Source organism: Euprymna scolopes, chromosome 18 (genome assembly GCF_053919585.1).
Source record: "Euprymna scolopes isolate OS-2025 chromosome 18, ASM5391958v1, whole genome shotgun sequence".
Classification (NCBI taxonomy): Eukaryota; Metazoa; Mollusca; class Cephalopoda; order Sepiida; family Sepiolidae; genus Euprymna; species Euprymna scolopes.
The window spans coordinates 127,263,081-127,335,169 of NC_136499.1; the positions used below are offsets into that span (position 1 = coordinate 127,263,081).

The window sequence follows — 72,089 nt, forward strand, 5'->3', positions numbered from 1 at the left end:
CGTGTGTTGTGGGTTAACCAGTGTTGATTGAAGATTGAGTCTGTTGACTTCAGGAGTCCTTATTCCATACTACGAACCAAAATAATAAGAATAAGGGACAACGAAATGGAGTCTCAACTTTATTTGTCATCCTCGTTAGTAGCGCTAGTAGAAGAGAGAAACGGGTTCGTAGAAGAGGACAATGTTCATGTTGTATTTATAGTCGTGAAAAGAGTTCATGATGTGGGGACGAAGATTAGACATCAGTCAGGTCTGTTGAAGAAGAAAGAAAGAGACAGATATTCAGTTTGTCTGTGCATTGTCATAAGTGTGTTTGTGCGTTGTCGTAAGTGTGTTTGTGTGTTGTCATAAGTGTTTGTGTGTTGTCATAAGTGTGTTTATGTGTTGTCGTGTTTATGTGTTGTCGTAAGTTTGTTCGTGTGTTGTCGTAAGTGTGTTTGTGTGTTGTCATAAGTGTGTTTGTGTGTTGTCATAAGTGTGTTTGTGCGTTGTTGTAAGTGTGTTTGTGTGTTGTCATAAGTGTGTTTGTTTGTTGTTGTGTTTGTGTGTTGTTGTGTTTGTGTGTTGTCATGTGTTTATGTGTTGTCATAAGTGTGTTAGTGTCTTATCGTAAGTATGTTTATGTGTTGTCATAAGTGTGTTTGAGTGTTGTTGTAAGTGTGTTTGTGTGTTGTCGTAAGTGTGTTTGTGTGTTGTTGTAAGTGTGTTTGTGTGTTGTTGTAAGTGTGTATGTGTTATCGTAAGTGTGTTTATGCGTTGTCATAAGTGTGTTTATGTGTTGTTGTAAGTGTGTTTGTGTGTTGTTGTAAGTGTGTTTGTGTGTTGTCGTAAGTGTGTATGTGTTATCGTAAGTGTGTTTATGTGTTGTCATAAGTGTGTTTATGCGTTGTCGTAAGTCTGTTTATGTGTTATCGTAAGTGTCTTTATATGTTGTTGTAAGTGTGTTTATGTGTTGTCGTAAGTGTGTTTGTGTGTTGTCGTAATCTAATGTTATTACCCTTTAGGCTGTGATCATAGCATAGTATCTGTTAACTGTGGCAAGCGGAAGCAATGGTCAAAACATTATTATTATTGTTATTGTATTCTTGTTAATTGATTTGAGCGACAGATGGTCGCTGGATCAATTATTATGATTAGAAGAATAAACAATTAAATTGTGAAAGAAATGCGAAAATAGAAAATAGATGTAAACATTCTTTTGGATTTGGATAAACAAATAACTAGTTGTGGATTAGATTGGTATGAGGCACGTAATTAGGTGACGTAAGAGAACACGTGATGTAGTTAGTTTTGGAGAGATTCAGAGAATTGAGGATTGACCACCAGAGCAGACGTAGAAATAAGCTCGTTATGAACAGAAGAAAAATATCACTTAATGTAAAAATTAGAAGGAAAAAAAAAGAATTACGTTATTCTGTTTAAAACAATGGACCGATGAGAGAGAGAGAGAGAGAGAGAGAGAGAGAGAGATAGTAAGAAAATGTAACGGGAACACGCACTGATGAAATTGTTTTGAATTGTGTTAATCATGATTTGAAATATTTACAACGTTGCAGAAGTTTATAGAGAAAATGGCCATCGGTTGTTTTGAACTGGTAAAAAAGAAAAGAAAAGCTTGTTTTATGCAATTACTTAGAAGTTAATGTTCTTTGTTAGAATAAAATGTGTATTGATGATTTGATATTCTATTATATAATGTATAATTGTTGTTTTCCAGGAGTCTGCTAAATATTAATAAAAAAAAAAAGAAAAAATCAGAAGATTAGATGAAGATAAAATGGTCGGTCTAGTCAAATTAGAATTTTAAAAAGGGGACAGGATTAAATTTACGTAGGCAGTTAACTATTTTTTTTTTTGGAAGAGATTCACAGGACTCTGCAAGGGGGATTTTTTTAATAGGTTTTTCGATTATGAAAAATGCTATTTTCGCCGTCTGTATGTAGCTTGATTAAGCTGACCGGTGTTACGGTTGAAAGACCATATTCTTCGCATACAATAAAGATGGGAGTACTGCAGGCCTATGGGCTTAAAAGGCTTGTTGTAGCTGCAACGAGGGTGCGCGATAGAATGCATTCACATAGATTAAGCTTGCAGATAGGGCCGTTTGTGAGCTTCGGCTGATTGAAAATGCCCAATCTTGGGAGAAACAGAACTTCCAACACAAAAGCGGACGTGTAGTGGTGACGTGGCCACTATGTAGTGAATCTGAAGTAGGAGAAAGAAAGAAAAAAAAAAAGATAGAATATATGCCGCTGATACTTTAGAAGTAAAATGTTCCCGTATTATGAATTAAAGGTTTAGAGAATAATGCCTGTATAAAAGAAGTCAGAAATCTGTCTGATGAGATGTCGTCAACACTTTTTTTGAGATAAGGCAGGAGGCTCCTTGATATTGGAATTGGCATGGGATGGTTGACGTGGCAACTGTTAACGAACATGAGGTTATTTTACCCACATCCCTGAATGATGCCATATGGGCTGTGAAAAAGGGTCTGGCCGAATAAATTATTTAAGACGGGAGACATAGAAAACATATCTCTGCACCGTATATTTATTGAAAAAAGGATGAAAATATATTGAAAATGCATAGCGGAGATATTATCTGACATTTTCCTGGTTCGCAGGTGTGAAGAATAAGGTGAGAATAAGGCGTATAGGAAAAATGTATGCTGTACATTTTTGAAAATAGGAGGGAAAGGAGTGTAATGTTATGACCCTTTAGGCTGTGATCATAGCATAGTATCTCTTAACTGTGGCAAGCAGGAGCAATGGTTAAAACATTATTATTATTGCTATTGTATTCTTGTTAATTGATTTGAGCGATGGATGGTCGCTGGATCAGTTATTATGATTAGAAGAATAAACAATTAAATTGTGAAAAAAATGATTGACGTGTGAATCGCAAAAGGAACGCGAAAATAGAAAATAGATGTAAACATTCTTTTGGATTTGGATAAACAAATAACTAGTTGTAGATTAGATTGGTATGAGACACGTAATTAGGTGACGTAAGAGAACACGTGATGTAGTTAGTTTTGGAGAGATTCAGAGAGTTGAGGATTGACCACGAGAGCAGAGAGACTTCTGGACAAGGGTGGACCGACAGCTAGAAGCGGGCTGTATGAACAGAAAATGTAGAAACTGCAGATCTTGTGAAAACCAATTGAGACAACTTTAATAAATTTATATTACAAAAATATAAAGAGTTGTTTTATGGTTTTCACAAATAAGAACAGTTGTCTCAATTATATGGTGCGGATCGTTTCATGGTCGTCACAGAACAGCGGGAAGATACAGAAGAACTCTTCAAGAAAACAGAAGGTATGAAGCATATATTATTCTTCTTACATATGAACTGTAAAAATATCCCGTGCGATAAGTCTGATACAACATGATTCAGTTTACACGTCAATATCATGTCCCCTGGCTAACAACATACATACGATTTATACGTTTATTATCTGTCCGTTAAAAGAACAATATCTTACATCCACTAGATAACACATGACACGTTTTAATATATTATCTCCATTCCAATTTCAACCAATAAGTAAGTGTGTTTGTGTGTTGTCGTGTGTTTATATGTTGTGATAAGTGTGTTTGTGTGTTGTCATAAGTGTGTTTATGTGTTGTATTAAATCTGTTCATGCGTTATCGTAAGTGTGTTTATGCGTTGTCGTAAGTGTGTTTATGCATTGTCGTAAGTGTGTTTATGTGTTTTCATAAGTGTGTTTTTCTGTTGTTGTACGTGTCTTTGTGTGTTATCGTGTGTTTATGTGTTGTCATAAGATTGTTTATGTGTTGCTGTAAGTGTGTTTGGGTGTTGTTATAAGTGTGTTTATGTGTTATCGTAAGTGTGTTTGTGTTTTGTCGTAAGTGTGTTTATGTGTTATCGTAAGTGTGTTTGTGTTTTGTCGTAAGGGTGTTTGTGTGTTATCGTAAGTGTGTTTGTGTGTTGTCGTAAGATTGTTTATGTGTTTCGTAAGTGTGTTTGTGTGTTGTTGTAAGGGTGTTTGTGTGTCGGTGTATCAACAAGAGAAATTCTGTAACATGATAAAGAATGTTTGTTCGGGTCGATCGATGCTTCCGTTCAGTCTCGAAAGACAAAGGATACCCCTGTAGGGGCAGTTGCGCGTGTAATTGTGAGGCAAGGGTCGAGCAATCCCTAACCATTCATCTCCTGAATCAACACTGTTTGGGCCCAGTGGCAAGGAGAAGACCAGGACGACTGGAAACAATGTCGAGATAAGCGGAGAGCACATACAGCACCTGGAAGTCTCAAATGGTCACCCATTTAGTACTGACCAGGCTCAACGTTGCTTAACTTCAGTGATCCAGCGAGAACTGGTGTGTCAACATGATTATGCCGTACGTGGAAACGAATCAGAAGATCGCCATGTTATGATTGTTGTACTCACGTTCGGGCTGAGGCCAAAGCCCCAAGCTAAGTCTGCTGCCAGCTGAAGCCAGGGAGTAAGAGAGTGAGAGTTTCAGATTTCGCCTTTTATATACTCGGTCACGTGACTGAGAGCTGTCTTGTGATTGGATAAGCCAGGGAGAAAATGGATTTCAAATCTTGAGCCACGAGAATTAGCTCCTGCCTATGATTGTAGCAAGTTTCGGCTGCTACAAGATTGTTTCTCTTTTATCAAACTGTACAGAATTTCACACGTGACAAGGGATCAACACATCAAAAACTTGAAACGCTAAATCAAGTCGCTCGTCATGTAAACAAAAGAATCTATACGGCCTGAATTCATCATTTCAGGAACAATCTGATTTTGTGCCCAGTTGCCCACGCATTCTGTCAGCATGTAAAAGATGCAGCTGAACAAAAGCTTGCTCAAAAAAAAATGATCTCCAAACCACAGTGGAATTGAGCCATAAATGGATGGTGACATTAAATGCTAGTAAGATTAAGCTGCTCTCCTTTAACAATTACAAGAAACGTTCCTTTGGACCTTTTTACACACAAATCCATGGGACTATATTTTTGTTCCCTCACGTATGTAGACAGTAAACAGGTTGGAACATTCTAGAAACTCAATATAAAAGGCCCAGCACACCAAAAATCAAACTAGTCTAGACAGTGTTTCCGCAAGTCACCATCGTTGCTGCCTGTGATTGTCGCTAGTATCAGACTTCACCCCAAGGACGTAAAAACAGATGATCTCCATACAGCTTTTTGCAGGGTGAAAATTATAACTATATGGACTCCTTCTACCGTCTGCCATGAAAAACTCCTTCACTAAAGAAGCTCACGCTAACAACAATGCATGAATATTTTACGCTCACAAACTTTTTCCTTCTTGGTATTTTGCATTCGCAGGGTTTTTTCATAAAAATTATTATTTATTATTATTTATATTATTTATTTATTAATTAAAGTTTAATAATTTCCTCAGTCTTAGAGGATTTCTTCAATAACTAAAAACTTCCAACAATACCTTTACAATGTATTATTATTCATTGTGGCGCAGTGGTTATAGTACTGGGAAAATCAATGGTAAAAGTGATATTCTCCTGAAGGTTGAAGGTTGAATTCTCAGTGTAAGCGACCGAAATATACATTTGCGAATTACTTAGGACCTCTATCCACTCATGGCTGACGGAACAAGAGCATGCTACTCCTGTAAAGAAAATAAAGAGTTCCGCTCAAAATTCTGTCCAAATTCCCGAGTTCGACAGAAACATTTCCGAGTTCGACAACATACACTTGAAGAAGGTCGGAGGTTATATCGTCTGAAACGTTGTGAAAATCACACTCAAGATGAGAATAATGATACATATAACCAATCCTCATCTCAAAAATTCAGAAACGTAATACCTTTACATTCTTTTTCCACTTGAATGAGATGTTCCGTCATATCGAAATACACAGATAAATGTAGATTCCATGAACAAAGTTTCTTTTTTAGACCTGCATGTCTGTGAAACTCTGTTCCATTTGCCTGCTTTCCAGCTCGTCTTCAAGTCCGACGTAAACAAATTCTTGATGAGCCATCCCCTTAAATAATCCAATTTACCAAATTTCCACAATTAACGGTTACTAAGATATTTTCACATCGATTACTGTACACTCATTAACCATAACCTTGAGTGGCCTCCAGGCCTTAATAAGTGATGATTCCTTTGTAGAAGAAAAAAAAAAAACAGTCGATTTGCAGGAAATTTATCTGAAAGATACGTCCATTTAACTGTTTTATATTTCCTGTGTCTTTTTGGTAGGGTTGAAAGAAAATAGTCTTGAGTTCCGTGCTGCAATTACTGTTCTAGTGTTTGGATGATGAAGAGAATAGATGTTGATGCTGGGAATTCACACGAGCAAAAGAGGAATGGTGTTTGCTAAACCCACTTTTGTTGTGTTTGGTGAAACTCCAAAAAGGCAGTCTTTGATTGGTTGTTTTTTCATCCAATCACAGGGCACCTTTTTTACAGGACTACAGGTTTATAGAACTCTCTCCCTACTGCTTATTTATTTGTTTCCCCACGAAACAAAATGTGACACAAGGTCGTTTTTAATGTGGGAGATAACCAGCTCCCCCTCAAAAGGGGCATTCTGCAAAAAATAAAATTGCCTTAGCACAGAAGGGTCCCCCCTCCCTCCATTGACTACGGACAATTAATTTGAGTGCAGCATCTGAGCAGACACCACACTTCAGCCAACAGTCCAGTACGAGTATCGGATACCTACTGACTGTTTTCCTCCTACCTATATCCTTGTCTTGTTAACTTCTTATATCAAGTGGCTTCACGCTTTGTCTGTAGAGATTTACATTAAAAAGAACAATGATGTTTAACTGTGATATAGAAACACACATGCATACACAACTTTGTATAGCTTTTAGATCTTGAATTCAATGGAAATCAAATGGACGCATTTGAGAGAAACCTGACTTGACTAGCTAGAATGACGATTGTCAACTGATTTAAGATAATCAATACCAATTTTCCCTTTACGATTAACCGTCCGTGTTATTGCTTGGAAACACGATACTGGATATCTCATAGCGCATTATCGTGCAGAATTACAGTGGCTGGGTATAACCGGTCCATCGCAGACTTTCCAAACGATCATATGATGTAGTTTTGTAGAAATTGATGCAGGTGCGTTGTGATTTATGGCCAAAGAATTTCGTGCAGGTTGTCCAGAAGAGATGCTGTTTAATGATGATTTAGTATTTTCCTGGGAAACAATGGATGACCTACTATTAAGTTAAAAACTTAATTTGGTCCAACGCAATCTCTTTTCCCTCTTTGCGAAAATCTGTGAGACATAAATCAATCAAGCACTAATCCACCATCTCGCAAAAGCATATCTTTTCGCTGACAAACAGATTTAATCCTGTTCTACTGCAAATATTTTAACAATCATCTCTGAATGCATTTGCCATGTACTGAGAAGCCAGAGCTGTAGGCCTTGATATATCCAAGATGCCCTCCCTGATAATATTGCATCCGAGATGGGTATATTTGCTGATGATGCAACAGTATAACATACAGCAGGTAAAAACGGATGTACACAAATGCAAGATAATGGCAGAATCCTTAGTCTAGCATGAAGGGATCCTAATGAAAATTAAATCATATGGTATAATTGGACGAATACTAAATATAATTAGATCCTTCTTAGACAATAGTGCCATCCAAGTTGTCATTGATGGACCTACATTCAAACAGCATAACATTAATGCAGGTATGCCTCAGAGATCGACTCTTGGATCACTATTATTCCTGATATTCATTAATGACTTCCCCCGATAATATTGCGTCCGAGATGGGTATATTTTCTAATAATACAATGCACTATAACATGCATAAAGATGTATGTAAATCTAAGACAATGGCAGAATTCTATTTTTTTTTTACAAGGTAGTCACCACTAATCCAGGCCCGAAGGCTACTCGAGGATAAGGGTAAATGAATGTAAGGTGGTAGTGTAGCAATCACAGAATTTGTCTCACCCAAGGGGATAGCTCGACAAAAGCCTGTTCACATCCTTAAAAAATTACCTCCAAACCATAGTGGAATTGAGCCGTAAATGGACGATGACATTTAATGCTAGTAAGATTAAGCTGCTCTCCTTTAACAATTACAAGAAACCTTCGTTTGGACCTTTATTATTCCTGATATTCATAAATGATCTCCCTGATAAGATTGTCTCTGAGATGGGTATAGTTGCTGATGACACCACGCTCTATAACAGGCACGAGGGGAAGACAAATGAACACATATCTAAGGAAATGGCAGAAACACTAGATGAAGACTTCCAATCTGTAGTGGAATGGGGACAAAAATATCAAGAAAATACGACGTTGTAATAAATCGATTCTTATAAATGTAAATGTAAGTACACCAACAGAATGATCTTGGGGGAATAATAGCAAGAAAAATATAAAATCGTTGTATATTGAATTAATAATAATGTATACGACATACGGGAGGTGTTAAGATGTATAGACAGGAAGAATTTGTTTTAAAATAGTAGAGAAAAAGAAAAAAGCGTAGGATGAGTGGAGAAAGAAGAAGAAGAAGAAGAAGAAGAAGAAGAAGAAGAAGAAGAAGAAGAAGAAGAAGAAAAAGAAGAAGAAAAAGAAAAAAGCGTAGGATGAGTGGAGAAAGAAGAAGACGAAGAAGAAGAAGAAGAAGAAGAAGAAGAAGAAGAAGAAAAAGAAAAAAGCGTAGGATGAGTGGAGAAAGAAGAAGACGAAGAAGAAGAAGAAGAAGAAGAAGAAGAAGAAAAAGAAAAAAGCGTAGGATGAGTGGAGAAAGAAGAAGAAGAAGAAGAAGAAGAAGAAGAAGAAGAAGAAGAAGAAGAAGAAAAAGAAAAAAGCGTAGGATGAGTGGAGAAAGAAGAAGACGAAGAAGAAGAAGAAGAAGAAGAAGAAGAAGAAAAAGAAAAAAAGAAATACAGAAAACAAGACTAAGCTTATATAATTACAAGACGCTTTCTCTACCACCAATAGCAATGGCCAAAGACACATTACCTGAAAGTACTTCTTTTAAACTATTTAGCCTAATGTTCACAGGAAACACGAGTCGGAACAGATACATTGAGAGCATTACAAAGAAGGTGGGCTCTCTCTACCGTGCTAGAAAACTACTCACACCTGAAAGTAACTTGTACTTCTATAAGGCCACCATTCGACCATGTATAGAGCATGTTGTGACATTTGGGCTGGTGTATCTGCTACTTGTCTCTCACTCCTGGATAGGGTTCAAAAGAGAGTCACCAACCTGATAGGTCCTGAACTGTCATTTAAGCTTCAGCCTCTGTCCTATCGACGAAATGTTGCATCCCTTTGTCTGTTCTACAAGTATTTTAATGGTGAATGTTCTAACAGACTAAAAGCACTTGTACTCCCTCGACGTAAATAGCTCCGACAAACCTGACAAGCAGCTAAATCCCACCCCTTCACAGTAGAGATCCCTAGGTGTAAGAAAGAAAGCCTTCTACTCTAATAGTTTCTTCCCCAGAACTGCTAGACTTTGGAACTCCCTTCTGAGACTCTGCTTTCCCAACTGTACTGACATGCAGAAGTTCAAGTGTAATATGAACAGACATCTTGCTTCTCATCTCCCTACATAATATTATGTCCCATATAGTATCCCACTATGTGCCTTGTTTAGGGTGAAAATTGAATAAAAAAACCCCCAAAAAAACAAAACAAAACACTGTTATCCATGACAAATAATACTTTACCTGAGAATTCTTCCTTTAAACTTCTTGGTATAACATTCACAGGCAATATGAACCGGAACAAATGCATTGAGGACATTGCAAAGGCTGCTGCAAAGAAGGTGGGTTCCCTTTATCATGCTAGAAGACTATTCACATCTGAGAGTATCCTGTATCTCTAGAAAGCTAACATTCACCCATGCATGGAGTATTGTTGCCAAATCTGGGCTGGTGCATCTACCACTAGCCTCTCCCTCTTGGAAAGAGTCCAAAATTCAATCTAATTAGTCCCACTTTGTCATCTAGGCTCCAACCCCTGTCCCATCTCCACAATGTTGCATCCCTGTGCCTGTTTTACAAATATTTTAATGGAATGTGTTCTGATGAACTTGTTAAACTTGTGCCCCCTCGACGTACATATCCCCGATAAAACTGCTTAGCAACAAAATCACACCCCTTCACTGTTGAGGTCCCTAAATGCCAGAAAGCTTTTTATTCTAATAGTTTCTGCCCTTGAACAGTTAGACTTTGGAATTCCCTTCCTGCTACCTGTTTCCTTGACTATACTGGTATGCGGAAGTTTAAATGTAATGTAAACCAACATCTAGTTCATTTTCTCTAAGATTGGTCCAAGTGGTGATGTGCTTTGTTTTGGAGAACATGAACGAAAAAACACGTATTACACATCTGGAGAAAGCTTTTGACAGAGTGCCAAGAGATGTCTGGTGGGTTTTGGATAAAAGAGTCTCAAATCTAATAAGTGCCACACTGTCAACTAAGCTCCAACCCCTGTCCAATCTCCACAATGATGCATCCCTGTGCCTGTTTTACAAGTATTTTAATTGAATGTGCTCTGATGAACCTATCACACTTGTGCCCCCTCAACGTACATGCTTCCGACAAATTTGTTTAGCAACAAAATCCCACCCCTTCACTGTAGAAATTCCTAGATGTCGGAAAGCCTTCTACTCTAAGATTCTTCCCTCAAACTGGTAGACTTTGGAGTTCCCTCCTGCTTCTCTGACTGTACTGACATGCAGAAGTTTAAATGTAATGTAAACCAACATCTTGTTAATCTCTTTACATAACTGTGCTGTTAATTCTGACATGATTTGAGCATTTCTGTACATTGCTTGAATAAACTTCACTAACCACTCGCTTGCCCTCCTAGTTTATGCAAAGCTCACCAGACAACCTTTCTGAACACTCTGTTAAAAGTTTTCTCCATAAAAACAATGATACCATATAGGTGTGTGTTAGATCAAATTATGATGCAGTCGTAGTAACTTCTTTTATGTTGTATTGCAGTTTGGTTGTTTGACGTTTCTGAAATTAGATGGCTCTGGCAGTCAATAGTTCTTAATTGAATTATCTCCCCTTTTCAGATTGGCTGTTTGTAGTTTCTAATGCTAGATGGCTCTGCCAGTCAATTTGCATAGGAAAAAGTACCATTATCTATAAATATAAAAGACAAAATGTCTGCACGCATTTTTGTATGTCCAAAAAAGGGTTTCTTTGTCGGGGTTCTTGCGGGGGGGGGGGGATTTTTCTTTAAAACTTTTTATATACTCCCTAGATTATAATATCTACGATTTGTGGAGGGACATCGTATCTACATTTATTTACATCGACTTTTATAAAATTTGCGCTATTTCCTCCTCTCGCGTGTTTGTTCATGTTTTTCGTATAAAAGCGAAACTGAATCGAAAGCGAAGGCAGTTGCTTGGCCTTTCGTGCCGCGAACGTCTTGAAGGCAATCAGTTTTGATCAATGTGGGAAGAAAACCCTTCATATCAGACAATTGCTATTCATTTGAAAGGGGAAACAAATAAATGAAACGGTAGAAAGCTGAACTGGCCTTCAGCCAACGTTCATTTCTGCACCTTCGTGAACTCATTCCCTTAGCAAGTCAACTTTTTGATTGACAGCGCTAAATTTCACTTCTTATGGCTTCGTAGCGGTAAAATGTCACGTTTTCTTTCACTTTCTTTTTCGCCTTCGTGTCGTGGATTCGAGCCTCCTTCCCTATTAACACTTTTTTTTATGCTCAACACACACCTCCAAACACCTGGGCAACGCCAAGTACTTCTGCTAGTCTATATATATATAAAAGCGAAAATGTATCCATGTATGTATGTATGTATGTGTGTATGTTTGTGTGTCTGCTAAAAACTTTCGACATACAGAACAAAAATTCACAAATTTGGTCTCATATGAAAGCCCCATCCTTCACCCGAAAAATATCGAAAAATTGGCCAAAACCGTTAATTCTTTTTCACCCTGAAATCAACGATTTTCTACAGGAGGGGTCAGCAAAAACCGTCCTCTCATGATGAGATCAGTTCTACGCATGCGTCAGACGACGTCATGACCTGATTTAGTTTAAATATTTGAAGAACTGACACAATTTCATGTGTGTCGTGTTAGCTCAGTTGGTTAGAGCGTTGGGCCATTATCTAAACGTTTTGGGTTCGAATTGTGGTGTGAGATTTTTCTTTTTTTTTTTCGATTTTTTAAATTTTGATATTGAAGCAGGGTTATTTAAGCCATTTTTCACGTAAGGTTCGTTTTTCTGTTTTTTTTTTACTTCGCTTATTCTTAGGTTTTCATTAACCCCCGACGACCACACACACCCAAAAACACATGGGTACCCGCCGATTGTTTAAATTTTAATATCAAAACAGACTTATTTAAGCCATTTTTCACGTGTTTTTTTTGTTTTTATTTTTCAGATTTTTTAAAGTAGTTTTAACGTTCGTTTTTCTGTTTTCTTTTTTGTTTTTGTTTTTTCGATTTTTACAGTTAACATCGTTCATTTGCCTTACGTTAGTTTTTTTTTGTGTTTTCTTTTTCGATGTTTTGATTACCACCTCCTCCTTCGCAGTACAGGTCTGAACCTGCTTGCCTACTACAACTTTTTTTTTTTGCTCAACACACCCCTCCAAACACCCGGACAACGCCGGGAACCCAGGCTAGTCTATTATATAAACTTTACTTTTTGATTGAAGAGTGATATAGATTATATGAGCTGCAACAGGAAGAACTAATAAATTTCTTTTCTATTGAAAAATTTTGAATGTATTTAAAAATAGATTTAAACAAACGGTTATCATTTAATCAAATGCACTGGCAATTACATCATCAATTCCAATTTAACCATTAATAATTAAAGCTTGGGGACATTGTATTATAAATATTTATTTTTAGTCTATTTTCTATAATTCACCATGGAATTTCTACTGGTTCATTTAGTTTGTATTATTCGTAAGTTTTACATGTAACTTACATGTGCCAGACTGTCAATAGCCATTATGCATTACATGGTAGCAAACATGTATTGTTGTTTTTCATAAAAAGGAAAGTATTGCATGCATGCAATAAATATTTCAAAGTAGATTTAAACAAAGGATTATCATTTCATTCGAATGGATTAGGAATTCAGACATCACTTTCAGTCAATGTGGATTTTCAGCTTTTTCTTTTTTTTACCTGTGAAGATTGTAACGTTGGGTATGGGGCAACCAGCATTGCCCTGTTTTTTTTTTAAATCAGCCGAGAGCTCTTTTCAGTATCCTCGTTGTTCATTGAGTTATGTAATAAGTTCCATACCATCAGCCAATGTCAGTGTTCCCATAGTTTTCCTCATCTTTCACTGACAATCAGTTCATTAACATTTATCCTTGAGTGGCACTTGACCTTAATAAACGGTGACCCAAATAATAATAATAAAAAAAAACAACATCAAAAGCATCTACTGTACTTTTAATAAAAAAAATCCAAGAAACACAATATGTATATATTTGTTTTATTCAGTGAGGAAAATGATTTTGTCTGATTGGACAAACATTTCAAAAAATAAATATTAAACGATGGTATCATTAAAGATGGCTGAAATTCAAGAAAGTTTATAAACAACAACAAAAAAACAAAAAAAAACAAACAAATATTACAAGATGAAACATCGTTAGGGGTTAAGGTTAGGGTTGGGTTAGGGTTTGCCTGTTTTTGTTGTTTTTAATAAACGACCTCAAAAATTAATCACAAACATATTAACTATACGCATGCATTATTATAAAACTTTTCAACTCACATGTTTAACATTACACGGGCTTCAGAACAGTTAGTTATTGTAGAAATATTTATTTGAGTCTATTTTCTGGAATTCACGATATAATTTGTACTGATCTATTTATTTGTATTTTTGACATGTAATTGATATGTACCGACGATGGCGTGTCCTATGGTAGCAAACATGAATTGTTGCTCGTCTTCATAAATAACTTATTTCCATACAAGCAATAAATACTTAAAATAACATCAAGATAATGTACTTACATTTATCAAGGGTAGATTAGTCAAAAGATGGATGTGTCTGTTTTAGGATTATAAATTTCTGTACTGAAACTGCACCATCATCATCGTCATCATTATGATTGTCATGGTCATCATCATCATTATTAGAATCATCATCATCGTCATTATCATCATCGTTAAAATTGTCATCATCATCATCATCATCATTAAAATCGTAATTATCATCATCGTCGTCATCATAAAAATCATCGTCATCATCATCATTAGACTCGTCATGATCATCATTATCATCGTCGTCATCATCATCATTGTCATCAATAAAATCGTCATTATCTTCATCAATCATTATCATCATTGTTATCATCATTACCGTCGTAATCATCATCGTCATCATCATCATCATTAAAATCATCATTATCATCATCGTCATAAAAATCATCATCATCATAATCGTCATCATAATCATTGTCAGCATAATCATTATTGTTATCATCATTATTGCCATCCTCATCATCATCATCAACATCATCATCATCAGCAGCAGCAGCATTATTAGAATCATCATCAGCAGCAGCATTATTAGAATCATCATCATCATCATCGTTGTAATCAGCATAATCTTCATCATAATTATAATCATCATCATCATCATTGTCAACTTTTCTACATCTCTTTGTATCTGTTAAATCTTAAGAGACAATGGACACCTTATATTAGCGTAGCTGGACATTTAATTGTGAAGCAAGGGTTGTGCACTCTTCAACCACATCTCTCCTGAATCATCCCAGTGGCAAGACGAAATCCCGTACAACAGGAACAATTTAGTGATCTAAAGAGAACCAGTGTGTCATACGTGATTATGCCATATATCTAGATCTACTAACCCAAGAACTCTCATGTATTCTTTCAATGTGACCAAACCAATTAAGTCTCCTGTTCTTCACCCATCTCGGTATATTGTTCAGATTTAAACAGAACTTCCATGAACAAAGTTTCTTTCCAAGTACATCTCATCTGTGGAGCAAATACTTGTTGAACAATTTGCTTTAGTAATCCAATTCTGTCTAACCCTAACTCATAATTTCCAATCCTCTCGTTGTATTGTTCATCATTCATCTGACAAGTCATCTTATTAATCAAAGGCAACTGATTTCTTATTATTGAATGCATAAGGGGAGGGGGTGTATATGGAGGCAATTCCAGAAATTTTGATGCCACCGTTCAGTTTCAAGAGACAATGGATACCCCCTGCCACCGCTGTAAAGGTAGCTCCGTATGTAATAGTGAAGCAAGGGTGGCATAATCTCAACCACATTTCTCTTCCCCTAAATCAGCACTGCTTGAGTCCAGTAGCCAGAAGAAGTGCTAAACAATTGGAAACAATGCCGAGAGATGCGGAGAGCACACACAGCACCTGAAATTCCCAGATGGTCACCCATTTTTATACTAACCAGACTCAACATTGCTTAACTTCTGTGATCTAACGGAGAACCAGTGCACCAATGTAAATTATGCTGCAGAAATTTACAACATTAAAAATCACTTTATTTTATTTAAATTAAGAGAGAAAAAGATTTTTTTTCTTCTTCCTTACCTTCATTTGAAGCGTTGTGTTGGTTGAAAATTGAAAATAATTACGTCTATTATTCTCATCTTTACTAGCTGTGAAACAACAACTCAGAAAGATGAAGATAATAGTCCTCAATAAATAAATTAATAAATATTACTCATCTCAATAATGAATTCCAATTAAAATAATATATATACCATTCGGTACGGACCTGACTATGGAAGATCAGATAATAAATAAACGTGGATTTATAAGATAAAAAAATCCAACCTTGATCGCCCTTCGGGGGCCCGTGGCGCAGTTGATAAACGTTGAATCTCTACGGTTCCAGATGAGCATTGTCTGAAGATAGCAGTTTCAATCCTACCAAAAGCTGGCCAAAGGTTTACTTGGCCAAAACGTGGTGAGATGACAACAACTATGGATGGCAGTAATTGCTGAGAATGCAGTTAGGAGATTCGAAGTTCCTATTTGTCGTGGTTACCACCTGACGAAGGCCAGAGGAATAGTTGGCCGAAACGTCGTTAAACAACAACTAATAAAGATGAGAATAATAGTCCGCAATAAATAAATTAATATAAATAAAATTCATCTCAATAATGAGTTCCAATTAAAATAATATACATAAAAAAAAACGTTTTGAAAGCTGAAAACACATTTTTTAAAAATATAAACAAATTTATTCGCTTACATCAGATATATTTCGCGGCTACTACTACCACTCTCGCACGCAGAATTCCACCATGCGGTCAAGTAAAAGAAAAAAGATTAAAAAAACAGACACTTCATTGACAAGGATGTTTAGCATCGAAATATATCTGATATAAGCAAATAAATTTGTTTATATTTAAAAAAAATGCGTTTTTTTCAGCTTTCAAAACGTATTAATTTATGTTATTTTAATTGGAACTCATTATTGAGATGAGTATTATTTATATTAAGTTATTTATTGCGGATTATTATTCTCATCTTTATTAGTTGTTGTTTCACGACGTTTCGGCCAACTATTCCTCTGGCCTTCGTCAGGTGGTAACCGCGACAAATAGGAACTTCGAATCTCCTAACTGCATTATCAGCAATCACTGCCATCCATAGTTGTTGTCGTCTCATCACGTTTTAACCAACTAAGTCATTGGTCAGCTTTGAGTAGGATTGAAACCGCTATCTTCAGATAATGCTCATCTGGAACCGTAGAGATTCAACGTCTCTATCAACTGCGCCATGAGCCCTGAAGGTTGATCAAGGTTGGATTTTTTTATCTTATAAATCCACGTTTATTTATTATCTGATCTTCCATAGTCGGGTCCGTACCGAATGGTATATATATATTATATAATTGGAATTCATTATTGAGATGAGTAATATTTATTAATTTATTTATTGCGGACTATTATCCTCATCTTTCTGAGTTATTGTTTCACAACTAATAAAGATGAGAATAATAGTCCGCAATAAATAAATTAATATATATGTAATTATTTTCAATTTTCAACCAACACAACGCTTCAAATGGAGGTAAGGAAGAAGAAAAAAAATCTTTTTCTCTCTTAATTTAAATTTTGCGCGGCTGGCGCGACACTCCTGCTGATGACTGTTTTTATTTTATTTTAAATATCGAGCCTTTACCAAGACCATCCGGCTACTACTACCACTCTAGCACGCAGAATTCCACCATGCGGTCAAGAAAAGAAGAAAACGAAAAAAACAAACACTACATCGACAAGGATGTTTAGCATCGAAATATATCTGATATAATCAAATACATTTGTTATATATTTAAAAAAATGCGTTGTTTTCAGCTTTCAAAACGTATTCATTTATATACGTAATTATTTTCAATTCTCTATTTTATGTTAGCAGGGAGACCCAACGTTGCCTGGGAATGATGATCAACGAATGTTTCACCCGCCTACATTTTCATTGTCATTGAAATTGGTGAAACCGACCATTTTTTCAATCTGATTGATTGATTACCTGCTCTAGTTGGAGATCCATTACAAAGCATTGTAATCTACATTGCACTGTAGAGAGTATTCTGTTGATTTTATAAAATTATTTTATATATAATGGCTTGAATTAATTTTAAAATGCAAAAGTTACATATCATGCTTGAATTGCGCTCTAAACAGAAACATTCATTTTGAACACGCCCCTGTCATATTAAAGAATCTACTGTTGATTTTATATGCCTAGCATTACTACTTGTGCGGTTATAATAGCTTGAATTTTTTTTTTTTTACATGGTAGTCACCACTTATCAAGGCCCGGAGGCCACTCGGGGATAAGGGTTATTGTGTGTACAGTAATCAATGGGATAGTATCGTAGTAATTGTTAGTAATGGAGATTTGGTAAAGTGTCTTACTTAAGGGGGCAGTTCATCAGGAATTTGTTTATGTTGGACTTGAAGACATCCAAGTTGTAGTCAGGTGGGAAACAGGCAAACGTAATAGAGTTCCACAGGTATGCAATTTAAGTTTAAAATGAAAAAATCAAGTATCATGGTGCAATTAAGATGATGCTTTAAACAGAAACATTCATTTCAAATGCACCCCTGTTATATCAAAGAACATACTATTGATTTTATATGTTTAACCTTTTGGCTTGTGTGGTAATAAAACTTCTCAGCCAAAAAGTTTTGTTGCTTTGTGTTAGACAAAGCCTCCTGATACACAAGCTAATCAAAAACCTTGATTCCAGTAAAGCAACTGGCCTTGACGGTATTCCAATTATAGTACTCAAAAAACTTCAACCAGAACTAGCGCCCATACTTACAAAACTGTTTAAACGTTGGCTTAAGGAGAATAGCTTCCCATCATCCTGGAAAATCTCATCAGTATGCCCTGTATTTAAGAATTAAGGTAATTTTTCATCTCCCTCTCAGTACAGGCCAATAAGTCTCCTGTGCGTCATGAGTAAGTTGCTAAGTTGTTAAATAAAGAAGTAATCAACCACCTCAGCAAAAATAACCTTCTTAGTGACAAGCAATATGGTTTCCATTCTGCTAGATCTACAGCAGATGTGCTTACAGTTATGTCTCATAGGATTAGTGAATATCTCGACGGAGGCAACCTTTCTAGGGCAATTGCTCTTGACATATCAAAGGCCTTTGATAGGGTATGGCATAAAGGTTTACTTCACAAGATCTCCACCTATGGTATAGGTTTTGTTTTTACAAGGTGGTCACCACTTATCAAGGCCTGCAAGCCACTCGGGAATAAGGGTTATTGCGTGTGCAATACATTAGTATTGAGATTTGATAAAGTGTCTTACTTAAGGGGGCGGTTCATCAGGAATTTGTTATGTTGGAGCTGGAAATGTCTTCTCAATTATTAAATCATTTCTCTCTGATAGATTCATAAGAGTAGTAGTTGATTGGCAAAAATCAGAAGCTCACAGTATTAACGCTGGAGTCCTTCAGGGGTCCATCCTGGGACCCAAACTCTTTTCCTGATCTACATTAATGATCTTCGAAATCACATCCTTACATCATTCGTAGACAATTATGCTGATGACACTACCATCTATGGTAGCACATCTAAGACCATAAACGACTGTTCTCTCCGATTCTCTCTCCCCTGATGTTGAGCACGTGGTACAATGGGGAAAGAAGTGGTTGGTTACTTTTAATGCATCTAAAACCAAGCTTCTATCTTTACATCATCAACGTTCTGATCCCCATCTGGCATCAATTGAAATGAATGAGTCTCGTCTTGGGGAGGCCTAATGTTTTGACAAGCTTCTGGGCTTGACCGTTACTCTTGATCTTACATAGACCACGTACATCAAGTCTGTTGCCAAGGCCGCTGGAAAAATGGTCGGATCGTTCTATCGATCTAGAAGATATCTCACTGCTGATGCAATTCTGTATTTATATAAGCGCCAAGTACGTCCAAGGATGCAGTATTATTGCCACATCTGGGCAGGAGCTGCTAGAAAGGACTTTTCCTGCCTTGATAGAGTTCAAAATAGACTTTGTAGCCTCGTAGGAGATGTCCTTTTCTCTTTCCTGCAACCTCTATCTCACAGAAGAGTTGTTGCGAGTTTGTGTCTGCTGTATCGTTATTTTCATGGCAAGTGCTCGACTGAGCTTCAATCTATGGTCCCCCCTCACCAAACTTCCACAAGAAACACTCGTCTAGCTGAAAACACTATCAATAATTCCTCCCACTCTTTATCTGTGTCTAAACCTAAACATAGATTCCATGAACAAAGTTTCTTTCTTAGAACTGCACACCTGTGGAATTGTCTTCCGTTTTCCTGTTTTCCAGCTGACTACAATATGGTTGTCTTCAAGCCCAATGTAAACAAGTTCTTGATGAGCCGTTCCACTTAAGTTAACAAATTTACTGAATTTCCATTACTAACGATTACTATATTGTCCAATTGACTACTGTACACCCTTAACCCTTATCCTCAAGTGGTCTCTGGGCCTTGATAAGTGGTGATGCCTCTGTAAAAAAAACAAAAGAAGTTTTTCACACGTCTGAATACTCTATATACCAAATTTCAAGTGTGTAGATTAAAAATTCATTAAGTATATAGGCTGAGAAGTGTCCCCCCTCTCTCTCTCTCTCTCTCACACACACACACACACACACACACACACACACACACACACACACACACACACACACACACACACACACACATTCTCACTTTTATAGATATATAGATTTTATTTATTTTATTTCATTTGTCAGTTCCGGTTCGCGTTTTTCATGCGTCAATTTTTCTCGTTTTACACCGTCAACAAGAAAACGAGGCTATAAGCAGGGAGACAAAAAGTCCATGAGAAAAAATGTGTGTGTGGAAAAAATAATGCGACGTGAGTTTATAGTGAGAATCCAGCCCTTCCCTCCTGAAGGAGAAAATAAATTTATTATTTAGAATTTAAGCTAAAAGAAAAAAGAAAAAAGAAAAAATATGATGTACATACTCGTCACGGAACAGAAATGTCATATTCCAAAAATCACGTAAATTGATCAAGTAATCTTATTTTTATAACAAAAATAATTTTTAAACAATTTAAAGCAATTAATGTGAAAGCAGCAGCATTACAAAGTTTGATATCGCAAATTTGAATTATTGTAAATTTATCTGCCTTTTTTTTTTCAGGATAGCGACGCAAGGCAATCCCTTTTTGCTTACTCATAACATTTTTTCTTGGTTAAAACAAAAAGAAGCGGTATTTTTTACGACCTGCCCCAGCGTAGTATAAACACCCCCAACCTCCCCATGTTAAGAACGGCTTTCGGAATAAACACTCCCAACCTCCCCATGTTTAGAACGGCTTTCGGAATAAACACCCAACCTCCCCATAATGTTATCATCAGAACTTTTGTACAATTTAAAAGAAGTTTCAAATAAACTAAAAATCGGGTTTGTATTACTGTACACGTAGATTCGGAAAAGTTGTCAAAAAACAAATATATAACAAATAAATGTTATCAAAGGCAAGATAAGTTAATTTTCTACCAAACAGGATATATTTTTCATGTTTTTATTCAATGCAACATGTTTATTCAACTCGAAAAACATAGTGTTTACTCATGTATTGGAAAATACAAAATGGCGCCCGACTCTCTCTTTAACACGGTAAGTTTGGGAAAAGATATTATAAATAATAAACTAGGCAAATATATATGTCAACCTAACATATATTGAGCGAGTTTCCAACAGTATTTTGTCTAGTTTGGTAGAATATATCCAGTTTGGTAGAAAAGTAACTTATCTTGCCTTTTATAACATTTATTTGTTATATATTTGTTTTTTTTGACAACTTTTTCGAATCTATGTGTACAGTAATACAAACCCTAAAAATCAAATAAAAAAATTTTTTTTACAGTGTACAAAAATAAAAAAAATACGGAACCAAAATTGTGTTTACATTATCGACGCCTTTAAAAACAACGTTCCTGTAGTGTTCATTTTGAAGCCGTAAACACACTCATGCTTAATTTTAGCTTAAAAAATCTAGTAAAAAAAAAAAAACAAAAAAAAAAAAAATCAACTAACGGTCAGATTTTCATGAAATTTTCGATACGTATTCAATTTGAAAATAACTTATATTTTAAAGGCAGTTTTCGTTAAATATGTAAGGGGAAATATGGTAGGGGAAAATGTCATATTACAAATATCATACCAGCAAACCGGGGCGGGGGCGCGTTACTTACGGAAAAACGGTTAATTAAACTTTAAAGCACCTGTTAATTGAATACCCCCCCCTTCCAAAACAAAATGCACAAAAAACATAAAAATATGTTTGGTGCTTATGTTTTTGTAAACCGCTCGCGAAACCTTTATTTTTTGATCAATTAAAAAAGTATTAAAAACTACGTAAGGCGAAAACACACACACACACACACACACACACATATTTATTTATTTTTAACTTTCTTATTTGATAGATTCCTACGCGATGTGATAAGACACTTCACTACGCTCGTTCTCACGCGAACATATCATCTAAGAAAGACACTACTGAAGGCGGTGAAATGGCACAAAATAGTCCCAAGGTCCAGGGGTTCATACCATGCAAACGGTATATTTGAGGCGGGTTTGATTATCAGATTTCGTTGCCAACGACCTCGAATACCCCTAAAAAACCAAATCAGAGTGATCAGTGTTCTGTTGTAGCTTGAGGTAACATTTACCAAAAAAATAGCTTCGATTCTAAATAAGAACCGGAAATAATGCTTGGGAGGATAGCCACTGATCCGGCTCAAGGTTTGCTAGTATAATATTTTATTAGTGTAGTGCCGTAGTGGTGATCCGGCAGGACAGGAAGACTTAAGCAGGGTAACCCTCCTGTTGATGGTGGAGTGTGTCACGTGACACCCTTCCCACCATTATACGGAGGGTGATATTCAAAGATGGCGCAGAATTCATCACCCTCGCATGTTTCTTACTCGCGTTTATCGGTGTTTTCCATGATCGATTGCGGTAATAATACGTTACTGTGTCCGTTCAAAAATGATCACCGATTAACGGAGTGTTTTACTAAATATTTAGGCGACATGACCGTCTAGCTGTAAACATACACACGAACATCTCTCTCTCTCGCTATATATATTATATATATATATATATATTTTCGATTTAATACTCTGCACATCATCTCGGTGTAACTAGAAACGGGTTTGATATCTTTAATATCTTATTTTTCTTCATGGACGACTTACTTTAAAAAAAAAAGAAAGGAAAAACAACTTCATATTGTTCAGATATAAATCTAAGCTTTGCACTTAAGTTACATTGCCTAAAACTTAACTTTTATGTACGTTTTTTTGGTATTGTTGTCGCCACCAAAAACTGAAGTGAGACATTCCTGGCGACAAGTTCAGATCATTATTAAGGTAAGATTTTTTTTCGGTGCAAATCGAGAATTCAACCAATTAAATTTAAAAAAAAAAAAAAAAAGAAAAATGTAGAAAAATCATTATGGTGTACGTACCAGTCACGGAATGTCATATTCCAAAAATCACGTAAATTAATTTTTTTTTTTTTTTTTGTGCTTGTTAAGATAGAGTCGACCCGACCATATATTTTTGGTATTATTATATTTTACTACCTGCCCCAGCGTAGTATAAACACCCCAACCACTCCATGTTAAGAACGGCTTTCGGAATAAACACCCAAAACCTCCCTATGTTAAGAACGGCTTTCGAGGTTGGGTGTGTGTGTTTATTCCGAAAGTCATTTTTAACATGTGGAGGTTGGGCTGTTTCTAATACGCTGGGGCACGTCGTAAAGATTGACCGAATCGACAGATCGAATTTTTAAATATGTTGCTTTAAGCTAAATCTAAAACAACCGTACTTACTTGGGCGGACCTGCACGAGAGTGGCCACCCTTTAAAATGTCCCCCCCCCCCGACGATTATCATAGATTACAGAGTTATCATATTTAGCAGAAAAAAGGCACTTATTGATCCGTGCTGAAATAATAACGTTATTATTTAAAAAGCCATTCTTAACATGGGGAGGGGAGGGTGTTTTCTACCTATTCTATACTTCATCCTTACAATTAAATAAATAAAAAAAAAACATCATGGGTTTGTATTACTGTACACATAGATTCGAAAAAGTTGTCAAAAACAAATATATAACAAATAAATGTTATCAAAGGCAAGATAAGTTACTTTTCTACAAAAACTGGATATATTTTTTGTGTTTTTATTCAATATAACATGTTTATTCAGCTCGAAAAACATACAGTGTTTACCGATGTATTGGAAAATTCAAAATGGCGCCCGACTCTCTCTTTAACACGGCGAGTTTGGGAAAAGGTGTTATAAATAAAAAAGCTTGACAAAATACTGTTAGAAACTCGCTCAATATATGTTACCGTGGCATAGGTGACATATTCGGTGGGTTTTTAACAGTATTTTTTCTAGTTTTTTTTTTTTTTATTTATGATACCTTTTCCCAAACTTACCGTGTTAAAGAGAGAGTCGGGCGCCATTTTTAATTTTCCAATACATCGGTAAACACTGTTTTTCGAGCTGAATAAACATGTTACATTAAATAAAAACACAAAAATATATCCAGTTTGGTAGAAAAGTAACTTCTCTTGCCTTTGATAACATTTATTCGTTATGTATTTGCGTTTTGACAACTTTTTCGAATCTGTGTACGTACAGTAATACAAACCCAACATCATTTTTTACAAAAAAAAGGGGGGGGGGGTAAAACACGCAGTTTTAGGAGGGGGGTATTCTCGTACTTGATTATCATGTCGAAAATATTACGAAGATTTATGGACTAGAACAACTGCCTAGTGCAGTAGTGCACTTATGTCAATACGCGCTATTTTTTAAATAATATTTTCAAGTTTGATTAAAGTTTTATGGGTACTTAAACAGTTTAATCAAGACATTAAAAAAATGAAAATATTGAAAAAAAAAATTATATTGTACGTACGCGTTATGAAATGGAGTTCTCCCCCCCCCCCAAAAAAAATGTCACTTAATTTGAACGAGTAGTTTTTTTTTTTTTTTTTTTTGTTACAGCGGAAAACCACGTTTTATTACAGCAAGCTAAAACTAGCCATTTTTGTATTTTTAGAACACGCCAAGGGGAGATAACTCGGTCTAAAGCGCCGACCCCTCACCTCCAATGTTAAATAATTACTTTTCTTCCTAAAAATCGAAACACGGTATCCAAACAAATTGTTTGGTGCTAATGCAGAGAGTGATCCAGATCCACGCTATTTTTTTAAATCGTATTTCCACGTTTAATTAAAGTTTTATGGTATGTTTTTTTTAATACAATTGTAAGGTTAAAGTACAGAATAGGTACAAAACACCCTCCCCATGTTAAGAATGGCTTTTTAAATAATAACGTCATTTCAGCACGGATCACTCTCTGCATGAGTATCCTTCATTCCATAACGGATACGTACAATATAACTTTGTTTTTCAATATTTTAATTATTTTTTAATGTCTTGATTAAACTATACAAGTACCGAATTTTTTCACTTTTTTTTCTTCGTTTGTTGGCTTTTTTGACGGAGCTCAGAATCTCCAGTCCGTCAATTAAATTTCCGAAAGTTTGCGATTTGAAAGCCACGATTTTTTTTAAAAAGCAGATTGCATGTGTCGGGTTTGTATTACTGTACACATAGATTCGAAAAAGTTGTCAAAAAACAAATATATAACAAATAAATGTTATTAAAGGCAAGATAAGTTACTTTTCTACCTAACTGGATAATTTTTCGTGTTTTTATTTAATGTAACATGTTTATTCAGCTCGAAAAACATACTGTGTTTACCGATGTATTGGAAAATTCAAAATGGCGCCCGACTCTCTCGTTAACACAGTAAGTTTGGGAAAAGGTGCTATAAATATAAAACTAGACAAAATACTGTTAGAAACTCGCTCAATATATGTTACCGTGACATAGGTTGACATATATTCGGTGGTTTTTAATAGTATTTTGTCTAGTTTATTATTTATAACACCTTTTCCCAAACTTACCGTGTTAAAGAGAGAGTCGGGCGCCATCTTGAATTTTCCAATACATCGGTAAACACAGTATGTTTTTGGGACTGAATAAACATGTTACATTGACTAAAAACACGAAAAATATATCCAGTTTGGTAGAAAAGTAACTTATCTTGCCTTTAATAACATTTATTTGTTATATATTTGTTTTTTGACGACTTTTTCGAATCTGTGTACAGTAATACAAACCCATATATATATATATATATATATATATATATATATATATAATAAATGTTACCTACAGCAAAATAAGTTACCACTAGTATTTTGTGTAATTTTCGATTTTTAAGCTATTATCGAAGGTTCAAATGACAATAACAAAAACGAAATATTTTTTGGTTCTTACTGAACAGGTTTAACACTACTTTTGCTTCAAAGTAAATAAACGCTTTAAACTAAGTTAAAAACACACACAAAAAGACTTAGGTAGAAGAGTAACTTATCTTGCCTTTGGTAACATTTGTTGCATATGATTTTTTTTCGGTAAATTTTTAATTTCCAACTTAACAATCACCTATAAAATGACGACTCAAATAGGCTTTCGGGTATGCTGAAAACGAATATCACATTTACATTGTTCGCAAACAAGTAGTTTTCCGGATATCAAGCAATGTAATTTCTTATGTTATCACTGGTGGCCATTTTTTTTTTGTACGCGCAATTTTTTGGAGCGTGCTTGTGCATTCAAATATGCCCGCCAGTGATAACGTAAGAAATTACATTGCTTAATATCCGAAAAACTACTTGTTTGCGGCAAATGTAAATGTGATATTCGTTTTCAGCATACCCGAAAACATTTAAAAGTCGTCATTGTAAAGGTTAAGGTGGAAAGTAAGTAAAAGTTTCCCTTTTTTTTTTTGTTTTGTTTTGTTAAAAAAAAAAAAAAGGTACTGTGTGGTATCTGCGCAGATGTTGCACTCAAATTGTCATTAGTCAATGGAGAGGGAAACCCTTCTAAACTAAAGCAATTTTATTTTTGCAAACTGCCAAAGTGCCCTTTTGAGGGGAGCTGGTTTTCTCCCACATTAAAAACGACCTTGTGTCACATTTTATTTCGTGGGGACGCAAATAAATACCTGCACAACATTCATTACGGTCGTGCCAATCTTTATGTATCTCGTCTTATCCGGATGAAAGTTTAGTCGCCATATCTCTGTCCATCTTCTCATATTGTCCAGGTCTCTCTGTAGTTTTAAACAGTCGTCTTCTACCCCTATTATCTTGAAGATTTTAGTGTCATCTGCATATATATATATATATATATATATATATATATCTACCGTCTTCCGAGCAGCATGGTCAGTCATTAATAAAAAAAATAGCAAACAGTATGGGCCCAGGACATCACTTATCACATCATACCACTCGGAAGTAACCCCATTCACCAACACTTTAAAAAAAATTTTTTTTTTACAAAGGAATTACCACTTATCAAGGCCCAGACGCCACTCGAGGATAACGGTTAAAGAGTGTACAGTGGTCGAAAGGACAATATCATAGTAACCGTTAGAAGTGTAAGTTTGGTAAAAGTGGATTAATTAAGGGGAACGGCTCATCAAGAACTTTCTATTCCACAACATGAAAGTTTCTCCAAGAATCTCCTATATGGAACCATATCGAACGTTTTCATGAAATCACTATAGATTATGTCTGTTGGCTTACATTCATCCATTGTCTTAGGTCAGTTATCTATTTGATTAGTTGCAGAGCTGTAGATCTTCCTGGTAGAAATCCATATTGTGTCTCCCTAAATAGGTTATTTTTTAATTTTTTTTTTTTTTTTTTACATAAGCATCACCACTTATGAAGGCCAAGAGGCCACTCGAGGATAAGGGTTAAAGAGTGTACAGTAGACATTGGACAATATAGTAACCGTTATTAATGGAGATTCGGTAAATTTGTTAACTTATATGGAACGGCTCATCAAAAACTTGTTTACGTTAAACTTGAACACAACCATATTGTAGTCAGCCGGAAAGCAGGAAAACGGAAGACAATTCCATAGGTGTGCAGTTCTAAGAAAGAAGCTTTGCTCATGGAATCTACGTTTAGGTTTAGGCACAAATAAAGAGTGGGAGAAATTATTGATAGTGTTTTCTACTAGACGAGTGTTTCTTGTGAAAGTTTGGCGAGGGGGGGGCATAGATTGGAGCTCAGCTGAGCACTTGCCATGAAAATAACGATAAAGCAGAGACAAACTCGCAACATCTCTTCTATGAGATAGAGGTTGCAGAGAAGAGAAAAGGACATCCCCTATTTCATTTCATATAGTCTATAATTTCTTCCCTAATTGAGGTTTCTTGTTAGGCTAACAATCTGTGGTTCAGTGCATCATTCTTACTTCCCTTTTTAAAGATTGTTGTAATATTAGCAATCTTTTAGTCCATCGGGAGTTTTTGCGTCTCAAATGAACACTCGAACAGTATTTTGAGTGGGTTTATTAGCTCCTCCTTTGTCTCCTTCACTATTCTTGGGTGAATCTTACCTGGAGATTTATTTCTCTATATCTTCTCTATGACCTTCCTAACCCTCTGCTAATTCTAAGTCATATTGTGGCTCTGCATTCTGCATTGTTCTTCCTTTTGTCGATATCACCTTCTCGTTCATGAACAAATACCTCGGCAAATTTCTTAGCTAATTCCTCAGCTTTCTCCTTGTCGTTAGTTGTCATGATGGTCTTGACGTGATCAATGTATAGCTCTGGTATTCTTCCTTGTGAGAAAAATAAGTAAAACTTACCGAACTAGAGGAGGTTGGTGATCGGAGGAGGGTCGGGTTCGTTTTTGATTAAACAAAACCGTGAACATTTGAATCTTGTTATATCTACTGCTGCTGCTTTTGATGGAAGTATTTGCATATGGACGATTGTTACCAACTATTTAAAGGATTACTTCCATTGGGGCAGGGCGGTTTTTTAGGGTGAAAACGTTCTGTAGACATTGTGAGTCACCAATAATAAGAATACTGACACACTGGTTGGTCTCAAAGCCTTGTGCTTATTGACTCCTGATCAGAGCTGGGGTCGCGATCTTGCAAAATTTTGCAACTGTCGTTCCCGGCCCTACTCTGATCTACTTTCCTTTGGTATCGAAGAATTTTCGACATCCGTTGGTTCTTATTTTAGATTGCAAATATTTGGATTTTCTTTTGCAAATCGTGCAATCTCCTTTTCTTTTTTAGTTCTCGTCTTGGTTTGGTTATTCACTCATCTTTAACTTGTACATCTGGTGTCTCCACATGTTCGCTGGGTAGTCTCCACATTCTCTGCTTTGCATATACTTTGTTTTCCTCATTTGTCTCTTCGTCTCTTTCTAATTTTAGTCCACAATTTCCTGTTCATAACTTTTAACTTTTTCTTTTGCTATACTCCCGTCTAAATCCCCTTTAAAGGAAACATTCTTTGATTGCTTCTTCTAATCTTTCCTTAAATTTAGTCCACTTTTTTTCTATATGTGCTTCAGCTGCTAGCAGTGACTCCCAATCAATATTTAATTTCTGTCTCATCAACTTGGAATTATTTTCTCATCAACTTGTATATTATTTTATCATTAGTTCCATGCATCCTTTAGACATTACATTCAAAGACTATACAAGCGTGATCACTTTTTCCTAAGGGACTTTGAATATGGACATTTTTAATTATTGTATCATCATTGCTTAAAACCAAATCCAAAGTTCTTTCTATATTTTCTCTCCCCGAAATCTTGTCATTTTCTTCACATGCTGCTTAATAAAATACTCACTTTCTCCAGAAATTGTGTGTTGATTTAGTCATAGTTTATTTAGTCATAGTTTATTTAGTCATAGTTTATTTAGTCATAGTTTATTTAGTCATAGTTTATTTAGTCATAGTTTATTTAGTCATAGTTTATTTAGTCATAGTTTATTTAGTCATAGTTTATTTAGTCATAGTTTATTCAGTCATAGTTTATTTAGTCATAGTTTATTCAGTCATAGTTTATTTAGTCATAGTTTATTTCTTGCATCAGCTGTAATAACTTAGTATCATCAGAACTGTTGCTTGCTATAAATCTATAAATCACGGCAAAAAAAAAAGTATCATCTTCACTAGTAATTTCCAGACAGATATGTTCACTGTATGTTGATTTCAAATTAATATTCACAAAAACTATCCTCCCTTTTATACAATCCCCTATTATTTTGCATCCCTCAATATTGTATTCTTCCAAAATCCTTTCATATGTTTTTGGTTAACTTGTTGTTGCAGTGCAATTAAATGTGGTAAATTATCTTTGGATTCTGTATTTCAATTCATTTTATTTATCCTTTGTAAAAACATCAACATTACTAAATCATCATCCAGCGCGGCTGTAGCTGAGATTAAACTCACTACACGAGTTTTGTAGTGTAATTCGAATCTTGTTGGTAGCTGAATACTTGATGCTTCGCCAGGGCTATCAAGGGTATTTTTTATCGTAATGCCATCACTATATGGGTTGCCTACCACGGCTTAAGAGAGTCCCATTTACCCTTGAGAGAAGGATAGACCACGCCAGTTTCTCAATCTGGTATTTTACTCCACGGTAAATACAATTCCTAATTTACCTCTATTATCACTGGTAACACTTGCAGATTCATCAATTGTATTCTTATTTTCAGAATTCTTCTGTTCCATGGAGGCCTCTGCACTTTGTATATTGCTCCTTGGTTGTCTCTTTCTGTTAAGTTTTTGATTCCCGCCTCCTGTTCCCTATTACGCTTGATCATGTCATTCTGTATCTTGATTTCTTCCTTATCTCTTAGGTTGCCGATGTTCCTGAAGAGTTCTGCTTTTGTCTGGCTATTGATAAGTTTGACCAATACTGGTCTATTCTTATCTTGTTTGCTTTCTCTTAGCCTGATAACTTTGGCAATCTTAGCTTTCTTACATGGGTCAAGTATCTCCTGCACTATTGTCTTATCTTCTCCAATCCTTTCCCCAGATATGTCTGATCCAACCTTTGATATTCCAAATACAACATTGTTCTCCCTCATTTTCCTCCTGCTCCATCTTTTTTGGCAATTTTATAAGTTCCAAATCTCAGTGATTATTGATCAGAATTTAACAAATGAAGGCTTGTTGGAAAGCTAAAGACCTGAATTGTGTAGTGGGCTATGTGAAATTTACCCTTAAGGTCACACATTAAGGGATCATCCATCATCCAAAATCTATTTTTGCCACTTTTTTACAGCCATAAAATGTTTCAATCATAGTCATTTGTTTTCTTAGTTTTGCATATGAATTACAAAATCTGATATTTCTCCCAAACATCTGGTCTTGCTGGACGGGAGACTAAAACTTGCTGCTATGGTTTTAAATGATCTGAAATAACAAGGGAAGACTTGATTGCAAATATTTTTCATATCTTTTGGAAATAGGGTACGATTATGAATATCTCCAGTATCAAATAATCTTTATACACTGTGAAATTTACTTTTTTATGTATGAAAGCCAAAGAGGAGAAATATAACATATGAGAAATATTTGGAATCAAGTCTCCCCTAGCTGTTATTTCACATCATTTGAAACCATAGCAGCAAATTTTAGTCTTTTCTCCAAGGACAGAGGTTTTGGGGAAATATGTATATATATATATATATATATATATATATATATATATATATAAAGTGAACGTGTCTGTGTGTGTGTGTGTCTGTATACATTTCCATACGCAATAACTCTGTCAATTTTAAGTCTAAAGACTCGAAATTTGATATACAGGTTACTGAGATTTGGGAAAATCAACGTGATCAGTTTTTGGCCAGAAATTTGGTGATTAAGGGGTCAAAGTTCAACGATTTGACCATTGAGAACTCTACCAAACTCCTCCGACAATTTTGGGTATAAACACTTGAAATTTTAGATATAGGTTCCTTGGACATGGATCTAACTTAATGACTTAAGGTGAGCCCAAAACAATAAATTTTAAGGGGTCATAATAGGGGTCAAAGTTAAAAAAATTGGCCTTTTTTTTTTTTTTTTGCTCAACATACACCTCCAAACACCCAGGCAACGCCGGGCACCCATTGCTAGTATATATATATTAGTGACCTGGCAGGGCCACAAGGGAGACAACTAAAGCAGCAAAACCGAAGCTGCCTGGCAGGACACTATATATACAAATGTAGGCAAATTTGGACATATTTTATTGTTTTGAAAATATGGGTTCTTTTTTACAAATTGTCATAAAATGTTAACCATAGAATCAAAAAGCCTGCAAATTTTCATGTTTCATCCCAATGATATGAGCATTTCAATATTCAATTTGGTTACGAGTAAAGATATATTCACATATAAAGATATAGCGACTTTTTTGGCAATTTTATAAGTTCGAAATCTCAGCAACTAATGATCAGAATTTAACAAATGAAGGCTCGTTAGAAAGTTAATGACTTGAATTGTGTTGTTGGCTATAAACATTTGCACTTAAGGTCGCACATTAGGGGATCATCCATCATCCAGATCCTATGTTTGGCACTTTTTTACAGCCATAAAATGTTTCGGTAAAGGTGCAGTATCTTTCCACCCTTAAAAAATCCTTTAAAATTACCACTATTATAGGTTTTCGAGGGTGCTGAAAACGAAAATAACATTTAAAATTCAAGGAAACGAGCAGTTTCCAAGATATGAAGAAATTATATACAAAAAGTGGGGAATAACTTTTTCACATTTATTTAATTAAAATGAGCACCTACTTTATGGCCACCGTTTTTTTTTTTTTGGGGGGGGGCGTCTTATTTATTTTTTTATTTATTTATTTTTTCTTTTTAGTTCATTATGGCCTGGTAGACCAACACAAAACCTACCTTAAAAAATTTGTTTTCTATAGGTTTTCAGGTGTGCTGAAATGTAACGATATTGCATGCCCGGGGTAACACCTGTCCACCTTGCTTACAGACTAAGAGTTGGGTGGGGTGTTTAACATGGGGTTTAAGAAATTTATCTTTTTCTCAATATGTTTTTATTGTCGATATGATAAACAGAAAAGAAAAGTGAAGTTGGCATGGCGACAAAAAAGTCCGCTTTGGTATCTAGGAAATATTGTCATTTGGTCCACCTGGTATATTTAAGTGCCAGACCCCCCACCCCCACCCGGTGTAAGTGACAGGAATTAAACAGAAAGATAATAGAAAAAGTAATTTGAGTTGAAGAGAAAGAAAAAGAGAATTAGAGAGAGATATGGTTATGAAAGAGAAAGAAGAGATTCACAAGAAAATAAAAAAGAAAACGCTATCAATAATTCCCCCTCCCCCCACTCTTTATAAGCTGTGCCTAAACCTAAACGTAGATTCCATGAACAAAGCTTCTTTCTTAGAACTGCACGCTTGTCAAACTGTCTTCCATTTTCCTGCTTTCCAGCTGACTACAATATGGTCATCTTCATTTCTTTCTGATAGGTTCATAAGAGTAGTAGTTGAGGGGCAAAAATCAGAAGCTCACAGTATTAATGCCGGTGTCCCTCAGGGGTCCATCCTGGGCCCAACTCTTTTCCTCATCTACATTAATGATCTTCCAAATCACATCCTTACATCATTTGTAGACATTTATGCTGACGACACTACCATTTATGATAGCACATCTAAGACAGTAAACGACCAAGTTCTCTCCAATTCTCTCCTCTGATCTTGAGCACGTAGTACAATGGGGAAAGGAGTGGCTGGTTACTTTTAATGCATCTAAAACCAAGCTTCTCTCTTTACATCATCAACATTCTGATCCACATCTGGCATCAATTGAAATGAATGGCTCTCGTCTTCAGGAGGCCTCAAGTTTTGACAAGCTTCTGGGCTTGACCATTACTTCTGATCTTAAATGGAACACGTACATCAAATCTGTTGCCAAGGCCGCTGGAAAAATGGTGGGATCTTTCTTTCTATCGATCCAGTGATGCAATTCTCTATCTATATAAGAGCCAGGTACGTCCAAGGATGGAATACTGTTGCCACATCTGGACAGGAGCTGCTAGAAAGGACTTGTCCTGCCTTGATAGAGTTCAAAATAGACTTTGTAGCCTCGTAGGAAATGTCCTTTTCTCTTCCCTGCAACCTCTATCTCGCAGAAGAGATGTTGCGAGTTTGTCTCTGATGTATCGTTACTTTCATGGAAAGTGTTCGACTGAGCTTAAGTCTATGGTCCCCCCTCGCCAAACTTTCGCAAGAAACACTCGTCTAGCTGAAAACACTATCAATAATTCCCCCCACTCTTTATCTGTGCCTAAACCTAAACGTAGATTCCATGAACAAAGCTTCTTTCTTAGAACTGCACGCTTGTCAAACTGTCTTCCATTTTCCTGCTTTCCAGCTGACTACAATATGGTCATCTTCAAGTCCAACGTAAACAAGTTCTTGATAAGCCGTTCCACTTAAGTAATCGAATTTACCGAATTTCAATTACTAACGATTACTATATTGTCCAATTTTACTACTGTACACTCTTTAACCCTTATCCTCTAGTGGCCTCTGGGCCTTGATAAGTGGTGATGCCTATATAAAAAAAAATTAAAAAAAAGATAATGGGATAAGGAAAGGATGAATAATCTCTAGAGAGGAAAACAGAATGACCTTAAGAGAAGTGTGGTTGGAAATTATGTTCGATAAAAACCATTCTGTTTTTAGAAATAGGGGAGATTTGGCTGGCTGGCATTGAAGAGAACGCATTGCCCCTGGGCTCTGGCCCAAGGGGCAGTAAACCCCCATAAGAGATAAGTTGGAAGGCTCTTGTTTCTATCTGGGAAATTGTCTAAATGAATTTAAGTTGTACAACCTGCATCACAAAGCCGTCGAGAACCCAAAGAACTTAACTTTACCTTGTACAAAGTTTACAGTAAATATCTTTTAAATTATTTTTGTTCATATGAAATGGTCTGAGTTATTTTTGAATTGTTGACTGGAAACATGGTTTGTTACAGCACTGACACCAAATTGCAGCTGAAGAGGACCAGCATACAAGCCATTCATCAGAGCATCTATGAAGGATGAACCCAATCGCAGCATCTGATGACGAACAGCTAGCTGAAGATAAGAGCTGCGATATAGACTTAGGCTCGTGCACGTTTAGCACGCCCAGAGTATCAGAACAGTATTTTCCACTGACCAGTGAGAGTTTGGTCACCCTTGAAGAGTCCACCACTAGATGATTAAGAATGTGGCCCTGCTAGGTTGCATCTACGGTCCTGTGAGCTGGGATTGATGAACACGGCCAGGGGTATATTACAAATATGGTCCCGTGAACCAGGATGGCGACAAATGCAACCCAGAGAACATAGGGTTATAGAAAATGTTGCATTTAAATTTTTCGGCAAATAAGTATTTTTCCAGGTATTAAGTAAAAGTATACAACAATAGCCAACACTTATAACAAACAATTATATTGCTTAATAATACCCGGGAAAATTATATTGCGATATTTATTTTCAACGCATATAGAAAACAAGTTTTTTTAAGCATAGGTTTTGTATTGTGTTTTCATACATAAAATAAATTTCAACAGTATATAAAGATTTTTTGATACTGGAGATATTTATAATCGTACCTTATTTCCAAAAGAGAGGATATATAACATATCAGAAATATTTGGAATCAAGTCTTCTCTTGTTATTTCAGATCATTTGAGACCATAGGATCAAGTTTTAGTCTCCCCTCCATCAAGGTCAGAGGTTTTAGGGAAATATATATATTACATAGAAAAATGCAAGCATGAAAAGTAATATGGTTAAGCTTAAACATGGAAAAGTAAAGGACTAGTTGTTAAAACTGGAAAAGAAAAAAACAAGATATAGTAAAAAATATAAATTTGTAACTTAAAATATTGCAGTGTTAAGAATTAGAAAAAAAAATTTATAGAAATTTCACTGGTGTTACATGAACAAAGAAACGAAAATATTTTTCTGTTGTGGTTGTTAGACGAGTTCTTAATATTTAAAAATAAATGATTCTATTGTAACTTTTTGCTTAATACAAGTTGGTTGTCAATGTGATTATAAAATGTTTAGAATACGAGAATGAAGAATAATAGTCATTAACTAGACTTTTTGTTGGTTAAAATCTGGCAAAAGTTATAGCCCATTGAATTAGAATGAGTAAGTTATGCCAAATTGATGATTTAATATCGTTAAATTTATACCCATTTATACATTAAATACTAATCTCTTTTAATCCCTAACTGTTAATCCTTATACGGTATAATCATGTTGACACACCGGTTCCCGTTTGATCACTGAAGTTAAGCAATGTTGAGATTGGCCAGTACCAGATGGGTGACTATTTAGGAATTCCAGGTGCTCTATGTGCTCTCCGCTTATCTCAGCATTGTTTCCAGTCATCATGGACTTTTCCTTGCCACTGGAATCAAGCGGTGCCGATTCAGGAGAGGAGTGGTTGGAGATTGTGCAACTCTTGCTTCAAAATTACACATACAGAAACCCTTAAAGGGGGTATCCATTATTAGTGTCTTTCCTATTAATCTTTTTAAATCGAACAGATACCATAATAATTAGTTCACTGCACCTTGTCATAAGAAATGTGCATACAAAACTTCAGCCAGATCAGCCCAGTAGTTTCCAAGAAAAAGTGGAACAGACAAAGGGAAATAGTTAAGAAGTGAAGACCAGTTACTAATTGACCAGTAAACTGTGGTATAGAATATCTTTCTAGTTGGCCCTTGATCCTCCTGGGTTCTAGGACAAAAATTAATCTGGTCTGGTGGAGTATCCAGCTAAATGATGTTACTTGAGGAAACATTACTTAGAGAAGATGTTGCATTCGGCTTATGAGCCCGTAGAGAACTGTGTCAAGAGAATCTTATTTGGGCTTTGATTGATATTGTTATTTTGAATATTTGGTCGGGTTTATTTGTACAGTGAAGTATCGACATGTCGGGTTGTCACAACAAACCTTTTTATAGAAAGCATTCCTGCTGTAATGTTCATATAGAAGAACAAAAGACACTTGAGGATGGTGCCTGGGAGGAAATTCAAACATATATATATGTGACTACTACTTCATTTAATCACATAAATTAATATATGAAAGTATAAATTTATGCGAAAGTATACATTTTATAATGCGTAAACTTTAAGTATTTATATCAACAGTGCTCAATACGTAGGTAGAAAGTTATAAAATATATATGGCAATTAAGCTACACAGAATATTCTGCATTTCATCCATGCTAGGATTTATCAGGCTTATGCGAGGAGTTGTGGTTGTCTCACGTTTTTATATACGCAAATTCTATTGAGTTTTTAGTTAGCCAATCAGCTTTCTAGCTTCTACTGCACCCTTCCTGATCAGCCAATGAGCAGGTATTTACAGGACAAAGGCCCAGTTGACCTCCAGTTCACCCCTTCCTTTGTGTGTGCTATTTTAGCGGGGAGTGTAGATAACTACTGTTTTGACCTATTTTAAACCTAAGTGTAATTAAATGTAATTAAGTGTAATTAAATGTGTTTTCTTTTTTGTTTTTTATTAAAAAAAAACGCAAGACAACCACAACTTCTTGCATGAGCTTGACGAATTCTAGCATGGATGAAACGCGGAATATTGTGTGTAGCTTAATTGCCATATATATTTTATGACTTTATATATACACACACAGGTACACTAACAGTGACTCGATGTTGTCCGGGATTGAATGATCAACGAATGTTTCACACTCCTATATTTTTATTGTCATCGAAATCGCTCATTTTTCAATCAAATCAAATTGATTGCCTGCTCTAATTGGGGACTCATTGCGGTGCACTTGGAGGAAACTTCACATGCATTTCGCAGTGACTTAGTTCACAATATATTTTAGTCTACATTGCACTGTAGAGAACTTACTGTTGATTTTATAAAATTATTTTTTTTTATATATATATAATGACTTGCATTGACGTTTAAAATGCAAAACAGTTTTCGAACATGCCCCTGTTGTATCAAAGAACCTACTGTTGATTTTATATGTTGGGCCTTCTTGCTTGTGTGGTAATAAAACTTCTCAAATGCATTTGTAATATTAGGCTGTGTAAGGTGTTAACTTTAGTCAAAATCGCCTGGACTTTCAAATTATTTTGATTATCGATTATCAATACTTATCAAAAACATTGCGATATGAAACCTATTTAAGAATACTGCCAGGCACATGATGTACCTTTGTGTGAAATTTCATAAAAATTGATCCAGCAGTTTTCGAGTCCATAGGGAATGTACCCACACACACGTACAACGTTTTATATAAGAAGCAGATAGATATATGATGTTTGTGCGTAGGAATTTATATCTGGCTAGAATTAAATTTTATTCACCAAAGTTAAGTATTATGGTTCATTTGTGCTCCTCAACCAAAGGAGGAGTCACTGATCTAGAAAAGATCCAAACATTGTCAGAAACAAGTTTAAAACTTTGTCATGATCCAAGTGCAGTATATGTTTTGTCTGCGGTGGGGATGGTCATCCTTACAGGCATTGTTTTCACCTTCCGGAGGGGAGGGGTTTATTAGCTGATATGCCCTCATTCGTGCAGCATTTCCTTTTTCAATCCGTTGCAGGAAAGGGGTAGGGCAGGGGCTTGATTTTCCTCCATAAAAATTTTTTTTTTTTTTTTTTTTTTTTTTTTTTTGACTCATAAAAATGTAATAGCAAAAAAAAAAAACACAAACAATCAACAATGTCCCATTTTTATTTTGTTTTTCTTGTGCAGAAAAATAAAGCCTATCCCATTTAACACAATTTAGCACAATTTAAAAAGAATTTTTTTTTCTTTTTATTTATTTATTTATTTTTCTTTTTATTTATTTATTTTTCTTTTTTTAGCAAAAATAAGCTTCCTCCGGGGTCGCATAAAAAAGTCATGTCAAGAAACATACTTCAGCTAGCCTAGGAGGATGGCATTATGCTAAAAATATACTACACTGCCCCCCCCCTCCTTTCCGTAAAGGAAGGAGGATTATATGATTACAGAATAGATACTACTAGGGGCGTTCCAAAATGATTGCCTTCTATTTTTACGTTCTGTCTGACTGGATCAGCAAATTACATTGTTATGATCACTGAACTTATACATTCATGACCTGAATGTTTCATCTCTCTGTTGCAGATATTGACTGTGCAAGACTAAGAAAGCAACTCCTGTTGCAGACGTGGGCCAGAAGCAGAGATGTGTCATTGAATTCCTGCAAACGTGCATTGAGAATGGTGATGACTATGTAGAAAAATAAATCCTGGAGCACAAACGGTCATTTATTTCAATGGTACCACTTCTGTCTTATGAGTTGAGCATGGAAAGTTAGTACATTATTTTGAAATAGTAAACCGCATTCTATTAACTAGTGCAATAAGTGACTATTATAATTTAATATAATTTTGACGTCATTAATAAAATTTGTTTTAGAAAAGCAGCAGATATAAAAACAGCAGGAAGTAATCTCTTCTTAATTTATGAAACGCATTTTGTGTGTGCGCAAGTTTGTTTCCTATGGACTTTGAAATGGTTGGACTATTTTTTGGAAATTTCACACAAATGTACTTCATGTGTTTGGGAGTATTCTTAAATAGGTTTTGTAGTGGAATGCCTAAGATAAGTATCGAAAATAGATAATTGAATAACTCTGATTAAGGAAGGAACAGTCCGATTTTGAACAAAGTTAACACCCTTATACAGCCTAACATCACAAATGCATTTTAAAAGTTTATCACCACACAAGTAGAAGGATCCAGAGCACAATTAAACCATATTACTTGACTTTTGCATTCAATACAAACCATTATATAAGATATTATAAAATTAACAGTAGTTTCTCTACAGTGCAATATAGACTACAATGTATTGTGGACGAAATCATTGCAGAGACATAAGTTTCCATCAATCAATTTGATTGAAAAATGGGGCATTTCATTGATTTCAATCACAAAAGTATTGATTGATCTGCATTCAATTCCGGGCAGCGTTGGGGTTCTCTGCTAGTAAAGACATAAAATGCGCAAATGATGACACAAACTCAGAAAATTTATTTAATGCGTTTTTTTTTTTGTTTATGAATATTTAAAAATGTGTTTCTAGTGCTTTTGATTCCCAAAGCAAACTAAATGAACCAAGGTAAAAAATAAATAAATAAATAAAAGTCAGAAAATAAATAAAAACAAAAATTAATAAAACAAAAATCAAAAAGTGAATTAAGAATATAAAATTAAAATAAACAAAAAATCAAAAACATCCAAAATAAATAAAAAATGATCATTAAATTAAAAAATAAATAAAAAATGATCATTAAATTAAAAAAATAAATATAAAATGATCATTAAATTAAAAAATAAATAAAAAATGATCATTAAATTAAAAAATAAATAAAAAATGATCATTAAATTAAAAAATAAAAAAAATGATCATTAAATTAAAAAAATAAATAAAAAATGATCATTAAATTAAAAAATAAAAAAAATAATCAAAAAATGATCATTAAATTAAAAAATAAAATAAAAATAATCAAAAAATGATCATTAAATTAAAAAATAAATAAAAAATAATCAAAAAATGATCATTAAATTAAAAAATAAATAAAAAATAATCAAAAAATGATCATTAAATTAAAAAATAAATAAAAAATAATCAAAAAATGATCATTAAATTAAAAAATAAATAAAAAATAATCAAAAAATGATCATATAAATAAAAAATAATCAAAAAATGATCATTAAATTAAAAAATAAATAAAAAATAATCAAAAAATGATCATTAAATTAAAAAATAAATAAAAAATAATCAAAAAATGATCATTAAATTAAAAAATAAAAAAATAATAATCAAAAAATGATCATTAAATTAAAAAATAAAAAAAAATAATCAAAAAATGATCATTAAATTAAAAAATAAAAAAAAATAATCAAAAAATGATCATTAAATTAAAAAATAAATAAAAAATAATCAAAAAATGATCATTAAATTAAAAAATAAAAAAACAAATATAAACAAGGCAAAAAAACGCATGAAAATATAAAAAAGCATAAAATGAAAATGTAAAATGACTAGATAAAATTTATTAAAAGCACTATAAAAATATATAAAAAAGCACTACATAAAAATAAAAGCATAATATAAAATATATAAAAAATATAAAAAGCACTGCATAAAAATATAAAAAAAGCATGATATATAAATACATAAAAAATATAAAAAAGCACTATAAAAAATATAAAAAAGCACTATAAAAAATATAAAAAAGCACTATAAAAAATATAAAAAAGCACTATAAAAAATATAAAAAAGCACTATAAAAAATATATAAAAAAGCACTATAAAAATATATAAAAAAGCACTACATAAAAATATATAAAACACTATATAAAAATATAAAAAAAGAAGCACTTCATCTTCTATTATATATCTCTCAAACGTTGGTTTGTTTGTGCGTGTACCAGGTGGATTGTTATTGTTCAGTCCAGATTAAATAAAAGGTTTCGTTAGAAATTCAAATAATATTTCACAAGTTCACAAAGTTTGCTTTAGTTTTTTTAAGGCATATCAACCCTTTTTCAGGTTATTTAATGCCGAATCCAGTTTTTATGCATCAATTATTTTATATCTTCAAATATTTATTCATGGTGTTTGGTTTGATTGTTTTGTAGAAAAAAAAAATTGTTGACGTTTTTGACTTTGGAGAACATGATTGAGTTTTGCAAAGAGAAACGAAAAAAAAAAAAAGAAAAGAATATCAATGTCTGGTGCATTTTAGGTCAGGAGGCCGGTATCTCCAGACAGCCTGATCTGATAGCGTGAGTGAGTTTAAAAAGATAGAAGTGAAGAAGGTCGGAGGTTACGTTAAGCGGAAACGTTGTGAAAAATCACCTAAGATGAGAATAGTGGTCCAAGCAATCAAAATTATCAAAAAAAAAAAAAAAAAAAAAAAAATTAAAATTGTGTTTTCATAAACAGATTTGCAACGAATCTAAACAACTGCAAGCACCTGTCAAATATTGGCTAATCTTTATCTTTTATTTTGCATGGTGTTTTGATTAGTTTCCTCTACCCTCTCCCTTGTCAACTTTTTTTTTTTTTTTTCTTGTTACCACCGTGTTTGTAACTATTTTTGACTATTGAGGCGATAATTATCAAGAACAAAAGCAACTCAAGGATTAATTAAACGAATGATGAAGAATATTGTGAAAGGATTAAAAAATAACTTGTAAGTCACCATTTATCAAAGACAAAAGCCACTCGAGGATAACAGTTAAGAAGATGAATGGATTGTAAGTTGAATGATGAAGAATATTGTGAAAGGATTTAAAAAAGATAAATAAAATGAACAACATTTGATTGCTTCTTAGTAAGGTTTATGTTAAGTATTTGTTTACATTAGACTTGAAAGAGACCAAGTTGTAGCCTACGACAAAATCATGTTGACGCACGTTCTCGTTAGATCACTGAAGTTAAGCAACATTGAGCCTGGTCATTACTAAAATGGGTGACCAATTTGGGAATTCCAGGCGTTGTATATAGGAGGACGTCGACACCTCCTTGCAAGAGTTGCAAAAACCTAACATCGTCATCTCCCCTAATGGGAATATACATGCAGCTGGGGATCGCTTGTGAATTTCATACTTCCATGGAACTTCCTCCTTTGGAGATAGCCAGTTAAACCTGCATAGGGTTAGTGTTGTTTTTTTCATGTTGTAGTCTCATGGTGAATTTGATTTTATGTTGAGCATAGGAAGGAAGAAAAAAAATTTTTTTTGCAGTTGTGATAGAAAGATGAGTCAGTCATATCAACTTTTGATTGTTATTTTTTTATTTTTTTAATTCAACAACAGGACCAAAAAATTTTTCAAATTTAAAGTTTAGGCACAAATGAACTATGATTGCTGACGTTTACTGTTAAAACCTTAATTCAAACCAGAGACTGCTGCATCAACTAATTTATGAATGTGAATAAATATATAGAAGATACTGCCAAGTCTTCTGCAAAGAAGGTGGGCTCCCTCTACTGGGCTAGTAAACTTAGACTTTCCAGCATCTTATATCCCGACGAAATCATCATTCGCTCACACATGGAATGTTGTTGTCACATCTGGTCGAGTGCAGCAATCACAAGCCTCTCCTTCAAGGTAAAAAAAAAAAAAAGTCTAACCTAATTGGTCCTGCACTGTCTACCAAATTCCCCATCATTGCCAAGTTCTCTGGTTAACTTACACCATTCGTACACCCTTCAACATTAATAACCCTACCTAACAGCAAAATCTCGCCCCTTTACTGTAGAGGTTACCAGATAGCAGAAACTTTCTATTTTGATAACTTTTTTCCTAGGACCATTCCAACTAAATAATAAGAATTGTAGAATAAAAAATAGTTTATGATTAGTGATTTAAATCTTTTAAATAAAAATACTTCCAAGTAAAAAAAAAAAAAAAAAATAGCTATTATATGAAAGTGTCTGTCTGTGTGTGTGTACATTTCCATGCGCAATAACTCTGTCAATTTTAAGTCTACAGACTCGAAATTTGATATACAGGGTACTGATATTTGTGAAAATTGATGTGACCGGATTTCGGCCAGAAAATTGGTGATTAAGGGGTCATTTGTTCAACAATTTGACTTTTGAGAACTCTACCAAACTCCAACAATTTTTGGTCTAAACACTTGAAATTTTAGATATAGGTTCCTTGGACATGGATCTAACTTAATAACTTGATTTGAGCCCAAAACAATAAATTTTAAGGAGTCATAATAGGGCTCATATTTTAAAAAATTGACCGCTTTTTTTTTTTTTTTTTTTTGGTCAACATACACCTCCAAATACCCGGGCAACGCTGGGCTGAAATGCTAATATATATATAAAAACAATTATTATATAAAAGGAACTTTGTGTGTGCGAGTTTGTTCTCTATGAACTTGAAAACAGCTAGACCAATTTTTATGAAATTTCACACAAAGGTACTTGTTGTTGAATAGATTTTGAATCGGAATAGCTTCGTTTGAAAAAATCCGATGAAAGAAGGAACAGTTGATTTTGACGAAAGTTAACACCTTATACAACCTAACGTTACAGGTGCATTTGAGAAATTTTATTACCACACAAGCAGTAAGGCTAGGCATATAGAATCAACAGTAGGTTCTTTGATATGACAGGGGCGCGTTCAAAATGTTTCTGTTTAAAGCACAATTGCACCATGATACTTGACATTTTCATTTTAAACTTAAATTCAAGCTATTATCAGTGTGAGTTAGATAGATTTTGACTCAGAAAATAGCAATTATTTCCCCTTTGTCAGAAGTATTGTGTAACATCCACTCTTATGAAGTTACTTAAGGACCCATCGATCGTCGAAAACTTGGCTCGTGTCGTCTTCGTACTTCTAGAGGCCGTCACATTGAATCTGGTAGGCTGAAAACGAATAACAAAACTCACGCAGGCAAGAAGGACAGCAGACGCTTGAGTTCTATTCTACGAAATGTTAATTTCACAAAGTTTACAGACTTTTTACATATACAGGGTGTCCATAAAGTTCGTGTGCATTTAAAAAAAAATAACTATATTTTCATTTTTTAACATGTTTATTTTAAAGGTCAAATGCAAATAAAGTTACAATTTTTTTAAATGCACACGAACTTTATGGACACCCTGTATGTACACGTGAAGTTCTTAGTAAGTTTTTAAAAGTCTAAAAAGCTGGATAGATTTTGGCTCAGAAAACGGCAATTATTCCCCCTTTGTCAGAAGTATTGCTTATGGAATGTGAGGACTAAAGGACAAAATTAGGGAAACGAGAGTTACAAGACTGCGAAAAATAAACCCACGATCAACTATACTATCTCGGGACAGAAGATACATTTTGATTCTAGCGTGAAGGTCTTAAAAATGAATTTTAGTTTGTGTTCTATGTTTAACACAATATTGACAACAGAGGAAACTTTAAAAAAAAAAAGATTTTCTTCTCGGTGATCCATTTTTAAAAATAGTTGTTGAGGGTGATAACTAGGGCTATGACAACAGCATATTCTTTTCATTATTTTGACTCTCGTGTATATATCCGACACAGTTAATCAACCGAGAATCATATCACTTTATATAAAAGCATAAGATATTAACGGATACACACTCGAGTCAAAACAATGAAAAGAATATGCTGTTGTCCTAGCCCTGGTGACACCATACATAAGTACGTATTATTATAATTAATTTTTATTTTTTTGTCTTTCATGTTAAGATTTGATATTTCTTGAATGATTTCCAATTTTATCATTTTGCTTGTGCTGCTCGTCAGAATCGGGTCGTCATCAGCTGATTTCCTCCATGTTTTAAGCAACCTACTACATGGCTTGCGGCCATTGACGTCAATGTGAGACACTCAGGAACATTTCTGGTGACTAACATTGTACAATATAACTGCCCAGTCGTAAAATAACATAGCTTTTTTCTGAGAAGTGCACGCCTGTGGAATTCTTTTCCGTTTGCCTGTTTCCCACCTGACTACAACTTGGACGTCTTCAAGTCCAACATAAACAAATTCCTGATTAATCGCCCCCTTTAAGTAAGACGCTTTATCAAATCTCCAATACCAACTATTACTACGATATTATCCCATTGATTATTGCACACAAAATATCCTTTATCCCCGAGTGGCTTACTGGCCTTGATAAGTGGTGATCCCCATGTAAAAAAAAAAAAATGCTTAAATATAATATTTTAATTTGTCCAAATTTTGTATACATTATTATTGTCGGGATTTCAAAAATTAAAAAAAAAAAAGAAAGTATTTGGGTGCCATCAGCTAGAATCGAAACTGTAGCATTCAAAGCTGGTGACGTTACCACTGTACCAATGTAACATGCATATGGACTGATTAAAAATAAACTAAAATAAATGTACAAAATGGATAACGATTTTTTTTTTTTTTTTTCAATTTTGATCCATTTTTGACCCCATAAAACCATTTTAACCAGTTAAAGACCGATAAAAGAATGGTCCATAAAAAATCCAATCATTTGAGGCCCCTAGCGCCGTTCTGCGACTTTCAGTTTTGGAAGAGATAGTTTGAAAATATGGAGACAGCCAGACAGACAAACATAGTGAGTTTTATAACTTAGATAAAAATCAATAAAAAAAATTGACTCTATAATAATAATATAGACGAAATCTACATGTGTTAAAATCTATTCAAGCGAATTTTATGACCGGGCTACGCCAGGCATCCCTGCTAGCTTAGATAAATACGTTTTGCAGTTGTACAAAAGAGCTACAATGATATCAGGGCGTCTCCATTTACGCTGAATATCCACAGAATGCCAACATCTATTTATTAAATAGGAAAGAGTTTGCTATGGTATTTCACAGGTTCCGCTAGTTAATTAATAATACTAAATTAGAACATATAAATTTTATATATATATATATATATATATATATATATATATATATATGAGAGCTGTGATACAGTGAATCAGTATTCTTTGTAGATGACTATCTATCTAGATTCAGCCACTCTGATGAGTCGTAGATGATGAAACACGTGTCAGTGGATAATTATATTTAAAAAAATAATATATATGCCGCTCCCCATTAAAGGGGGTATCAGATTGGTCAATTGGAAAATTATTCCCAACAAGCATTTAGGTAAAAATGCACTTTCGTATAAATACTTGAATTCATTCAAGAAAGTATTGCTAACAAAAAACAAATAAAAATATCTATCTATCTATCTATCTATCTATATATATATATATATATATATATATATAGTTAATAAAACATGTTAAAAAACACTTTGAAAAAGAGTTAAAAACATATTTCTTCTTTTTTCTTCACCATATTCCCTCTGTTTCATTTTTTGTTATCAAGTAAGATCTATGACTTACTTGTTGTTTCATCAAATACTTTTGCAAGCCAAATCCGATCCCGCATTTTGCTAATTCTCACCCTCTGATGAGAAGGAAAGTGTTTCTTCGAAACTCCGCAGATTAAGGACTATCCATTTATCTAGTGTTTTCAGATTAAATATGTTTTTAACTCTTTTTCAAAGTGTGTTTAACATATTTTATTAACTGTTTGCTCTTATTATAAGCTCTATCTCCTATTTGGTTTTATCGAGCTTTTACATCTGGTTGAGATTACTTTATAAATATTAATTCTTTAATATTTATAATATACTTTAGTTTTACCATCTTGAATCATTTTGGTAAATTTAATTGTAATTTATATTTCATATATATATATATATATATATATATATATATATTCATATATATATATATATATATATATATATATATAAAAGTAGTGTATGTGGATGAATATATATATATATATATATATATATATATATATATATATATATTCATCCACATACACTACTTTTTCATTTTCATGTATCACAGCTCATCAGTGCGGCTAGCCTAGCAACTACCTCAAGTCAGGATCGAAACTCAACCGTCTAGGTGGCAGTCAGTGCTTCTCACTGTTACACTAGTTGGCTGCTGCTGAAGTGGTTATGCGAAATGAACGACCTAAGCGCCATTTGTTTACATAAAGAGTATTGCTTTTTACGCTAGCAGCAGTTTGTTATTTCACTCTCCAATATGCTCAACCCAAAATAGGGAGCATTTCCGACATTACCTGGTCATAAACTGCACTTAAATATGATATTTTAATTCCTGTAGGTTTCTGATTTATTATTATAGAGCAAATTCTATATTGATATATATATATACAGGGTGTTTCAAAAGTCTTGGGAACATAACGATTTTTAATAACTCAAAAACTATTAGGAGTTGAAAAATGAAATTGGTACCGTTGGAAAGGTTAAAGTTTCAAGTTTTGTGGGGAATCTTCAAAGTTGCTCAATATGAGCAATATTCGTCACACAGCAGACATCTAGTCGATAGTCCATTTCCTGCCAAACGTGTTCCAGCATCTTGACGTCAATGGTTCCCACAACTGCCGTTACTCGAGCCTTTAGTTCGTAAATATCTCTTGGAAGGGGCAGCACATAGACTTGTTGCTTGACAAAGCCCCAAACACCCATCTTTCACAAATTAAGCATGCCATCTGACAATGGATTTCCTTTCAGGGGCTTCTTTTTTAAATTTCCTGCAAAATGCACGCTGAACACATGTCCACGATTCAGTCTTTGCAAATTGGAGGACGCAAAATGCCTTGTCTTGTTTAGAGAACGCCATTACTGCACCTGGAAAGATAAGACGAAAATCATTAGTATGACCAAAAACTTGATTAAGCAAGCTTTAAAATGGCACCAGTTTCATTTTTCTACCTGGAATAGTTCATGAAATATACGCATTTGTAATGTTCCCAAGACTTTTGAAACACCCTGTATATATTGATTTTAGAATAAATATTTTGAAAAAAAAAAAAAAAATCTGATGTGGATTAAAGTATATTCCTAGTAAGTGTTGATGAGATAGCTGAAAAAAAAAATTATCAATATGTCAAACAGCTTGCTACTTGGGTCTGACCTAAAAAAAATCCACAAGATAACTTTCTATGTCAGAATAGAGATAGAACAAGCACGTACTTGAACATAAATTCAGTAGAATTTAAACTTAGTATAATTGATCCCATAGTCTGCGTTGACATCCATTATGCCAATCAAATGCTTTATTTTTGTAACCTTTTCATTTGTACTTTTGCCAAATGTGTCAGTTGTGACCTTTGTTTTTTTTAATTAATTTATTTTGTTGAATAGTTATTCAGAAATTAAGCCAAGTTTTTCTCCCGGACTCCTGTTCTGAGTCTGCAACTCGGAACAGTTTTATTTGATTTGTTTTATAGAAAAGCCTGACATTTATTTGACAAAAAGATCTTATAATTTTCAAACATCAATAATTTTTCACACAATGGTTGCCCTTTAAAACCAATATTTAAAAAAAAAAATGTTTCGTAAGAAAATATCCCATAAGTTTATGCTTAAGCTGGCAATATAAAAAATCGGTTGTTTTAGTTGTCGAGAATTTGAATAGGAATTTTGTATTTCGAACAGAGTTAAACTTGTTACAGTTTAGGGTTAGCATGAAGCTTCACACGACCCGGACAAAGATCCTCGGCTTTTCTATGTATTTTGTAAATGTTCTGTAATTTTTGCGATGAAGATTTCTAATTTAGATCCCATCAAAGAACCTACTTTTGATTTTTATACGCTGAGTCTTTTTGCTTCCGTCTTTAACTGGATTTCTTTCGATTTTTGATACAAAACCTATCTGAAAACACTCCCAGACACATAAAGTACATTTGTGAAAGTTAAAGAAAAAAAAAAAAAATCTGTCCAACTGTTTGAGAGTCCATAGGGAATGAACTTGCACATCCACACACACACACACAGTGCCTTTTATATATAAGTAGAGATAGAGATTATGAAAATATATTTATAGCAATTAAGCTACAAATAATTTTCTGTGTTACATCCTCCAGCCTGACAAATTCTTAAGAGGACGGAACTTTGAAGCCTTTGTGTTGCTTAATTGCCATAAATATATTTTCATAACTTACTACCTAGCTCTATTCACGTATTGAGCACTGTTGAATTAAATATTGAAAATCGATACACAAAATATGTGGTGCCTTTAATAAGTTTCCAGACTTTTTTGTACAATCATTTAAAATTGTCGAAGACTCTTGAAACTTCATTATGTTATTGCTATACATCTTATGATATGACCGACCAATTTTTATGATTTCACGTTCAAATGAACAGCTACATAAGGAATTGGAATACACTTTACTAAAGCCTAATTGTCACAGCTGGTGTATTTCAAAAATGCAATTTGGACGTGAGGACGCTTTAGAAGAACGATATGCAATAAAATTCTGTTTTAAACTTGGAAAAAAAGCCACAGAAACGTATGGAATGCTTCAGACTGCTTTTGGACCATCTTGCATGAATTGAGCATCAGTTTTTTGAGTGGTATAGGAGATTAAAGGGAGACGGGAAGTATGTGAGGGATAATGAGAGGTGTGGAAGGAGCAAGGAAGTCAGAACACCAGAGTTGATTGGCCAAATAAAGAATTTCATGGATAACGATCATAGTGTGTCTATAGGGACAATAAGTGCACAGTTTGATGTCAGTGTGGGAACTGTACATACAATTATTTGTAAGGAACTGAAAATGCGGAAATTTTGTGCATAATTTGTCCCAAGGGTGCTTAGAAAAGATCAAAGACTATTTGACGAAGATGGTTATCAAGACAGTTCCTCACCCTCCGTATAGTCCAGACTTTGCTCCCTGTGACTTTTGGTTATTTCCTAAACTCAAGGAAAACCTTATAAGCTGTTGTTTTAAGAAAATTGAGGAGATGAAAGAGGTTGTGACGAGGGTCATTGAAGCATTTGTACAAGAGGACTTCTATGGAGCCTTGTTGGAACGGTACAAGTGCATTGCAGCCGGAGGAGATTACTTCAAAGTGCACTAGAGTTTCATGTGTGTACTATCAAGTGCTTATACGAATAAAGTCTGGAAACTTATTGAAGGCACCTCGTGTATGAGGATTCTAAAATTTCATACAAAGTAATAAAGCTGTTAGTCTTTCCTGGAACAGTAAAAACAAAAAAACAAAACGTTTGGCACTTCATTATAAAAATGAAATTCGAAAATGAAAACCTGGCCCTGGATATGACCTTAAACTATATCCAATGGTGAGGTCCCAGCTTCTGGGCTTTGGGGAGTGTGGAGCCACCCTTTAATTGCCATTCCTCCCAGGTCCACTCTGCCCCGGAGTGGTAGTACCTGTTAGGATCCCAACTATGGGTTAAATAGAAACCGACTTGAAAACAACAAATATATTCTATTAAAAAATTGTTCTTCAAAATCACTGGATTCAGCATTAAATAACCTGAAAAGGGTTGATATGCCGTAAAACAAAAATAACCAACCAACAAATTAAAACCAATGGTATCTATTTGCCATGTCACAGTAATGAACATATCCAAAAGTAAGAAAAAAACGATGAGGGAATAAAATCAAGTTTTAATGAAAAGTTTCTAAAATCGCAAAAATAGTTTTTTTTTTGTTTTTTTTTTACACAGTGATCATCACTTATAAAGGCCCGGAAGCCACTCAGGGATAAGGGTTATTGCAAGTACATTACGTTAGTGTGGAGATTTGATGAAGTGTTTAATTAAGGGGGCGGTTCATTAGGAATTTGTTAACATTGGACTTGAACACATCCAAGTTGTAGTCCGGAGAGAAGCAGGCAAACGGAACAGAGTTCCACAGGCGTGCAGTTCTAAGAAAGAAGCTTTGTTCATGGAATCCGCGTTTTGATTTAGGCACAGATATAGAGTGGGGGAAATTTTTCACAGTGGATTCAGCTAGACGGGTGTTTTTCGTGAAAGATTAGCGAGGGGGGACCAGATATTGGAGTTCAGACGAGCACCTGCCATGAAAATAACGATAAAACAAGGATAGGCTCGCAACGTCTCTTCTGTGGGAGAGAGGTTGCAGGGTAGAGAAAAGGGCATCCCCCACTAAGCCACGAAGTCTATTTTGTACTCTGTCAAGGAATGATAGGCTGTTTTTAGCAGTTCCTGCCCAGATATGGCAACAGTATTCCATCCTTGGGACGTACTTGGCTTTTATATAGATAGAGAATTGCATCAGTAGTGAGATATCTTCTGGAGCGGTAGAAGGATCCCACCATCTTTCCAGCGACCTTGGCAACAGACTTGATGTACGTGTTCCATTTCAGATCAGGAGTACAGGTCAAACCCAGAAGCTTGTCAAGTTTTGTTTAATAAGAAATCAGAGAGTTCAAATCGTTACAAGGAAAGTAATTATTGTCTGAAATTGCAAATTACGTGCCCATGAATTATATGTCGTATATAAAAGGCACTTTGTATGTGAATTTGTTCATTAAGGACTCCAAAACAGCTGGGTCGATTTCTTTGTAATTTCACACAAATGTCCTTCCTGTATCTGGGAGTGTTCTTCGATAGGTTTTGTATTGGAATGCATCCTATAAGTATTGATATCGATATAATCCAATTGAAGAACAAACAGACTGTTTTGACTAAAGGTAACACATCATATAGCCTTACATCGCAAGTGCATCTGAAAAGTTTTATAAGCACATAAGCAGAAAGATTCAAGTAAATTCATTGCTGTGACAATAAGGGCGCGTTCAAAATGAATGTTTCTGTTTAGAGCACAATTCAAGCATGATAACTCGATTTTTTGCATTTTAAACTTTAATTCAATTACATGACCATATTTGTATAAAATCATCAGTAGGTTCTCTACAGTGCAATGTAAATAAACTACAAGGTATTGTGGACTAAGTCACTGTGGGGAGCCATGGGAAGCTTTCTCCCACTACACTGTGGGGCGTCACCAATTAGAAAAAAGAATCTATTTGATTGAAAAATATACGATTTCACCGATTTTGGCATATGAGAAGGTAGAACAGTCGTTGATCATCATTCAATCCTGGCCAACATTGGGTCTCCTTGCTAGTGTATATATATATATATATATATATATGTATATATATATGTATAGTTTTTAAAAAAATTTTTTTATTGTTATTATTATTACATTTTCACCCCAAACAAGGCACCTTGCCACTTTGATGTAGGAGCTACTATCAATGACATAATCTACAGGGGTACTATGTGGGGAGTTGGGCAGCAATCAATTTTTAATATAATTATCCACTATGTATATGTTTTTTTTTTAAAATATAATTATCCAATATATATATATATATATACAGGGTGTCCCAGAAGTCGCGCACCATATATTTATATTTATATTTTTTTTGTTTCAGATTTTATTCGATATGGGCGAGAAATTAACAATGCAAGAAAGAGTTAAATTGATTTTTATGTTTGGAAGAGATGGGGCTACATATCGCTCGGTAGCTAAAGAATTCAACCGCACTCATCCTGAGCGAGAAAAACCATTGAGCCATACCACTGTCTGCCGTTTGATCAAACGTTTCCAAGAAACAGGTTCAGTTGCTGACCGCAAGAGATGTGGTCGACGAAAGAATGTAACTGATGAGGAAACATCAACTATGGTTTTGGCGAATGTTGCTAGAAGCCCCGTGAAATCAGTAAGGAGAATAAGCCAGGAGCTTACGATTAGCAAATCATCAGTACATCGTATTCTTAAAACACAGAAATTTCACTCGTACAAAGTGCATCTTGTACAAGCTCTACATGGCGATGACACAGATAGGCAGTTAGAGTTTTGTGTAATCACCTGGATTCTTCGATATTATTTAGTGATGAAGCAATTTTTCATTTAAATGGGCAAGTAAACCGTCACAATATGCGCTATTGGTCAGAAGTAAATCCTAACTGGCATGAGGAGGGTCATCATCAGACCAACCCTAAGATAATGGTCTTGGTTGGAATATGGGAGGAGGAAATCGTTGGTCCTTATTTTTTCAATACTAACAATGTCACCGGAGAAACTTATTTAGAGCTTTTACAGACCTTCCTGTTTGGATACCTAGAAAATGTTCCTGTAATTAGACGACAAAACTTCTTATTTAAGCAAGATGGAGCTCCACCACACTTTGCTATTTGTGTGCGTGACTACCTGATTCAAAATTTTCCAGAAAGATGGATTGGGCGAAGAGGTCCCGTGGAGTGGCCACCCTGATCACCAGATCTATCACCTCTTGACTATTCCCTTTGGGGACATCTTAAATCTGTAGTTTACCAGAATCGTCCACGCACTCTTGATGATTTGAAAGATGCGATAATAATTGAATGTCAAAAAATTACTACTGAAACCCTCATTAGAGTAAAAGATAGTTTTATAAAGAGAATCGATGCATGTATTCAGGCTGAAGGTGAACAATTTGAGCATCTATTGTGACTTTGATTAATAAAATTGATATTCATTGATATTCATATTTGTTTTTATATAAATCTACATGGTGCACATCTTCTGGGACATCCTGTATATATATATATATATATATATATGTGTGTGCGTGTGCGTGTTTACACGAACAAAAAGTGTTTATATACATAGATATATGTGTATATATATATAAGTATATATATATATATATATATATATATATATATATATATATATTCACTGGAGGTGCTCGGCCTTGCCAGGTCATAAAATATGCTAAAATATATTTTAATTCATTCGGGAGATAGGTAAGAAAAATTTAAATTATTATTAAACAACCCGAAGAAATGAATTAAATTTGAGAATGTGGAGAAAGAAGTCTAAATATATTGGCAAGTTGAAATGATGTGTGTTTCTATACGCATCATCCATCCAAACAAAGATTTTACTCGTTATAAACCATCCTTCGTGTATGCTTACTATTTCCTATTAATTTCAGTTTTATGTGACCAGTAGTTTAAGAGTTTATTGGTTAAATATTTACAAACATACAGACACATCTGCTGTTATGTGTGTGTATGTAATAATATATATATAATGTAATAATTATGTTTATGTATGTGTGTGTATGTAATAATATATATATAATGTAATAATTATGTGTATGTATGTGTGTGTATGTAATAATTGTGTGTGTATGTATGTAATAATTGTGTGTGTGTGTATTTATGTAATAATTATGTGTGTGTGTGTGTGTATATGTAGATAATGTGTATGTAATTATATATATGTGTGTGTGTGTGTGTATATGTAGATAATATGTGTGTGTAATAATATTTCACATTTAATTGCAGATAATTTCTGGATAATTGTTTCTGCTTATTGTATGGTTTCATTTTTTTTTTCTTCATCCCGATTGTGGCGATGTACCCTGATGAAATGATTTTCGTTGATGTTTATATTTTTTGTCATAAAAATCTTTATTTTCAGAATCTCATTTCACGGTGGTAACATATTTATTAAATCTTACATTATTTCTTTCGACCACGCACCCCTCATTTCATACAAAGAATGAAAATAAAAACACGAAAATTCCCCGTACAGATTCTGATTGTAAGTAATTTAATTTTCTTTTTTTTTTTTTTTTCAGGATGATCTCTGTAACAAGGAGCCGACAGCGAGATGTGGAATTCTGGAAGGTTGGTTCCGTCATTGTCCTCTACTGGATCGTATCGCTCTCTCTCATATTTGTCAACAAGCACATTCTCAGTGGTAGCTTTGGCAACTATGATTTGTCCATCTTTGTTGCCTGGTACCAGTGTTGTACGGGTTCGATCGTCCTCTTCCTATCCGGTCTCTTCTTCAACTCAATGAAATCCCCATTCCAGGTTCCTTCTGTAAACACGAGGATTCTACTCGAACAGGACATCCTTATCCTCTCGTACACGTTTGTCGGTGGCTTGACCTTGAATAACCTCATGCTGAAACATATCAGCGTCGCCTTCTACCAGGTGGCACGTTCTTTCACGCTTGTCTTCACCATGTTCCTCTCCGTTCACATGCTCAACAAGCCGTTCACAAAGAAGGTCCTAATTTGTTGTTGCTTGGTTATCGGTGGATTCTCTCTCAGTGTCAAGGAAGAAGACGTCTCGGGAACACTGTCTCTGTGGGGCATCCTATACGGAATCGTAGCCAGCTTTTTCATCGCCCTCTGCGGGATTTATCTGAAGAAGGGTGAAAAGATCGTCAAAGGGGACACGTTAAAGCTTACGTACTGCAACAGTATCAATGGGGCCGTCATTTTTATCCCTCTGATCTACTCTTCAGGGCAGCTCACGACGGTTATAAACTCTCCCGCCTTCTCTGACCCGTGGTTTTGGCTCTTTCTTACATGCTCAGGACTCCTCAGCCTGGGTATAGGTTGGGCAAGTGCCCTACAAATCAAATACACGTCCCCTGTAACGCATCATATAAGTATCAATGCAAAGTCGGTTGTACAGACAATACTGGCCGTATTGTATTTTCACGAACAAAAGTCATTTCTCTGGTGGTGCGGCAACCTTCTTGTTGTTTCAGGGGTCATGGTTTACGCCTATGAAAAAATATATGCTGCGGAGAGTGAGAGACTAAAGTCTCCCACACCGTCGATACAGACTAATGTCGGACACAATAGCAGTGAAGATAAAAACGAACCTTCAACTCCACGGATGTTCTATCCCTAATTTAAACAAATTATATTTTGTTAATTTAAAGATTATTTTTCATTATTTTTTTTTTTTATAAAAGTTGTCTTTGTAAATTTTTTTTTATACAATTTTTACTAGTCCCTTGACGGCTAGTATTTGGGTTTATAGCAAAAAAGCGGAATTGTTAAATGGCCTTTTGAATTTCAGATTATGATAATTTAAAAAATTATAGCAAAAAAAAACTTATAGGAAAAAAATTATATGAAAAATGATAGGATTTGAAAGAAAAAATGATAGGATTTGAAAGAAAAAATGATAGGATTTGAAAAACAAGAATTATAGGATTTGAAAGAAAAAATTATAGAATTTGAAAAACAAGAATTATAGGATTTGGAAAAAAAAAAAATTTATAGGATTTGGAAAAAAAAAAATTTATAGGATTTGCAAAATATTATAGGAGTATGAAAAAAAAAGGGACAGAAAATGGCTACCAAAAAGATAATATTGTTATTTTTTAAATCTAATTTTTCGGTTGAATACTGCAGCAATCATAAACTAATAAAATCTTATGCTTAGTTTCATAATTAATTTTCGATTTGTTTTGTAATTTTATTTTTACTATTCTTGTCCAAAATTCTCCATATCAAAGAATTTAAAAAAAATTATATGGTGACTGAACGGAAATGTCATACTTCAAAAATCATGTAAATTGATCGAGTAGTTTTATTTGTAACTAAGAAAATTAAATTTTATGAATAAGCAAAATGCAACTTTTGTGTTGGCATCAAGAAACAAGGGCAGATAACTATGATAATTGTAACTTACAAGATCACCCTTGTAAAAAAGCCTATGATTTCTCATGAAAAATTGTTTATAAATGATTATTATAAAAATAAAACTGCTTAATCAATTTACATAACTTTTGGAATATGATGTTATCATTCTGTCCCTAGAATGTACACGATTTTTTTCTATTTTTGTTTTTAATAGAGGAGGAATTTCGGTCAACCGCAAAAACATCTATGATGAAACAAAAATCATATTCCAAAAATTATGTAGATTGATTAAAAAAAATTTTTTGTAGTTAATTATATTAAAATTATTTTGTACTTAAAATTTTCTTGTTTGAATTAAAAGTCGGAATGTAAAATTTTATTTTCTGACACCCAATTTAATGGGGAAAATAAACAAAATAGTGATGTCCATAATCACATTGTGCGATTTAATAATTAAAATAAATAAAATATTTGTTATAAAAAATGAGCAGAGATTCTAAGGGTCCATAACTATTGGAGTATTCAAGCAAAAAATTGTTCAAATCAAATCTAAAAGAAAATCGATAAAAATAAAAATGCTTTCTTTTTTTTTTTTTTTTTTTTTTTTAATGGCCATGTGATTGTAATAATGCACCGCCCCAAAAACAGAAGAGGACGACAATGCTAAGATTTAATGGGCTTGATAGTTTCTACATCAGATTTTTATAATTTTCTATAAGAGTGTAAAGAACTGTTTGGAACCGATGCAAGTTCAGACATTGATTTCATCCTACGTTCGTATATGTGAATGTTGTTGAGCACATTTTATTTTTAACCCTTTTTTTATAGAAACAAATGTATTAAAAAAGACAAAAAAAAAAACAGTGAAAAAATTATGGAAAAAATACACAATTGGTAAAAAAAAAAAATGTTTTTATCCAATCATCGTTTTTTGACTTTTTTTTTTGAACTTGAATCCAGTTGAAAAATAAATAAAAATCACAGATCAGTTATATCATATTGTAATTTGATATCCACACCAATTGTATTGGCTCACACCATTCATTTGCCGATCAATTACAATTGATGTTACATGCCAGTTGAGTTTCCCACCTCAACAGACAGTTGACCAGTAATTGGGCCATTTTGGTGGCCTTATATTTGTCGGGCTGAGGCATCTGTTCTGCATAGTCTAGGAGGTCCACCTTCCCAGGCTTTTACTGCTGGCTTTCAGGTGGAGCAAGTTTATAGTCTGAGGCACCCTCACCGAGAAATGCAATAGTGCTACTTGGGAATTTTTTGCAGGGTCAGAATGCTTCTTGTTTAGGGGTGCTGGCTGGATTCTTCCAACTTTGTCTTGTATGGGAGGGAGGTAAATACCTGCTTTGATTTAATTTCAGTTTTGGAGCAAAGGGAACCTGCACGCGTTTCTGATAAATCTAAGTACGCACTTGGAAAAGAATTCCATCTTGTTGTTGCAAATGAAAAGCATACAATATCAACGTGAAAATTAGTGAAGAAACTTTCAGAAACTATTCAGGAAAGCACGAGAAGTAATACACGCCAAACTTGATTCGCAGAAAATGCAAAATTTCAACGCAAAACAAAACTGATGCACACCAAAAGTCAAGAGGTAAACTCTGCCAAAATAACTAAGAAAATATCTCCATCGTATTCAGTGGGCTTTTCAGTGTGCATCCAAGTTTTTTCTGGATATTCAACTTTTGAATTTTCGGAGATTTTCATGGACAAGGTGGAACAATAAATTTGTTGCCTTAGAAAAGATAACCTGATTCCATTTCCATTTCATGAAAAATGTTTGTTTTTTTTTTTTGTTGCCCAGTTATGTACAAATCCCAAGAGCAATAGGAGCCTTCTATCATGTCTGAAAGTGACACAATGTTCAACGAGCAAGATTGGAGATGTGCCACTCATTCTCTCTATCGATCCAAATTATGACAACAAGACCATTGTCAATACCCTACCCTCAAAATGCAAATCCCGATGGTTCAACGCTTGAGGACACAGCTCAGCAAAGTTTCCAGCCACGGTTATGGTCCTGGGTGTGGTAGCAGGATTTTGTGCTAGCCCACAAGTCCAAAGAAACCCAGGCTTGGCTTCAGAAAGAGTGCTATGACTTTGCACCCTTCTCTCACTGCCCCCACCCCCCTCCTCCCCTGACCTGAACTTGCTGGACTACTTCGTTTGGTCATACGTTGAGAACATCACCAACATGACCTCCCACAACACCAAAACCAACCTGATCGCCACCATCTGCCGAGTATTTGCCAATCTCCTGCCGGCACTTGTGGACTTCTGGACTCGTATCGAGGTGGTGATTGAGGCTGAAGGTGGCTACATCGAATAAATGTCAGCTCTATTACATAGTCAAATTACCTGAATTGATTTTTTTCAATAAAAGTTTTAAAAATAAAGCTATATTGTTGTTTTCTTTAGAGCGACAAATTTATCGTTCCACCCTGTAACTATTTAGATTGTTTTTTTTCCTAGTATTTTGCTCTCAATTTTCCCCGGGAGATGTATTAGCTTTCTTTGCTCTGAAATTGACGTTAAATCACTATTGTGATATAACTCTGATCTGCCAATTTATTTATTTAAATTGTGAAATGACAATTTAAAAGTTTTTATTAAATTTCATTTTGCTTTTGAATTTAATTAATCTGAACACTTTCTTTGAATGGTTTTTGGATTATCACGCATAATGTAATAACCCGACGGTAAGTTTACGTCCACAGCATCCAATGAATTGTTAGAATTATGTTTCTGAATTTTTGAGATGAGGATTGATAATTCTTATTTGTATTCTTTGGACTACTGTTCTCATCTTGAATTTTATTTTCACAACGTTTCAGTCGATGTAATCGACCTTCTTCAGGTGAATCACATTTGCTAGTAATTTTTTTTTTATCAATTTTCCTATTGTCTTTGCTGGGGATACCGGATGCCATACATTCACCTGTTATCTCAGACATTCCAACTAAGAAATCTTTTTAAGGTTCTAACAATCGTTTCAAGTGCAATTGTTTGAATCTCTCTTGCACTTAGTTCACCGGGTATATTTGCCAGATAGTTTTTGAGATTCTTTTTATGAGTTTAGTTGCTCCTGTAATTAACAAAATGATGGCACTCTTCCTAAGATTCCAGTTTCTTTTCATGTCATCTATATAATCTTGGTATTTCATTATCGTTTCCCCTCAGCTCTGTTTGACCAAACATTATTGGGGACACTAACTTCTACTAAGGTTGCTTCTTTCTCCTTGTCCTATATAACTATGGGAGATTTAACAGCGCCATTTTTTTTGGTACATAGCTGTAAGAATTTACGTAGTCATAGTGGATGGTGTATGAATTCTATCCAAGCTAAAGTACATCCGCTGAGAAATATCTGGCCTGATGATGAAAACAAAAAATGTTTTCGACAAAAAATCATGAAGAGTTCAAACATTTAATCTTTTTTTTGTGCGAAATAAAAATCGTGAAAAGAGAAGTTGATAATATTCGGTGAATATAACACGAGACACACAATGAGCTGAAAAGACAAAGACGTTTTCTGAATTTTTGAGATGAGGGTTGATAATTCTTATTTGTATTCTTTGGACTACTGTTCTCATCTTGAATTTTATTTTCACAACGTTTCGGTCGATGTAACCTCTGACCTTCTTCAGGTGTATCTTGTTGAACTTTTTTCTTTTTTTTTTTTTTTTTTTACAAAGCAGTCACCACTTATCAAGGTCCGGGGGCCATTCGAGGATAAGAGTTAATGAGTGTACAGTAGTCAATGGGACAATAGTTTTGTATTCTTTGTGCTACTGCTCTCATCTTGAGTTTTATTTTCACAATGTTTCAGTCGATGTAACCTCTGACCTTCTTCACATGTATTTTGTATTGTGGCAGAACATATAAAGTACTTCATAATATTCAGTTATAGATTATACTCTTCTGGAGGTTGAAGGTTCAATCCTCAGTGCGGGAGATACTTGAGGTGCAATTGTGAAATACAACTTCTACCATGATTAAATATGTAAATATAGATTCAGGTCTTTGCACTAAAAAATGACGCAATGGCTGAAATCTTAGCAAACAAAGTCCGTCGGACTGTCAGTAAAAGATTTTTACAAAATTTTTACAAACTGTTACCTACTAACATGATTATGTTTGTGACAGTCTTTCCTCAAATTTTATGAATTATTTTTATAAATATAAAAAATACATTTAATTTTTTTGATTAATTTCCCCGGTCTTAAAACCACGAATTCTAATAAACATGTTTGTTTTTTACTAATTAAATAGCCATTAATTTTTTTTATATAAGTAAATTCTTGGTACAACAAAATGGAAGGAGAAATTTCAGAGGAAACATAATTTAATTTAAATACCAAAAAAAAAAAAAAAAAAAAAAAAAAACGGGCAGGTGAAATTATTAAAATTTCCTTAAGGACTTATCGTCTGACCCTCTAAGAGGAAACGTCAGAATGATAAATTAAAAACTAAGAAACGAATGAGGAAAGAGGGGAATTTGGTTTCAGTTGGAAGAACAGTGAGAAAAAAAAAAAAAAAATCTCACTGTTCAGGTGGTTTTAAATCAATAAATATTTCCAACTGATGTTTCAAAATATATATATATATATATATATATATATTGTTTTCATTTTAAGACCAAACCATGATAGTCTACAGTCTGTAGTGGAATGTTCTACCACTGAGCTATATATCCAGATTGCAATAAATCTGTTTCGTTTCGTTTTTTTTTTTTTTTTTTTTTTTTTTTTTTTTTTAGAAGAAATTATTTTAGATTTTATTATCTCCCTTGGCCGGTGTAACATAAAATATTCCCCTGTAAAAATTCTTCTTTTTTATCTATAAGAGAGAAAAGCTATTTTTAAGATCGGATTTTTTCGATATTTATTGGATGAATTTCTGTACAAAACCTAAGAACACTGTCAGACATATGAATTAGTTTTGTGTGAAATTTGCAAAAGACAGGTTCAGCTGTTTTAGAACCTATGAGGAACTCACACACACACACACACACACACACACAAAGTGACTTTTATATAATCGTAGAGATAAATAAACTTCCAAAAAAATATTCTCTTACTAATATACAGGATGTTCCAAAAGTTTTAGGCACATTTCAAGTCCTTATATTTGTTTAACTATGAATTGTAGTAAGATGAAAGTGGTGCCATTTTAAAGTTAAATGCATTAATTTTTTGTGAGACTATTGATTTTTAAAATTCGTTTTCGGATCCAGTAATGGCGTTCACTCAACCAGAAAAGGCGTTTTGTATGCTTGAATTTGCAAAAACTGGATGATGAACACTTGTTCAACATGCATTTCACAAAAAAAAGATCTCACACCTGGCGATTTATTTTTGTGGGTATTTGTGAAAGGACTGGTCTATGTGCCTCCCATTCCAAGAGACGTGGATGAGCTGAAGGCCCGAATAACAGAAGTTGTTTCAATCATTGACAATGCAATGCTGGGACGTGCTTGGTAAGATTTGGACTTTCGGCTTGACGTGTGTCGTGTGACCAATGAAACGTACATTGGACATGTTTGAATATTAATAAGAAAAACTTGAGATTACAATATGAATATACCAGATGCGTTTTTATATCCTTAACAGTTCTCAAGATATTCAATGTTAAGATAAGCCCAACACTTTTGGAGCACCTTGTATTTCCCCGGCAAGAAATTCTCATTTAATTCCACATATTCAAATGGAAAATAATTTGATTTCTTTAGCAAAAAAAAACAAACAAAAAAACTATATTTATTTCTGTACACTTTTCGTAATCCCCCCCCCCCCCGCCCCGCAATTCAGTATAATAGAACTTCCAGTCGTATCGATCCTGGATATGGCCTTAAACTAGATCTGATGGTGAGGCCCCAGCTTGCGGGCTTTGAGGAGTGTTAAGCCACCCTTTTATTACCATTGCTCCCAGGTCCACTCTGACCCAGAGTGGTAGTACCTGTTAGGGTCCCAACTATGGGTTGAATAGAAACCGACTTGAAAAAAATTCTATTAACAAATTTTTCTTCAAAATAATTTGGCATTAAATAACCTGAAAAGAGTTGATATGCTGTAAAACAAAACCAACCAATCCAGTCGTATCTTCAAACTTTATTCTGTGACATCAGCAGGTCACATGACTTTAGTGTAAGAGCCATCTATATTTATGTAGGTCATGCTTCTCCACAGTCATGGCTGAGAGAATGAGAGCATGCTACCCTCACGGATTAAATAAAGGGTTCCGTTCAAAATTTCGTGCAGATTCTTGAGTTCAACATGATACACCTGAAGAAGTTCGGACGTTACATCAATCAAAACGTTACATCAATCAAAACGTCACACTAAGAACAGTTGTTTGAAAAAATTAAGGTGATACGTATCTTTACTATGTTTTTAAAAGTGCTCAATAATAGAGCCGTATATTTATTAATGCAAACATTTTTGGCTGCATAGTAATGTTAGCAGACATGAAACATGTTCGCAAATGTGTAACCAAAAGTATTTGTACAAAGAGTTTTTTTATCAATATATATGTTTTAACTTATGAAAGCTCTACCTATGGATTCAACACTTTAAAAAAAAAAAAATTTTTTTTTTAGCTTAACACATCTGAACTTCTATGCCAGCACGTCTGATTGAACGTGACAGAGTTATTCTTTTACTGATTTTTTAAATTTTTTTATTTTTAATTTTTTTCAATTTGCTGAGCAGCCTTTTTTTATTTCAGCTGGCATATTATATATTATGGCACTCAAAAGTTGTTGTTGAGCTACATTCCTCGCAAGCGCTTGAACGGCTTGCACGGCAACTGACAAGGCTAATCTGTTTGCCAGTCGGTTTGCCTCAAACTCCACACTGAACTCGGTACACCACTCACTCCCTGATTTTCCTCTGCGAACAGACGCCTCACTAGACGATTTGAAAATCACCCCTTCTCAGGTGCATGCTATTATAAAAAACCTAGACACCTCAAAAGCATGTGGACCAGATCTTATCCCGGCTGTGCTATTAAAAAAATGCTCTGCCGAGGTTGCTCCAGTTCTGTCCAAACTTTACAATAAATGCCTTAACGAATTTTGTTTGCCCGACTGCTGGAAAACCGCCTCTGTGGTACCAGTCTTCAAGAATTCTGGTGAAAGAACTGACCCACTAAATTATCGCCCCATTAGCCTCCTCCCGCTTTTCGCCGAAATATTTGAGTCCTTAGTTAATCAAGCCCTAGTCCAGCACCTAACAGCTGCTAAACTCCTGACTGACAAACAATATGGATTCAGGCAAGCCCGTTCAACAGCAGATATCTTAACTGTAGTTTCTGAACGTATATACCGTTCATTGGATAAAACAGGGGAGGGTAGAGCGGTGGCCCTCGATATATCTAAGGCTTTTGACATGGTATGGCACGATGGTCTTCTAAAGAAAATTATATCATATGGAATCACTGGAAGAATTCATAATGTAATTAAATCCTTCTTAAGTAATAGAAAAATCAAAGTTGTCCTCGATGGTCATACATCCAAACAATACGACATAAATGCGGGAGTACCTCAGGGGTCTATCCTTGGACCTCTATTATTCCTGATATTCATAAACGACCTCCCTGATAAAATTGTTTCGGAGATGGGTATATTTGCCGATGACACCACTCTCTATAACAGATATGAGGGGAAAACAAATGAACACATATCCAAGGAAATGGGAGAAACACTAGAGGAAGACCTCCAATCTGTAGTGGAATGGGGACAAAAATGGTTGGTCACATTCAATGCAGCTAAGACTAAGCTTGTTTCCTTCAATAACTACAAGAAACCTTCTCTACCACCAATAGCAATGGCCAAGAACACATTGCCTGAAAGTACTTCTTTTAAACTCCTCGGCCTAACGTTTACAGGGAATATGAACTGGAATAGATACATTGAGAGCATTGCCAAGGCTGCTACAAGGAAGGTTGGCTCCCTCTACCGTGCTAGAAAACTACTTACGCCTGACAGTATCCTATACCTCTATAAGGCCACCATTCGTCCATGTATGGAGTACTGTTGTCATATCTGGGCTGGTGTATCTGATGCTTGTCTCTTGTTCCTGGACAGGGTTCAAAAGAGAGTCGCCAACCTGATAGGTCCTGAACTGTCATCTAGGCTTCAGCCTCTGTCCCATCGATGAGATGTTGCATCCCTCTGCCTGTTCTACAAATACTTTAATGGTGAATGCTCTGACAAACTGCAAACACTTGTACCTCCCCGACGTAACTACCCCCGACAAACCTGACAAGCTACTAAGTCTCATCCCTTTACAGTAGAGATCCCTAAGTGCAAGAAAGCCTTTTACTCCAATAGTTTCTTCCCCAGAACTGCGGGTCTTTGGAACTCCCTTCCGGGATTCTGCTTTCTCAACTGCAATGATATGCAGAAGTTCAAGTGTAATGTTAACAAACATCTTTCTACTCATCTCCCTTCATAATGACCCCGCTAATTAAGTCCTTAATAGTAGCCCCCTGCTTCAAAGTGACACTGTGCCTTGTTTGGGGTGAAAATTGAATTTAAAAAAAAAAAAAAAAAAAGATTATAATATCTACGATTTGCGAAGAGACGTCATATCTACATTTATTTTGATTGACTTTTATAAAATTCACGCTATTCCATCCTCGCATGTTTTTCATATAAAAGCAAACCTACAACTTTTTCACTGACGTCGCTAAATTTCAACGCTTTTCACTTCCTATGGCTTTGTAGCGTAACGGCAAAAGCTCACGTTTTCTTTCAATTTTTTTATTTTTTAAATTTTTTTTGCATACATTAAATAATTATGTGTATTTCGATGGATGTGTAAAGTACCACAAATAACCCTTTCACTTAGGGATGTTGGCAACCTTCAAATGATCCCCCCCCCCTGCAAGTGGCAGATATCCTTCTAGAAAGAATCGGGGGATACGAATGCCAACAAAAATGAAACATAAATGATGGACAACAACAACAACAACAACAAAAAACAATAATAAAAAAAAAACAAATGCGAAAATGTAAGAGTGTAAAATGTTTTTGACTTGTGATGGGGGTATCAGACGAATGGATTCTCCAATCATTTTTATAACCAACGGCTGTGCTAAACAACCAATGAAAACGTCCCAAAATTATTATAAAAATTGTCGAATTTTGGATTCAATCAGTTCGCCGTTTACTATGTCACGGACCGCATTTGATTCTTGGCCGCCATCTTTGTTCAACATCAATATCTCAGAACTTAAGAGGTTAATTATGCCACGGACCGCATTTGATTCTTGGTCGCCATCTTGGCTACTGATCTGAACTACGCCGCCATCTTTGTTCAACACAATATCTCAGAACTTAAGAGGTTAACTATGCCACGGACCGCATTTGATTCTTGGCCGCCATCTTTGTTCAACACAATGTCTCAGAACTTAACATTTAAAATCTTCTTACCTGTTTCATCATGCGAAGCAAATGTTGTCTTGATTTCTTGATGAGCTGTGTCCAAATCCGCCAGAGATTGTCATAATAAAATTGTAAACAGACAAACTAACAGGAATCCGATTTTGTTACGGATTAATAACGAAATGGCAAAACATCAGAAATGTAGTCAACTGACTATGATCTGATGGTGATATCATGAAACTGCAGCAAAGTTTTAAGTTCATTTTATTGTCATACTAGCCTGCTTGCCCGGATTTTGTAGGTGTGTGGTTGAGCAAAAAAAAAAAAGTGTAGTAGGTAGGCTCGAACTTGTGAAAGTGTATGGTTGTTGGTTGAAAAAAAAAACTGGTTGTACGTAGGGAGGCTCAAACCCATACAGCGAATGAAAACAAAAATTGTTGTACGTAGGGAGGCTCAAACCCATACAGCGAATGAAAACAAAAACTGGTTGTACGTAGGGAGGCTCAAACCCATACAGCGAATGAAAAAAAAAAATGTTGTACGTAGGGAGGATCAAACCATACAGCGAATGAAAAAAAAAACTGGTTGTACGTAGGGAGGCTCAAACCCATACAGCGAATGAAAAAAAAAAACTGTTGTACGTAGGGAGGCTCAAACCCATACAGCGAATGAAAAAAAAAAACTGTTGTACGTAGGGAGGCTCAAACCCATACAGCGAATGAAAAAAAAACTGGTTGTACGTAGGGAGGATCAAACCAATACAGCGAATAAAAAAAAAACTGGTTGTACGTAGGGAGGCTCAAACCAATACAGCGAATGAAAAAAAAACTGGTTGTAAGTAGGGAGGCTCAAACCCATACAGCGAATGAAAAAAAAAACTGTTGTATGTAGGGAGGCTCAAACCCATACAGCGAATGAAAAAAAAAACGGGTTGTACGTAGGGAGGCTCAAACCCATACAGCGAATGAAAAAAAAAACTGGTTGTACGTAGGGAGGCTCAAACCATACAGCGAATGAAAAAAACTTGGTTGTACGTAGGGAGGCTCAAACCCATACAGCGAATGAACAAAAAAACTGGTTGTACGTAGGGAGGCTCAAACCCATACAGCGAATGAAAAAAAAACTGGTTGTACGTAGGGAGGCTCAAACCATACAGCGAATGAAAAAAAAACTGTTTGACGTTGGGAGGCTCAAACCCATACAGCGAATGAAAAAAAAACTGGTTGTACGTAGGGAGGCTCAAACCCATACAGCGAATGAAAACAAAAACTGGTTGTACGTAGGGAGGCTCAAACCATACAGCGAATAGAAAAAAAAAACTGGTTGTACGTAGGGAGGCTCAAACCAATACAGCGAATGAAAAAAAAAACTGTTGTACGTAGGGAGGCTCAAACCCATACAGCGAATGAAAAAAAAACTGGTTGTACGTAGGGAGGCTCAAACCCATAAAGCGAATGAAAAAAAAAACTGGTTGTACATAGGGAGGCTCAAACCCATACAGCGAATGAAAAAAAAACTGTTGTACGTAGGGAGGCTCAAACCCATACAGCGAATGAAAAAAACTTGGTTGTACGTAGGGAGGCTCAAACCCATACAGCGAATGAAAAAAAAACTGGTTGTACGTAGGGAGGTTCAAACCCATACAGCGAATGAAAAAAAAAATGGTTGTACGTAGGGAGGCTCAAACACATACAGCTAATGAAAAAAAAAACTGTTGTACGTAGGGAGGCTCAAACCCATACAGCGAATGAAAAAAAAAACTGGTTGTACGTAGGGAGGCTCAAACCCATACAGCGAATGAAAAAACAAATTGGTTGTACGTAGGGGGGCTCAAACCCATACAGCGAATGAAAAAAAAACTGGTTGTACGTAGGGAGGCTCAAACCCATACAGCGAATGAAAAAAAGAATTGGTTGTACGTAGGGGGGCTCAAACCCATACAGCGAATGAGAAAATAAACTGGTTGTACGTAGGGAGGCTCAAACCCATACAGCGAATGAAAAAAAAAAACTGGTTGTACGTAGGGAGGCTCAAACCCATACAGCGAATGAAAAAAAGAATTGGTTGTACGTAGGGGGGCTCAAACCCATACAGCGAATGAGAAAAAAAACTGTTGTACGTAGGGAGGCTCAAACCCATACAGCGAATGAAAAAAAAAAACTGGTTGTACGTAGGGAGGATCAAACCCATACAGCGAATGAAAACAAAATTGTTGTACGTTGGTAGGCTCAAACCCATACAGCGAATGAAAAAAAAACTGGTTGTACGTAGGGAGGCTCAAACCCATACAGCGAATGAAAAAAAAAAACTGGTTGTACGTAGGGAGGCTCAAACCATACAGCGAATGAAAAAAAATGGTTGTACGTAGGGAGGTGAAAACCCATAAAGCGAATGAAAAAAAAAACTGGTTGTACGTAGGGAGGCTCAAACCCATACAGCGAATGAAAAAAAGAACTGGTTGTACGTAGGGAGGCTCAAACCCATACAGCGAATGAGAAAATAAACTGGTTGTACGTAGGGAGGCTCAAACCCATACAGCGAATGAAAAAAAAACTGGTTGTACATAGGGAGGATCAAACCCATACAGCGAATGAAAAAAACCTGTTGTACGTTTGGAGGCTCAAACCCATACAGCGAATGAAAAAAAAAAATGTTGTACGTAGGGAGGCTCAACCCATACAGCAAATGAAAAAAAAACTGGTTGTACGTAGGGAGGTTCAAACCCATACAGCAAATGAAAAAAAAACTGGTTGTACGTAGGGAGGCTCAAACCCATACAGCGAATGAAAACAAAAACTGGTTGTACGTAGGGAGGCTCAAACCATACAGCGAATGAAAAAAAAACTGGTTGTACGTAGGGAGGCTCAAACCAATACAGCGAATGAAAAAAAAAACTGTTGTACGTAGGGAGGCTCAAACCCATACAGCGAATGAAAAAAAAACTGGTTGTACGTAGGGAGGCTCAAACCCATAAAGCGAATGAAAAAAAAAACTGGTTGTACGTAGGGAAGCTCAAACCCATACAGCGAATGAAAAAAAGAATTGGTTGTACGTAGGGAGGCTCAAACCCATACAGCGAATGAGAAAATAAACTGGTTGTACGTAGGGAGGTGAAAACCCATACAGCGAATGAAAAAAAAACTGGTTGTACGTAGGGAGGCTCAAACCCATACAGCGAATGAAAAAAACAACTGTTGTACGTAGGGAGGCTCAAACCCATACAGCGAATGACAAAAAAAAACTGGTTGTACGTAGGGAGGCTCAAACCATACAGCGAATCAAAAAAAAATTGTTGTACGTAGGGAGGCTCAAACCCATACAGCGAATGAAAAAAAAAACTGTTGTACGTAGGGAGGCTCAAACCCATACAGCGAATGAAAAAAAAACTGGTTGTACGTAGGGAGGCTCAAACCCATACAGCGAATGAAAAAAAGAACTGGTTGTACGTAGGGAGGCTCAACCCCATACAGCGAATGAGAAAATAAACTGGTTGTACGTAGGGAGGCTCAAACCCATACAGCGAATGAAAAAAAAAATTGGTTGTACGTAGGGAGGATCAAACCCATACAGCGAATGAAAAAAAAACTGGTTGTACGTAGGGAGGCTCAAACCCATACAGCGAATGAAAAAAAAATGGTTGTACGTAGGGAGGTTAAAACCCATACAGCGAATGAAAAAAAAACTGGTTGTACGTAGGGAGGCTCAAACCCATACAGCAAATGAAAAAAAAAACTGTTGTATGTAGGGGGGCTCAAACCCATACAGCGAATGAAAAAAAAAACTGGTTGTATGTAGGAGGATAAAACCCATACAGCGAATGAAAAAAAAACTGTTGTACGTTGGGAGGCTCAAACCCATACAGCGAATGAAAAAAAAACTGGTTGTACGTAGGGAGGCTCAAACCCATACAGCGAATGAAAAAAAAACTGGTTGTACGTAGGGATGCTCAAACCATACAGCGACTGAAAAAACATGGTTGTACGTAGGGAGGTTAAAACCCATACAGCGAATGAAAAAAAAAACTGTTGTACGTAGGGAGGCTCAAACCCATACAGCGAATGAAAAAAAAACTGGTTGTATGTAGGGAGGCTCAAACCCATACAGCGAATAAAAAAAAAAACTGGTTGTACGTAGGGAGGCTCAAACCCATACAGCGAATGAAAAAAAAAACTGGTTGTACGTAGGGAGGCTCAAACCCATACAGGGAATGAAAAAAAACTGGTTGTACGTAGGGGGGCTCAAACCCATACAGCGAATGAAAAAAAAAACTGGTTGTACGTAGGGAGGCTCAAACCCATACGGCGAATGAAAAAAAGAACTGGTTGTACGTAGGGAGGCTCAAACCCATACAGCGAATGAAAAAAAAAATTGGTTGTACGTAGGGAGGATCAAACCCATACAGCGAATGAAAAAAAAACTGGTTGTACGTAGGGAGGCTCAAACCCATACAGCGAATGAAAAAAAAATGGTTGTATGTAGGGAGGTTAGAACCTATACAGCGAATGAAAAAAAAAACTGGTTGTACGTAGGGAGGCTCAAACCCATACAGCAAATGAAAAAAAAAACTGTTGTACGTAGGGGGGCTCAAACCCATACAGTAAATGAAAAAAAAACTGGTTGTACGTAGGGAGGCTCAAACCCATACAGCGAATGAAAAAAAAAACTGGTTGTACGTAGGGAGGCTCAAACCCATACAGCGAATGAAAAAAAAAACTGGTTGTACGTAGGGGGGCTCAAACCCATACAGCGAATGAAAAAAAAAACTGGTTGTACGTAGGGAGGCTCAAACCATACAGCGAATGAAAAAAACTTGGTTGTACGTAGGGAGGCTCAAACCCATACAGCGAATTAAAAAAAAACTGGTTGTACGTAGGGAGGCTCAAACCCATACAGCGAATGAAAAAAAAACTGGTTGTACGTAGGGAGGCTCAAACCCATACAGCGAATGAAAAAAAAACTGTTTGACGTTGGGAGGCTCAAACCCATACAGCGAATGAAAAAAAAACTGGTTGTACGTAGGGAGGCTCAAACCCATACAGCGAATGAAAACAAAAACTGGTTGTACGTAGGGAGGCTCAAACCATACAGCGAATAGAAAAAAAAAACTGGTTGTACGTAGGGAGGCTCAAACCAATACAGCGAATGAAAAAAAAAACTGTTGTACGTAGGGAGGCTCAAACCCATACAGCGAATGAAAAAAAAAACTGGTTGTACGTAGGGAGGCTCAAACCCATAAAGCGAATGAAAAAAAAAACTGGTTGTACATAGGGAGGCTCAAACCCATACAGCGAATGAAAAAAAAACTGTTGTACGTAGGGAGGCTCAAACCCATACAGCGAATGAAAAAAACTTGGTTGTACGTAGGGAGGCACAAACCCATACAGCGAATGAAAAAAAAACTGGTTGTACGTAGGGAGGCTCAAACCCATACAGCGAATGAAAAAAAGAATTGGTTGTACGTAGGGGGGCTCAAACCCATACAGCGAATGAGAAAATAAACTGGTTGTACGTAGGGAGGCTCAAACCCATACAGCGAATGAAAAAAAAAACTGGTTGTACGTAGGGAGGCTCAAACCCATACAGCGAATGAAAAAAAGAATTGGTTGTACGTAGGGGGGCTCAAACCCATACAGCGAATGAGAAAAAAAACTGTTGTACGTAGGGAGGCTCAAACCCATACAGCGAATGAAAAAAAAAAACTGGTTGTACGTAGGGAGGATCAAACCCATACAGCGAATGAAAACAAAATTGTTGTACGTTGGGAGGCTCAAACCCATACAGCGAATGAAAAAAAAACTGGTTGTACGTAGGGAGGCTCAAACCCATACAGCGAATGAAAAAAAAAAAACTGGTTGTACGTAGGGAGGCTCAAACCATACAGCGAATGAAAAAAAATGGTTGTACGTAGGGAGGTGAAAACCCATAAAGCGAATGAAAAAAAAAACTGGTTGTACGTAGGGAGGCTCAAACCCATACAGCGAATGAAAAAAAGAACTGGTTGTACGTAGGGAGGCTCAAACCCATACAGCGAATGAAAAAAAGAACTGGTTGTACGTAGGGAGGCTCAACCCCATACAGCGAATGAGAAAATAAACTGGTTGTACGTAGGGAGGCTCAAACCCATACAGCGAATGAAAAAAAAAATTGGTTGTACGTAGGGAGGATCAAACCCATAAAGCGAATGAAAAAAAAAACTGGTTGTACATAGGGAGGCTCAAACCCATACAGCGAATGAAAAAAAAACTGTTGTACGTAGGGAGGCTCAAACCCATACAGCGAATGAAAAAAACTTGGTTGTACGTAGGGAGGCACAAACCCATACAGCGAATGAAAAAAAAACTGGTTGTACGTAGGGAGG

General features: G+C 35.2%; 1 pseudogene across 1 annotated transcript; it reads left to right on the forward strand.

Annotated features, from left to right (window-relative positions):
- The first annotated feature begins 22,663 nt into the window (after window positions 1-22,663).
- Window positions 22,664-55,998, forward strand: LOC145297817 (GDP-fucose transporter 1 pseudogene; annotated as a pseudogene). Its single transcript, XR_013870334.1, has 2 exons — window positions 22,664-22,918; window positions 54,514-55,998. The product of XR_013870334.1 is annotated as a GDP-fucose transporter 1 pseudogene (transcript).
- Window positions 55,999-72,089: the final 16,091 nt, after the last annotated feature.